General features: G+C 43.4%; 1 protein-coding gene across 8 annotated transcripts; it reads left to right on the top strand.

Moving 5' to 3' along the window:
* Window positions 1–15,208: 15,208 nt before the first annotated feature.
* E2F6 (E2F transcription factor 6) lies at window positions 15,209–37,214 on the top strand. 8 transcript variants are annotated; one of them, XM_010379659.2, is made up of 8 exons: window positions 15,217–15,611; window positions 23,958–24,012; window positions 25,673–25,805; window positions 27,361–27,577; window positions 29,350–29,505; window positions 31,315–31,429; window positions 33,746–33,893; window positions 35,058–37,214. In XM_010379659.2, the coding sequence occupies exons 4-8, from the start codon at window positions 27,423–27,425 to the stop codon at window positions 35,102–35,104; spliced, it is 621 nt and encodes a 206-aa protein (XP_010377961.1). In that variant the 5' UTR covers window positions 15,217–15,611; window positions 23,958–24,012; window positions 25,673–25,805; window positions 27,361–27,422; the 3' UTR covers window positions 35,105–37,214. The 8 variants fall into 8 exon arrangements, 6 of the variants coding, with proteins under 6 accessions (XP_030777318.1, XP_010377959.1, XP_010377957.1 ...); XR_004054412.1 differs by lacking the exon at window positions 25,673–25,805 and having other exon boundaries at window positions 15,209–15,611; window positions 31,315–31,433; window positions 34,145–37,214; XM_030921458.1 differs by lacking the exon at window positions 25,673–25,805 and having other exon boundaries at window positions 15,210–15,611; window positions 27,364–27,577; window positions 34,145–37,214.
* The last annotated feature ends 34,875 nt before the right edge of the window (window positions 37,215–72,089 follow it).

Genomic DNA, 72,089 nt, shown 5'->3' with positions numbered 1-72,089 from the left:
CATGTGTTCATAAATCATATAGAAGATTTTTACAACTTCCTGTGTGTTCCTATTTCATTCTGTAACCCAGTCGGTTTGTCTTGTTTTACTCAAGATTATAAGATCCATCTGATCATACATATAGCTCTAGTTTATTCATTTTAACTATTAAGTAGTATTCCGTTGTATGAGTAGGGCACAAGTCATATATACATTCTTCTGTTGATAGACATTTGAGTTGAGATTATAAACAAGACTGCAGTGAACATTCTTGAACTGCATTTTTCTTTCTAGAGTATAGCTCATTTCAGCCACTCTAGTAGAAACACGTGCAGAATAATTATGTTAAATTAACATTAGTCCAAATGTCTGCTCTATGGTTTGGGTTACTTACTGTAACTGCTAAATCAATAATCACTGTGAAAAATGTCCTTATATTTTTTCCTCTTCACGTTTTGGCAGCTTGTGTCTTACCAAACAGATAAAATCCCATAGAACAGAGATCAGCAAATTTTTCTTAAACGGCAAGAGGTCAATATTTTAGGCATTGTTTTCTAGGAGGCAGAGTTGAGGCTTACATAACCGTTGAAAATGTAACTTTTTTTCTTATTTCTTTTCTTTTTTTTTTTAGAGATGGGGGTCTCACTCTGTCACCCAGGCTGCTCTGGAACTCCTGGCCTCAAGTAGTTATCCTGCCTCGGCCTCCCAAAATGCTGGGTTACAGGCATGAGCCACTGCTCCCCACCTAAATGTAACCTTTTAAGAATGTAAAAAGTTCACGATGTCAGGAGATCGAGACCATCCTGGCTAACATGGTGAAACCCCATCTCTACTAAAAATACAAAAAAATTAGCCAGGCATGCTGGTGGGCGTCTATAGTCCCAGCTATTCTGGAGGCTGAGGCAGGAGAATGGTGTGAACCCGGAAGGCGGAGCTTGCAGTGAACTGAGATCGCGCCACTGCATTCCCGCCTGGGCAACAGAGCGAGACTCCGTCTCAAAATAAATAAATAAAAGAATGTAAAAAGTATACTTACTTGGCTCATGGACTGTAAACAAAAATAGAAAGCAAAAATCAGTCAACTGAATGGATTTGGCCCCTGGGCTATAGTTAGATTTCCCACTCCTGCTATAGAAGAATTCATTACATAAATGAATTCCTTTCTTTAAATAGGCGATCACTTTCCATCATGACAAAAGCGTAATTTGGCTCAACAGAAGAATCAAAATAAATGTGATGTTACACTGAGGGAAAAATTCCTAGGAAGATGTCCCATACCTTAACTAGTTAATACAATGACTTTGAGGTAAACCATTTAATCCTATTTTTTAATATCTATAATGAATTTTAGAAATGCATAAACTCCTACCAACTAAGAATTCACTACTTGGTAGAACTAATTAATTCTTTTCTCAGCTAAGAAAAGAAATGAGATTCGATGAAAAAGTTGTTTATTATTTTCTTGTTTAATGAATCACCTCTCCGCTCCTAGTTCATTGATTTAAATATAAGCACACAAGTACAAATGATTATGTTTTTCCTGGAACCTGACCCACTTGTTCTATGTCTTTATTGAACTTGAACCAAAACTTGAAAAAATCATTTCAAGATATTTTCTTAAATGAGCTGAATTAGCCTGGTTTAAAATGTTGACAAGAATGGGGCCAAGCTAAAAAACTTTGGTGGCCAACCCGTAACTTGCAAAGGAGCCGTCTCTCTCCAAGCCCATTCAATAAGCAGAGGCCTTTCCCAAAAACGGTGGGCAAAGCAGTTAGACATGGCTCTCTTCTGGCCTTTGTGTCTTCGCTGGCCTTATCCTAAAGAATCTCTCTCTCTCTCTCTCTCTCTCTCTCACACACACACACACACACATACAAATACACACACACACATTTTTCTCTCCCTCACACATACACATTCTCACACACATTTCCCCCTTACGTGTCTTACGTGACTATGCATGTGCTATGCGTGTTGATTCCTTACACATATCTACTTCCTTAAATGCATACAGTATTCGTGCTTCAAGCATACACATGGCTCTTTTTCACATATATCCATACTCCACACACACGCCTTGTCACACAAACAGTTCTCTGCTGGATACATGTGTTCTCTTTGCACCTACGTTTCTGTTTTGTGCAGACCCAACACTCCAACACTTCTCATACCTTTTTCTTTGTACCATCCACACATTTCCTCACCCCTCCACCCAGCTTGCTTAAATTGTCCCAACATGTGGATGGGAAGGTGCATTTGTTTGCTAGGGCTGCTATAACAAAGTACTGCAGACAGAGGGGCTTACACATTAGAAATCTATTGTCTCCCATCTGGAGGCTAGAAGCTCAACATTGAGATGTGAGCAGGTTGGTTCCTTCTCATGGCTGTGAGGGAGGATCTGTCCCAGGTTTCTCTTCTTGGCTTGTAAATGGCTTTCTCCCTGAGTCTCTCCACATTGTCTTCCCTCTAGGCAAGTCTTCACTCTGTCACCCAGGCTGGAGTACAGTGGCATGATCTCAGCTCACAGCAACCTCCGCTTTCCAGGTTCAAGTGATTCTTCTGCCTCAGCCTCCTGAGTAGCTGGGATTACAGGCATGCGTCATCACGCCCGGCTAATTTTTGTATTTTTAGTAGAGACGGGCTCTCACCATGCTGGCCAGGCTGGTCTCAAACTCCTGACCTCAGGTGATCCACCCGCCTCAGCCTCCCAAAGGACTGGGATTACAGGTGTGAACCACCAAGCCTGGCCCCTCTATGCAAATCTGTGTCCAAATTTCCTCTTGTTATAAAGACACACCAGTCATTTTGGACAGGACCCGCCCTAATTACTTCATTTGAGTTTGATTACCTCTCTCCAAATAAGATCACATCCTGAGGTACCAGTTAGAACTGCAACATATGAATTTTGAAAGGGTCCTGGCACAAATAGGACACAATTTGACCCGTAGTAGTAAGGTTCGGGTTTGGCTTGTTTCTGAGCAAGGTTTAGACCAGAAATACTAAACTCCATCTTGATCAGTAGTAAATCTGATGCCTAGATGTGGCACTTCCTCATTAGAAACCTTGAACTCAAATCCAACTGCACCCCTCTCCCCATTAAGGGAGGGGGTAAGGGAGGGGATAAGATCCTCACCCGGATCTTATCAGGAATATTGGTCACCCAAAATTCAAGGGCTCCATTCAATGGACTACCTAAGGTGAAAGTGCTCCACCTGGTGGAGAGCACTTCAAATTCATTACACATGTGCAAATGATAGACCAGCTACCAAAAGCATCTTGGTTGACATTAAATATTAGATAAAATAGGGGAAGGAATGGGAGGGGGGAGAGAAATGAATTAGATGCAACCAATATAGTTCATGGGGTAGTGTATGCGGCGTGAACATTTAAATATAACATTTAATGATCAAGAAGACATTATCTAACAAACTAGATAGTATCTGCATAGAATTCAAGAATAGAAGGTAGTAATTCAACTCTGATGGAGTTTTCTTTAAAAATCTGGGTGTGGTGTGGGTGCACACTAGACCTGGGCCCCCAATAACCAAAGAAGATGAAATTATACAAACGTTGGAATGAGAAAATACTCCGTTGTTCCGATAACATATACAGAAACACCTCTTTCTGTCAGGTGTGTAGCAACCCTTAAGGAACACCTTCCTGATCTCTAATGGCGGTTACAGAACAAATTACATAGGACAAGAAAACACAAAGGGTAGAAAACAATGTCACAGTACCCATTACACTTAACCTCGTCATCCGGTTTCTCTTTTTCTCCAAAGAACACCTCTTGGGAGTTCATTCCTTAAGGCATGTGAAAGTGGGTAATATACAAGAGATACATTATATACATGTTTTATTGTTTGTTTGTTGTTTTCTGAGACAGGGTCTCACTCTGTCGCCCAGGCTGGAGTGCAGTGGTGCCATCATAGCTCACTGCAGCCTTGGTCCCCGGGGCTCGATTGATCTTGCCACCTCAGCCTCCCAAGTAGCTAGGAGTACAGGCATGCGCCACCACACCCAGCTAATTTTTGTATTTTTTGTAGAGATGGGTTTTTGCCTCATTGCCCAGTCTGGTCTGGAACTCCTGGCTCAAGCGATTGGCCCGCCTCAGCCTCCCAAAGTAATCCCAAGTAGCTGGGATTACAGGCATGAGCTGCCACACCAAGCCTATATACATGTATAATACACTTGAAGGCCAGGCGCGGTGGCTCAAGCCTGCAATCCCAGCACTTTAGGAGGCCAAGATGGGCGGATCACGAGGTCAGGAGTTCCAGACCATCCTGGCTAACACGGTGAAACCCCGTCTCTACTAAAAAATACAAAAAACTAGCCGGGCGAGGTGGCGGGTGCCTGTAGTCCCAGCTACTGGGGAGGCTGAGGAAGGAGAATGGCATGAACCTGGGAGGCGGAGCTTGCAGTGAGCTGAGATCCGGCCACTGCACTCCAGCCTGGGCGACAGAGCGAGACTCCGTCTCAAAAAAAAAAAAAAAAAAAAAACTGCACAAGATTATTCTATATTCAGTGTTATTTATAGTAGCAAAATATTGGAAATAACCTAAGTGTCCAGCCTTGGGGTAAGCATGGGTAATTTATAATGTATACACACAATTCAGTACTGTGAAGTCCTAAAAAAAGAGTAAGAAAGGTATAGTGGTTCATGCCTATAATCCCAGCACTTTGGGAAGCCAAGGTGGGCGGATCACCTGAGGTCAGGAGTTCGAGACCAGCCTGGCCAACATGGTGAAACCCTACCTCTACTAAAAAATACAAAACTTAGCAGAGTGTGGTGGTGGGTGCCTTTAATCCCATCTACTCAGGAGGCTGAGGCAGGAGAATCGCTTGAACCCAGGAGGAGGAGATTGCAGTGAGCTGAGATTACGCCACTGCACTCCAGCCTGGGCAATAAGAACAAAACTCCTTCTCCAAAAAAAAAAAAAAAAGAGTAAGAAAGGTATTTATTGCACTGACAGAGAACAATCTGCAAGGTATTTTGTTAGGTTGAAGGAAGGCAAAAAAAAAAAAAAAAAAAAAAAAAAGTACATTACTAGTGTGCTAAAAGGGGGAAAGATAACATAGACGAATATTTTTGCATAAATATTCTGCAAGAATACCTGAGAAACCAGCACAATGATACCCTCCAAAGAGAGGACATTACTGCCGAGAGACAAGAGTGAAAGGGAGATTTTTTCACTGTTACTCATTTGTGTCTTTTGAATTTTGAGCCATGTAAATATACCTATTCAAAAAAAAATTCAAAGGTTTTTTGTTTGTGTAATTTGCCTTGACCAAAATTTTTCCAAGGTCTAATGATATTTAAAATTTTTTGGTATCACAAGCCTGAAGCCAATATGATGTGATTATTCTCTGATATTTGACTACTTTCTTTCTATTTTAGGAGAAAATACTATTATTTATTTTTTATTATGTAAATGATACATAACTCGTAAAACAAAATATTTTAAGCTTATCGACTGTATTTCCTTTTTCAACACAATTAATTCAAATGAATTTTTGTAACATATACCCCTCCTACAGCAAATGCAAAAGAAAAATTGAAATGACTCATCTTAATTATTACCAATGAAACTTTCCTTTGGTAAATTTTTTTTTTTTTTTGAGACAGGATCTCACTCTGTTGCCCAGGCTGGAGTGCAGTGGTTCAATCACGGCTCACTGCAGCCTCAAACTCCTGGGCTCAAGTGATCCTCCTACCTCACAACCTCCCAAATAGCTGGGGACTACAGATGTATGCCACCATGCCTGGTTACCTTTTGTATTTTTTGTAGAGACAGGAATCTTACTTTGTTGCCCAGGCTGGTCTTGAACTCCTGGGCTCAAGCAATCTGCCTGTCTCTGCCTCCCAAAGCACTGGGATTACAGGTGTGAGCCACCACACCCAGCCTGGTAAAATCTTTAACAAATTGGCTGGGTACGGTGGCTCATGCCTATAATCCCAGCACTTCAGGAGGCTGAGGCAAGCAGATCATGAGGTCAGGAGATCGAGACCATCCAGGCCAACGTGGTGAAACCCCCATCTCTATTAAAAATACAAGAAAATTAGCTGGGTGTGGCGGTGCACGTCTGTAATCTCAGCTACTCAGGAGGCTGAGGCAGAAGAATCACTTGAACCCAGGAGGCGGAGATTGCAGTGAGATGAAATGATGCCACTGCACTCCAGCCTGGCAACAGAGTGAGACTCCATCTCAAAAACAAAACAGAACAAAATATTTAACAAATTATATTTGAACCCTGCAAATTTGTACAAGACCAAGTATCAGCATTATCACAACTTGAGTGCAAGTATTTCTGTTTTCCTTACTATTTTCATTTCTGATAATTCCCAAGGCTAACTACTACTTTTTCTACAAAATAAAACTAATTTGAATCAATAGTATTTAAGCAATACTAAAAAAGATTATTATTCAGCATATAATTCAAGCAGGATGGAAAATAGAAGTTGCTAAACTTACCAATAATTTGATAGTGACGATTCAAAACAAAATCCATTGTTATATTTACTTAGAAGATTTAAGACAAAACGTTACATTTTGTCATCATGTTTTGCTTCGTATTTCAAAGTCAGCATAGTTAAGATTCTCTTTTTCTTTTATTTATTTATTTATTTATTTATTTATTTATTTTTATTATACTTTAAGTTCTAGGGTACATGTGCATAACGTGCAGGTTTGTTACATATGTATACTTGTACCATGTTGGTGTGCTGCACCCATCAACTCATCAGCACCCATCAATTCATCATTTATATCATGTATAACTCCCCAATGCAATCCTTTTTCAAATTCGATTTAGTTCTTTATGATGTAATGCACATGTTGACAGAGAAACGTCATTATTGTCATTTGTCCAGGTTGCTGGGGTCATCGAGCTACCTACAGGGAGGAAGCTGGGGTGCTAGCTTCATTTGGGGGTCCAGGGAAGGCTTCCCTGAGCAAATGATGTCCAAAATGGGGATAAGGAGTTTGCTAGAGGAAGCAGTAAAGGGATGATGTTTTAGGCAAAGAAAACATGAGAAGACTCAGTAGTGAGGAAAACCTTTTGAGGAATTGAGTCAATATTAGTGTGACTGGACCAGAGAGAGTGCAGTGCACCAAGTAGTCCATGATAAGGTGGTGGCCAGGGGCTCCTCAGTGTTCAGAGATAGCTGCAACCCTCCAGCAACCAGCAGCGTGATCGGGAGACTGCCAGGCAGGCAAGTGGCCAGTTTACAGGAGAAAATACTAACAAGGACTATAAAACAAGGTATACAACAGATTTCAATCAGAGGACGGATGAAGTCAGATCTGCGTTTTGAGACAATTTCTCTGGCAATGTGAGGTCAACAGCTGCAAAAAATAAAAATAAAAAATAAGAAGAAAAGAGAAGAAAAAAAGCAGCTCTTTAATTTGACGGTGACAGTGGAGAGTCAGTGGAGAGACCAAAGACAGGGAGATGAATTAGGAAGTAGCCATAATAGTCCAGGAACAATGATGAAGAGGGCAGTAGTGGGCAGCGGGAATCGAGGGTGAGGAGGAGGCTGAAATGCTTTTCGGAGGCAGAGCTGACAAGTCCCGTGGCCACCCCCTCCCTTTCCTTTGTCACCCTCTCATTGGAGTTCACTGAGGCGGACAGCAATAGCTCATCTTTCCCGCAGCTCTTTGTGGACAGGCTGTCATGGGGATTTGCTGTCGTGGGTGTATTTGACTACAGGGTTACCTTTTTGTTTTCCTTCCAAAGCAGGAGGCAGATACTGTTGCTAAGTGCAGAGACTGAATCAATGTGCCAGGACCAATGAAAGCCTCCATGAGCTACCATCTTGGGAGCCCTCTGGATAGCCTGTCAAGTTCTGAACAAAATCTCAAGACGAAGCATTCACTGCACCTCTCTTTGTTCCATTTGATGTCATTTTAGAAGCATTCTTAGTCACTGGGGTGGAGAGTTTCAAGACTCGATTAGAAACGGCTCCTGTGAAACTGTGAAGCTTGCATGACCATTGAAGATGGATTTTGCACTAGGGATTTGACATGTATTATCTCTCACACAACAAAATTGCATGTATGTTTACCTTCAGTTTACAAATATGGACACTGAGAGCCCTAAAGCTAAGGTTACCTGCCGTGAGGGGTAATTGGAGTTGGTGCTGGACACACTCCAGCCGGGGCTCATCTGCTCATGCCACTCCACCCTCCTCTTTCCACATCCTCCCATCTCTTCCGCACTCCTCCCATCTCTTCCGCACTCCTCCCATCTCTTCCGCACTCCTCCTCTCCTGCCAAGTGTGTTTGTTCCAGGCCCTTCATAAAAGGTGGACTCATCTGGGAAGAATAAGACCAGCATTCAAGTGGCAGCTCTGATGGGGACCGTCTTATGGACATTAAGCAAGTCATTTGATTGCTATTCTCAGTTTCCTCCTAATATGCTTTGGATTTGTGTCCCTGCTCGAATCTTATGTAGAACTGTAATCCCCAATGTAAGAAGTGGGACCTGGGGAGATGACTGAATCATTGGGGTGGATTTCTCATGAACGGTTTAGAACCATCCCCTTGGGTCATTGGTGGGGAGGAAGGGGAGAGGGTAGAATTGGAGATTTGGGAGACACAGCAGGCAATCAGCACAGATTTATAGATGGGTGAATGGATGGCGAACAGTAGAGGGGACTGACCTGGGAAATGCTATAAGATTTTCATGCTGTTCTCATGAGAGTGAGTGTGTTCTCAGGAGATCTGGTTGTTTAAAAGTGTATAGTACCTTGCCCCTCACTCTCTTTCTCCTGCTCTGGTCATGTGACACGCCTGCTTCCCCTCACCTTCCGCCATGATTCTAAGTCTTCTGAGGTCATCCCAGAAGCCAAGCAGATGCCAGCACCATGCTTCCTGTACAGCCTGTGCCACCAAGGGCCAATCAAACCTCTTTTCTTTAAAAATTACCCAGTCTCTGGTATTTCTTTATAGCACTGTGAGAACAGACTACCACACCTCCCCTGTAAAATAAGAGGGTTTACTCAATACCTCTTCCTGCCCTAAGGTTCTAGGACCCAGGCTATTACATATTACAGAAAACTGATGGGGAACAATCCTTGCTGTCACTCTTTCTCCTTTGCCATGCTTCACAAGTGCCTCTCCCTACTCCAGTTATCACAGAAGGATGTGTACTTAGAGATCCCGTCAGATAGCCACAGACAGGCACAGATAATCTCCTGTGAGGTCCCACAATCTTGTCGTGTTTCCCAAGTCAGTGTCCTCTACTGTTCCCCATCCGTCTGCCCATCCATTAATATGTACTAAGCACCTGCTGTCTCTCAAATCTCCAATTCTACCCTCTCCCCTTACTCTCAGCCAATGACCTTGGCTCCTGCTCACTCCCTCAACTTCCTGCCAAAGTACCTTACGAATTTATCTGCATCTGTCCTTACTCTTTTCTCCCCTCCTCCTGTCACTTGGGAGGTGGGGTCCTTTCTCTCATCTCCCATCCCCTCCTGTATTAGCTCTCTGTGTCTCATCTCTATCAGCATTCCCCAAGTGCTGGGATTACAGGCGTGAGCCGCCACGCCTGGCCTAGTTCTTTAAATTTGGGTGTTCCTCTGAGTTCCATCCTCTGGCTTTGCCCCACGTTGCTTCACTCACACTCCCTGAATGATCTATGCCTAAACTTCAAGTACCCAAATTGCCATTGTCAGGCCAAGTCTTCCCTCGAATCCAATCAGCCTCCAAACTCTGTTCTTTCTACCTTTCCCTCTCTTGAGTCTATTCTCTCTCCATTTTCACTAGCCCCAACACAGTTTGGCTGTTTGTTCAGTGGCTATGGCAGCATCCTAACCATTCTTCTTGCCTGCAGTTTGACTCCTCTTCCTATATTATCTGCATCATCACCCCATCCACCTTTAACTATCAGAACAATCTGTAAGATCTAAGAATGCCTATGCTGGAGCGAGAGGTATAGATAGAGAGTTGGAATATCTAGCAAATATTAGGTTACAATGATGCTGTAATTTGAATGTGCCCCCCAGAATTCATGTGTTGGAAACAATCTCCAATGCGACAGTGCTGGGAAGTGGGGCCGAATGGGAGATATTCACGTGATGAAGCAGTAAGTGTGATGATGCAGCAAGAAGGCCCTCACCAGATGCCAGCCTCTTGATCTTGAACTTCACACCCTCCAGACTGTGAGCCAATGTATTCTGTTACAGTGGCATAAAATGACTGAGACAAGTGGTGCCCTTTGGTATTTGTTCTAAGCCCTCAATCCCAAAACACTGCATTAGAAAGGTTAACTTGGCTATAACATAGGGGTATCAGAAGAGGGGACAGGGGTCAATTTCCTTATCTGGAAAATAAGGAGTTGGACTGGGCCAGTGCCTTGCAGAGTACACCCAAACCTTCAGTTTCTGATTCAGTAGGTCTGCACAGGACCAGAGAATTTGTATTTTTAACAAGCTCACAGGTGATGGAAATGCTGAGGTCCACAGACCATGCTTAGAATACCACGGGTGTCTTAGTCTGTTCAGGCTGCTATAACAGAACACTGTAAACTGAATGGGCTTATAAACAACAGAAACTCACAGTTCTGGAGGCTGGGAAGTCCAAAATCGAGGCAACTGGCAGATTCAGTGTCTAGTGAAGGTCTACTTTGTTTCCTGGTTCATAGAAAATTCATGGTTAATATTGAGCGTCAACTTAATTGGATGCAATTAATTTAAATAGCCACAAAGTATGCAAAGTATTGTTCCTGGTGTGTGTCTGTGAGGGTGTTGCCAAAGGGGATTAACATTTGAGTCAGTGGACTGGGAAAGGCAGACCCACCCTCAATCTAGGTGGGCACAATCTAATCAGCTGCCAGTGTGGCCAGAATAAAATGCAGGCAGGAGAACACGGACAGACTAGACTGACTGAGCGTTCTGGCCTCCATCTTTCTCCCATGCTGGATGCTTCCCGTCCTTGAGCATCAGACTCCAAGTTCTCCAGCTTTGGGACTCTTGGACCTTCGACCACAGACTGAAGGCTGCACTGTTGGCTTCCCTACTTTTGAGGTTTTGGTACTCAGACTGGCTTCCTTGCTCCTCAGCTTCCAGAGGGCCTATTGCGGGACTTCACCTTGTGATCATGTGAGTCAACTCTCTTTAGTAAACTTCCCTTCATATATACATCTGTCCTATTAGTTCTGTCCCTCTAGAAAGCCCTAATACAGATGGTCATTACAAACCAAAAAGTATCTGAGACAGGTCTCAATCAATTTAGAAGTTTATTTTGTCAAGATTAAGGACAATGCCCAAGAGATAGGTCCATACCTTTCTCCAAAGATGATTTTGAGGGCTTCAATATTTAAAGGGGAAAGGGCAGATATTGGGGAAGGAGGAAGAAATTTTTAAAAGGTGTTAACAGATAAGAGCTAAGTGGTTGCATTCTTTTGAGCCTTTGATCAGCCGTTCACATAGAAGAAGCAGGTAGAGGAATAGTCACTTATGCATTCACCTAGCTCAGTGAACTTGCACTTTTACATAAGATAACATAAACATGGCAGAGGAGGCCATCAGCTATGCATTTGTCTCAGGCGAGCAGAGGGATGAGTGACTTCTGTCCTTTGTCTGTGTCCTGTCCATACCTATGAAGACAAGCTGTCAATCTACGTTGCCTGGGTGAAATTCAACAGAACTTTTTAGGGTAAAGATCTTGGGGCCCACAGGGAATTTCCTTGTGGGAAAATGTGGAGGAAGCATGTAGCTTTTTATCGTAGTAGCTATCTTATTTAGGAACAGAATGGGAGGCAGGTTTGCATGATGAGGTTCTCAGCTTGACTTTTCCCTTTGGCTTAGACACAGTCCACTCCTGGGCAATCTTTCCTCATGACCTAATCACCTCCCAAAGGCCCCACCTCCAAATGTTATCTCATTGGAGATTAGGTTTCAGTAGATGAATTTTGAGGGAAAACAAACCTTCGCACCATAATAACTGGACTCAATGATATCTACAACTTTAGTTTCTTCACCTGTGCTATCCAATATGGTAGCCACTAGTTATGTGGCTATTTAAATTACAAATTAAATTAAATTAAATTGAAATTCACTTCCTCAGACACACCAGTCATATTTCAGTTGCCAATGGCCACACGTGGCAGTGGCCACCATATGGAACAACGAGGAGCATTTCCATCATCACAGAAAGCCCTAGTGGATACAGTCATTTCTTCACAGACCTCTGGAGAGGACATTTTCAAGTAGAAGGGAAGTAAAGTATCCTCTGACATATGAGGCCTTTCAGGATTGCTCAAGTACACCTGTGCACTTGGCCTCATATTTCAGCCCTAACTTTAAAAACGATCCCTGGAAGTATTGTCTTCAGCCCTAACTGGAAAGTCCCAAAGCCCATGCCCCATTCTGCCCTAGTGCCATTCTGCCCCAGGAAGCACACACAAAAACAGGGCTGGAATTGGGAAATACTAGAATTTCTGTGCTGGGAACTGTGACTGTATACCAATGTAAGACCATGGTGGACAAAGCCACGGATGTAGTGGCTAAAGTCCTGGTATTTAAGTCCCCATGCAAGCTGGAACAAAGTTCTCTGAGCCTCTGTACCCTCTTCTATGATTCTTTTTTTTTTTTTTTTTTTTTTTTTTTTTTTTTTTTTTGAGACAGGGTCTTGCTCTGTCACCCAGGCTGGAGTGCAGTGGCATCATCTTGGTTCACTGCAGCTTCTACCTCCGAAGTTCAAGCGATTCTTTTGCCTCAGCCTCCTGAGTAGCTGGGATTACAGGTGCCTGCCACCACACCTGGCTAATTTTTGTATTTATAGAAGAGACAGGGTTTCACCATGTTGGTCAGGCTAGTCTCAAACTCCTGACCTCAAGTGATTTTCCTGCCTCAGCCTCCCAAAGTGCTGAGATTACAGTCACGAGCCACCACGCCCGGCCTTCTACAAAGTATTCTTGAAATAGCTACCTCACAGGCAAATATGGAAAAGCACCTGTAGTTTACAACTAATTCAGTTATTATTTTTTCTTCCTCTGCTCTGCTGCTATTGTGTGTTAGACATACTCTAATTTAGTACTTATGCTTTCTGCTTATGTGTCTCCACCAGGCTAGTAGCCCCTGGAACACAAGGTAAGGCCCCATCAGATTCAGTTCTTCCCTCAACACCTACCCTACTGCTCGGCCCATGAGAGATGCTCAAAAAAATGTGCAAAAGATTATGTCTTGAGGAAAAGTCAGGTCACAGGCACAGTAAGTATGAAGATTGTGCCATTTCCCTGACTCTCCCCAGCTCTGTGCTCATGCTCTTTCTTTAGCCTGGACGACTTGCTACCCCATCCTGATCCACACCCCACCTTTACTTGCCCAACCTCATCTCTGGTTGTAGAGAATCTAGTCGTCCTTCAATAATCTTCCTAAAGATCTGAATGCCAAATTAATTAATCAGTTGTGGAGTCAAAGCCTGCCTCTACCACTGCCTACCTAGGACCCCGAGTAAATTTTTGTAATCCTGCTGATCTTAATTTTGCTGATCTGCAAATTGGGCGGAAAAATACCTATCTTTCAGTTTTGATACGAGATTTACATAAGCAAATGTACGTGGAAGGCCACATAGCAGATGCTGAATAAATGCCTTAAAATGGCCATTTCTAATGACTCTGGGAAATTCTTCATTCTGTAACAATATGCAGTCTTCTTGAGATCTCCGCTATGTTCTCTTTTTTTCTAGTTTATTTAGCAAACATTAACAGAGCATGTTTTATTTGCCAGACACTGTACTAGATGACAGAGATACAAAGATTAGAAGCCAGGCATGGTGTCTCAAGCCTATAACTCCAGCACCTTGGGAGGCTGAGGCAGGAGGATTGCTTAAGGTAAGGAGTTCAAAAAAATAATAAAACATTTTAAAAAATTAGCCGGACATAGTGCCATGCACCTGTACTCTCAGCTACACGGGAGTCTTAACTGGGAGATCACTTGAGACCAGGAGTTTGATGCTACAGTGAATTATGACCATGCCACTGTCCTCCAGCCTGGGAGACAGAAAAAAAAAAAAAAGATTAGAGAAGACCTCTGACATCATAGTCTAGTGGGGAGCCAGCTTCTTCAGGGATTTTTCCCTGCCTCACCTCGCCCACCTCAGGCTGTGTAGAAACCCCCAGTCTAACCGGTTGTTTCCCTCCAACTCTGTACATACCACGGTGTGCTACCTTTTTATTTCAAACATGTGCTGGCCTCTGTTCTAGTCACAGCAACCTGTATCCATTAATCCATTTAATCCTCACAACAACCTTATCAGGTAAGTATTGTCATTATTCGCATTTTCCAAATAAGGAAACTGAGGCACAGACAGATTAAGTAACTGGCTTAATAAGGTCTTCTAGTTTGTAAGTAGGAGCCAGGATTTGAAAACACACCTTCTGGCTCCAGCTTAATTAACATGCTCGGTTTACTTATCTGTCCCCACTGAAATTGGAGGTTGAACCTGTGGCATATTCAAATCGGTAAGTATCGCCTGTGCTCACCCCAATATCTGACACTGTAGGTCAACGATAACTCATTCATCAAACAGGAAGGAGGAAGGAAGGAAGGAAGGAAGGAAGGAAGGAAGGAAGGAAGGCAGGCAGGCAGAAGTAAAACGATACCACAATGGTTTGGTTGCTCATATTTACTAAGCATCAACACTGACCCGCCTGTAAGATGCGCTAACAGAGCTCACGAATAAATGAAGGCCAGGCGTGGTAGCTCATGCCTATAATCCCAGCACTTGGGAGGCCAAGGTGGGAGGATGGCTTGAGCCCCAGAGTTCAAGGCTAGTCGGTGCAATATACTGAGACTCTGTTTCTACTAAAATTAAAATTAAAAATTAGCCGGGAGCAGTGGCGCGCGCCTGTAGTCCCAGCTGCTTGGGAGGCTGAGGTGGGAGGATCGCTTGAGCCTGAGAATTCGAGGCTGCAGTGAGCCCTGACCACGCCACTGCACTCCAGCCTGGGCAACAACAACAAAAAAATTAAAATTAAAAAAAGGAATAAATGAACATCTCTGAGGCTGAGAGCTTTCAGTTATCACCGTCGAGAATTCCAGGCGAGCGCTGCGTTTTCCCAGCTGCCTCTTTTCTCTCACCCCCGTTCCCTTCCTCTGGAATCCGGCTCCACCTCTTCCTTTTCCTTTGCCATCCTCTCCGTGGATTCCGCGGTCCGGGTTTCCCGGGCGCCAGCCGCCGGGAGAGGATCGGTGCGTGGGAGCGCTCCGGCCGCGGCGGGCATGCGCAGAGGGGGGCGGTGCACTGCGCATGCGGGAAGATGGCGGGTCGGGGTACTTGAGAGTCGTTGGTCTACCTCCTGCTTTCCCGTCTTCGTCGGGAGCTCCCGGGCACGTGAGGCAGTGCTGCGTTTGCTGGCGGGTGGGACGGCCTAGCCGGGCGGCGCCTCGGAGGACGCCGCGGACCCGTTAGTTTCTGGGCCCTTGGAAATCGGCGCGTGGGGGACGGTGATCGAGCTGGGCGCGAGAGGGCGGGAGAGCTCGCAGGGTGCGAGGGGAGCTGGACGCCCGGCCGGGCAGCATGAGTCAGCAGCGGCCGGCGAGGAAGTTGCCCAGTCTCCTCCTGGACCCCGCGGAGGAGACGGTTCGCCGTCGGTGCCGAGACCCCATCAACGTGGAGGGCCTGCTGGTAAGCTCCGGGACAGGACGGGACGGGGACGGGCGGGGGTCTCCCAAACCCGGCCCCCTCCTCTCCGCGCCGCGGCCAACCCCGCTGGCCGTCGTCTCAGTCGTCTGCTCACCCTGGGCCAGGCGCTGCCCATCACGTGCTGCGAACTGCGTACTCCCGCCTTCTGCTTTCAGCATCTGCTCACAGACGTGGTGTCAGTCTTCTGGGCTTTTACATCGGAACTTCAGGGCACTGTTGGAGAAAATTGCTCAACTTTGCATTGGAAAGGCCATGTTTTTCTCCTTCAGTGGACTCTAGCTGTATCTCTGCAACCTATCATTTGTTCTGCCTTCTCTCTCTTCTGCTCTACTGCAGCCGTTTAAAACCTTGTCCACGTTTTATATTTCCCACGCCACAGCTCCCATTCATAAAATTATCTCCCCACCTGTTTGACAGAGAAAATGGTTAGGAGATTTGGCTCCCTTTCCTGCAAAGACTGAATTCTTCTACTCTTGTTCTGGACCAGATACTGTATTCCCCGCGGTTCTCAGGGTCCTCAACAAATGCGTCCCTTTCCATTCCTCCCGTATTTTCTTTTTCTTTTTTATTTTTCCTTTTTTTTTTTTTTTTTGAAACGGAGTTTTTACTCTTGTTCCCCAGGCTGGAGTGCAATGGCACGATCTCAGCTCACTGCAACCGCCGCCTCCCAGGTTCAAGCGATTCTTCTGCTTCAGCCTCCCTTGTAGCTGGGATCACAGGCATGCGCCACCACACCCAGCTAATTTTGTTTTTATAGTAGAGACGGGATTTCACCATGTTGGCCAAGCTGGTCTCGAACTCCTGACGACCTCAGGTGATCCACCCGCCTCGGGCTCCCAAAGTGATGGGATTACAAGGCGTGAGGCACCGAGCCGGGCCTCTCCCCATATTTTCCATTTCTCTGCTGCTTTCTTCCTGTAACTAGTAGTAATTAAACATTTTCCCAAGTCATTATGCCTGGTCCCCATACCAAATAGTTTGTGATTATTGTCTCATTTAATTTCTCACAGCAGTGTTTTGTAATAGTAAAAGACTATTATTCTTGTTTTACGGTTGCCAAAACAGACTTGCATGTAACGCCGGCTTGCCTGTGGCTAGATAGTAAGTGGAGAAACTTGGGTTGAACCTCCAAATGTCTAACTCCAGATGATAAATTCTTGACTACTAAAACCGCATTCTCAATCCATCCCCGTCTTAAAAGATCCCTCCCTTAATTCCATATCCCTTGCCATCTACTGTCTGTCTTCCCCTTCACAGCTAAACTTCTTGAAAAGTTATTTACACTCACAGTTTCCTCTTGATCGTCTCATTATCAGCCAACCCACTGCTGGGGACCCCTATCCTAAGCACACTTGTAAGACCATTCTAACCAGGGTCACCAACAATCTACTGTTGTAGTTTTGACACAAAACTACTTGTGTTGGAAACTCTCCCTTGAGTTTCCTTGACATTGATGTTCCATCTGCTTCTCTGGTCTCTCCTTGTCCTAATCCTCTTCCCAGTCCTTCATTTTTTTCCCCCCGAGACAGGATCTCACTCTGTCACCTGGCTGGAGTGCAGTGGCACATCCTGGCTCACTGCAGCCTTGACCTCCCAGGCTCAAGTGATCCTTCTGCCTCCACCTCCCTAGTAGCTGGGACCACAGGCGCATGCCACAACGCCTGGCTAATTTTTTTATTTTTATTTTTAGATATGGAAGTCTTCCTGCGGGGCCCAGGCTGGTCTTGAACTCCTGGGCTCAAGCTGTCCTCTCACCTCAGTTTCCCAAAGTGCTGGGATTACAGGTGTGAGCCACTGCGGCTGGCCACATGTTGATGATATTCAGGGTTCTCTTCTGCCGTCTCTACACATTCTTCTTAGGGGAGTTCATTCTCTTCTCCCATGAGTTGTGTTACCATCTACATTTGATCCTTGAACGACTCAGGGATTGGGGCACCAAATCCCATGAAATTCAAAATCTGAATATAACTTTGATTCCCCCAAAACTTTACTGTTTCCTGGAAGCCTTACTGATACTGTAAACAGTTGATTAACACATATTTTGTATTTACATGTATTAGTTACTGTATTCTTATAATAAAGTAGCTAAAGAAAAGAAAACGTTATTAAGAAAATCATAAATAAGAGAAAGTCCTACTCATTCAGGGGAATTAGATGATTGTAAAGGTCTTCATCCTTGTCTTCACACTGAGTAGGCTGATGAAGAGGAGTAAGAGGAGGAGTTGGTTTTGCTCTCTAAGGGGTGGCAGGGGGTAAAGAAAATTGGCATCTAAGTGGACCCACACAGTTCAAACCTGTGTTGTTTGAGGATCAGCTGTATATTGGTACCATCTGTATTGGTGGTCTTAATATTTGAGAATTTGATAAAAACTCTAAGTTCACTGTGGAAAAACCACTTAGTTTGCATGCAATATCAGCAGATACATTGCTTGAAATCTTAGACATACACTTCTGGTATTTTCAGTTACCATATTGTAATTCCCGAATCTATAAATCTCCCTCAGGATCTTCCAGCTGTCTACTAGACCTTCCTGCTTAGGTTTCCAACTCCTATTAGTCCCCCCTCATCTGAGGTTTCACTTTTCTTGATTTCGTTTAACCTGTGGTCCCCCAAACTATTAAAATGAAAATTCCAGAAGTAATTCATTAGTTTTAAAATGCTTGCCATTCTCAGTAGTGTGATGAAATCTCGAGCTGTCAGGTACCACCCAGCACCTGAATCTTCCTTTGTCCAGAGTTCCCATGCTGTCATTGCACCCTGCCCTTAGTTGATCAGTAGCTGATTCTTGATTATCAGACCAACTGTCACGGTGCTTGTGTTAAATAGCCCTTATTTTACTCAGTAATGGCCCCGAAGCACAGGAGTAGTGATGCTGGCAGTTCCAGTATGCTGAAGAGAATTGATGAAGTGCTTCACGTGAAAAGATCTAAGTTATTGACTTAGTAAGGAAAGAAAAAAATCTTATTCTGAGGTTGCTAAGATCTACAGTATATTTTGAGAGACCACCTTCACGTAACTTTCATTGTAGTATATTGCTATAATTGTTATATTTTATTATTAGCTGTTAATATCTTACTATGCCCGATTTATAAATTAAATGTTACCATGAGTATGTATGTATACGAAAAAAAATTGTGTATATAGGGGTTGGTACTGTTTGCGGTTTTAGGCATCCACTGGGGGTCTTGGAATGTAGCTCCCAAGGATAAGGGTGGACTACTGTATATTCAGAATTGAATTTATTACTCTTGGTCAGAGTTCTGCAGAGAGACAGACCAATACTAATACAGATTTTGGTACCAGGAAAGGGGAACAGAATTTTAAAGATGAGTTTCCTTAATTGGGGTTTTTGGAATTGGTTCTTTAATCTGATTAGAACCTAAAAATGCTAAGAGCTCTACTTCTAGTAGTAGAGAGAGCACTGGAAGCCCATGACACAAACTGTTTATAGATATGCAAAATAAATGCCTTTGACATTGTAATTCACCACTTATAAGAGGCAAAGAATTTGGTGGCGCTGTATGTGATATTTTCAAACATTTTTGGAAAAACAAGGATTGTAATGACATTGGTTGGTTGCTCCTAGTGTCTTTGGACAAAGTGATGAAAGAAAAGGATGAGCTCAGGGATTCAATTTCATGGCTGGAGTTCCACGTAATGACTTAAAAGTTTCTAAGTTTCTAAGTGTGCCCTCGGTTAGAATTTTCTATCCTGTAGCCATAGGGCTGAAATTGCTGAAAATCAAACACAAGCCTTCATCATGCAACTGCCAAATTACAATGAAAGTTGAACTCTTGGCCTGGCATGGTGTTTCATGCCTGTGATCCCAGCACTTTGGGAGGCCGAGGCAGGTGGATCACCTGAGGTCAGGAGTTTGAGACCAGCTTGGCTAATGTGATGAAACCCCGTTTCTACTAAAAATACAAAAAATTAGCAGGGCTTGGTGGCACGCACCTGTAATCCCAGCTACTCGGGAGGCTGAGGCAGAAGAATCACTTGAACCCCGGAGGTGGAGGTTGCAGTGAACCGAGATTGCACCATTGCACTCCAGCTTGGGCAACAAGAGCGAAACTCCATCACAAAAATAAATAAATAAATAAATAAAATAGAAAGTTGAACTCTCTTAGCTTCACAGAGCATCTACTGTTGAAGTGAGGGTATTGGTTGGGAAAGAGTGGGGTTTGGATGGGATCATGTGGGAAGATGAGGCTGGACACATTGAGCCCCTAAATTCTGATGAGTTTTGTTTGCCAGAGGGGCAGTAGCAGTTCCACCTACAGTGGTGTCATCCTTTCCACCCCGTCTAAGGAGATTAATTCTGCATTGCCTGTGGAGATAGTAGTAGCCTCCTCTGAAACAGCTCCCGGGCAGGACAATGCTGATTCTCATCAGGACCCACCCCACCACCCCTCTTTGCTTCTAGACCTATTACTAGACCCAAGTCCCAGCAGGCCCCTAAAGGTGAGGTGCAAAGTATGACTGACTCCACTTCTGGTACCAAATCTGTATTAGGTTTCTCTGGAGAGACAGAATCAATAGGATATATATACAGTCATGTGCTGTATAATGATTGCGTCAGTGGTGGATCACATATACGGAGGTGGTCCTGTGAGATTATAATGGGGCTGAAAAATTTCTATCACCTAGTGACATTGTAGCCATCATAATGGTCATAGCACCAAACGTTACCTTTTCTCTGTTTAGATGCACAAATACCATTGTGTTAGTTACCGTTGTCTACAGTATTCAGTCAGTCACTTGCTCTACAGGTTTGTGGCTTAGCAGCAATAGGCCCTACCATATAGCCTAGGTATGTAGTGGGCTATACCATCTAGGTTTGTTTAAACACTATGATGTTCACGCAACAGAATCGCCTAATGACGATTCTGAGAAGATACATGATTGCGTGTAGATAGATATATGAGAGGGGATTTATTAGGGAAAATGGCTTATGATTTTGGAGGCTGAGAAGCCCCACAATAGGCTGGCTGCAAGCTGGAGACCCTGGGATTCTGGTAGCATGGCTCAGTGCAAGTCCATAACATGAGAGCCTGGGAGGCTGCTAGTGTAACTCTTAGAGTTCAAAGGCCAGGGAATCTGAAGTTGCTGTCCAAGGACAGATGGGAAAGAGGGTCCCAGAGGATCTGGACTTTTGAGAAGGGAGAAAATAGCATTGGTTGGAGGTAGAACTTGGTCTGCGTATTGAAAAATAAGGAAAATTGGAATGGGTGGGAATGCAGTAACCTTGAGAAAGGTGTTTCCAAAGACCTCTTGAAGGAATATTGCTCCCCAAAACAGAATTGGTATAGAGAAACATCTGTATAGAGAAAGGTTTAACCATCTTGGAGGCAATGCTTAGCATTTTAGTCCCTAAAATTCATCTTTTATTTTTTTCTTCCACCTTTGAAGAAGCTCTTCAAAGCTACACATAAAAGTAGAGGTCTTTAAATAGGGGACTTGGAGCAGTGGTGAAATTGCTTGGAACGTGAAAAAATGTGCTGACCTTCCCCGGAAGACGCTGGTTCCTAGAGTGCTGTATACTCTGTCAGGGCACAAGATCAGCCTGAGTGATTTTCATTTTGTAAGCCTCTGACTTCTCCATTCATTTTGCAGCTAACATGCAAACAATCTACCTATTTATCATCTTTTTTTTTTTTTTTTTTTTTTTGAGACAGAATCTCGCACCGTCACCTGGGCTAGAGTGCAATGGCACGATCTCAGCTCCCTGCAACCCCTGCCTCCCGGGTTCAAGTGATTCTCCTGCCTCAGCTTCCCAAGTAGCTTGGATTACAGGCGCCCACCACCACTCCCAGCTAAGTTTTTGTATTTTTAGTAGAGACGGGGGTTTCACTATGTTGGCCAGACTGGTCTCGAACTCCTGACCTCATGTTCTGCGCCCCCCACCCCCACCCCCCACTTCCCAAAGTCCTAGGATTACAAGCATGAGCCACCGCGCCCGGCCTTACCATCTATCTATATGTCTGTAGATGATGTCTGCCCCTGAGGAGCAATAGTACTGTTGTGATTCCTCCAAGATAAAGAGATAGTGTTTTTATATTTGAAGAGAAAAAAAACAAATGAATGCTGTTGGAGACGGTTTTCCCGTGTACATCAATATCGCCAATATGTAATGGAACTGCATTAATAGCAAAGAGTAGGGAAAACAAAGCCATCTTTTTTCATGTTATGCCTAATTGAGGTGTTACTTCTGTACCAACCTGTGATCCACTGTCTAGATGAGATGGATAGGGAGATGTGGAGCAGAGAAGACGTCCTAGAATGCATAGCTAGTGAGGCAGCCTCTTTGGGAGCCAGTAAGTACAGTATATAAGTCATGGCCCTGCTGCTCTGAATTAAGAACGGGAACCTCTGCAGCACGGCCCCTCTGAGCATATATATTGTGATTTAGGATATTTGTGTATGTGTGCTTCAAATCAATGTAATACGGATGGATTTTTTTTTTTCATTCAAGAGTCTTGCTACAATAGCTGGCCCCTGTCTCATACTATTAGCAGAGGGGTTAAATGTAAAAATAACAATGGCAGTTAGTCGCACTTGTCTAATGTCTGACTTTGGTAGGACTGCTTCAGAGTTTCACTGTTGGATACCATGTTTGCAAGTCACCATCATCAGCACTGTTTGAGAGAGCTGGCCAGACCTAGTCCAGCTCCAGTGTTACATGCCCTAGCAGGTCTACATGTTCAATTCTAACAACTAAGTTATTTACAGTGGGATTCTATCTCGATGGGAGTATTCCATATCGGGTTAATTTGTTAACAGATGCTATCATCTTGTCATGGATGATAAGAAAATCATTGTGCCAAGGATATTGTTAATACCAGTATAAACAAAGAGCCTCTTAACTGCTCACCGTGCCTTCAGGCTTCCTCATTTCCTGGTCCATTTGCCATGTTGCTGCCATACTTATATTTCTAAACCATTTACTTAATTATATCCTAGTCTGGTTCAGAAACCTTTGATCATTCTCTACTGGTTATGACATGAAGTCCAAACTCTTTAGCATTAGTTTTATGTGGTGCCATCATGACCTCGCAGCTTCAAAGTCAAGTCACTTTCACACTGGCCACTTTGGTGGGTTCCCAGAAACATGCCGTGCCATATACATCTTCACACCTTTGTTCGTTTCCAGTACCACAATCCTGTCTTTTTTCTTCTCTCCCCACACTTGTTTATTCAGGCAAATCTGACTTGCTGGGCAAGGCTCACCTGAGGGCTGCCTTCACCATGTATCCTTCTGTGATTTCCCTGTCTGGGTGCATCCCTAGTACTACTATTCTTTTCTTAGAGTACCCATGAATTCACTTGCCCCAGTTTTGCTTTATGGCCAGTTTTTTCTTAGATGAGAGCTAAACCTGATGACAGCCTGTCTGGAGGCACATTAACATTGATGTTACTAGGAGTTTCTGTTCATAGGCTTTCGTTTTAAGGTTTGGTTTCATTTTATTTATTTTTTTACAAAAAAAACAGTTTCTAAATGTTACTACCCGTTTTATGCAAACTTTCAGAGCCTCTAAATAGCCGGTAAAATGGTGAGCATTGATAATGGAGCTTCTGCTAATTTCCTGGTTGTTTCAGGAAATTAAAAGAAGAAACTTTTTATCTAATGCAAAAGTTTCTAATTATCCACAGCGTGCATGGTTTTCTATTGTTAGAAATGCTGCTGTTTTACATTAATTATAGTGGAAACGCATAGCTGCCTATGAAAGCTTGTGAGCAAATTTTGGGGAACCGCATATACTTAATAATAGCAAGGAGTGAGCGTGTGTTGGTTGAGATAGATCTTCTATCTCTACTAAGCTTTACCAAGTCAGGGACAGTGTCGTAGTGCTCTTCATGTTCCTTTTATCCTCAGTACCTGATGTATTTGGTAATTACCATATTTTGTGTGTGTGTGTGAATGTTTTTTTTTTTTTTTTTTTTGAGACAAAGTCTTGCTTTGTTACCCAGGCTGGAGTGCAGTGGCGTGATCTTGGCTCACTGCAACCTCCTAGATTCAAGCGATTCTCTTGCCACAGCCTCCCAAGTACCTGGGATTATAGGTGCCCACCACCACGCCTGGCTAATTTTTGTATTTTTAGTAGGGATGGAGTTTCACCATGTTGGCCAGGCTGGTCTCGAGCTCCTGACCTCAGGTGATGCACCTGCCTCGGCTTCCCAACGTGCTGGGATTACAGGCGTGAGCCACCGTGCCTGGCCAGTAATTATCACATTCATATTCCCAGACCTTTATACTATTGAGTAAAATGCTATTTGTTTGCATTGTTGTTTTAAAATCACTAAGTTAAATTTTTTATCTTTTTTTTCAGCCATCAAAAATAAGGATTAATTTAGAAGATAATGTACAATATGTGTCCATGAGAAGTAAGTTGATTCCTGAATAGGTTTTAGGTTTTGTTAGTTTGAACTTCATATGATTAAAATGATTTGTGTAAGTGTATGAGTTGATGAGAAACTGAAATAAAATGTGTTATTTGTACACTGAAATGTAAAGTTTCAACTTTTAGTAACAACTCCTGAGGTTATGGGTTGAATAATGTGCGCAAATGCCAGTTTGTTCTCCATAGAACAGTATATTTAAGGCTGTTTTCTCAGAATTCCTCCTGGGAGAGAAATGTACTCTTTCCTTCTTGTCCCTTATCTTAGGTTAATGTTTAGGGTGTCTGTTAGAGGAGATAGGATGTAAATGGCTCTAGTTCCCTCTTCTGGAAGTTTTCATGATAGACTGCCCCACCTCAGCCTCCTAATCTCAGTGGATAGATAGTGCATCATAAGTCAGGGTGAATCTTAGAAATGCTAACCCTTAGTTTTTCCTCATTGCCTGCCACAGTCTCACCCATAGTTGGTCACTGAGTTTGGTCAGCTTCACCTTTGATGTGTTTCTTGCATCTGTCCCATACCACTAATTTATAATAATATCTAACATTTATTGAGCTCATACAGTGCCTGGCACTTCAAAATACAGGTGTGGATTAGAATTCTTACTTTATAAAGGCCCAGAGAGGCTGAGTGACTTGCTCAGAGTCAGGGTTGAATCTTGCCTCTCTGATGCAAGAGCCCAGAGTCTTTACCACAACATTGAATTGCTTCTCCTCATTCAGAGTCTGACTTCCTCTGTAGCTGAAGTTGCTGGGTGTCCTTCTGAGAAGGCAGTCAGTGTCCAGGCTCTCCAGCCTGGGTGCTAGAAAAATCCAGGGGGATTTGTCTAATACAGAAATGGGGTTATGATATCATCCAACCTAAGTTCTTCAGTGACACTCTTTTACGTGTAGAGAAAACCCTGATTCCTCATATATTTGATTTTAAATGTTTGTATTACATTCATAAGCCACTTCATATTAAAAGAAACTAGGCAGTAGAGAATGGGTAGACGGAGCAGACCAGGCCGTTGTAGCTGTTTCTTGCTTAACGCCGCAGCCTCTTCCAGCATGCTGCTGCCCTCCTCCACAGCTCAAGCTACACCACCTGTGGTCCCCAAAGCACCCCAGGTTCTCTAAGGCTGCTTTGTCTTCTGAGGTGTGGTTTCATCTCCCTCACTTCAGCCCGTCACCCTCTGTCAGAGTGGGCAGACACCGCCCATTTGCCTTCCTGTTCCCTGTGCCCAGTGTACTCCCATCAAAAGGCCTTCCCAGTTTCCCCCTGCAGTGAAGGTTTGATTTCGTGCTATCGGGTGACTTTGAATACCTCTCTTAGCACTTACCTCAGGACATATAATAGAGTTCCTTATTAGACTACGGAGCTGCTTTGGTGTGAAGACCTCTGTAACCCTGTCCATATCCCTTCAGCAACTGTCACGTTTTTGGTGTTTCGTTATATGTGTTCTTTATAAAATAACATCATAGAAATATACTTATCCTGAGCATATAAGACCATGCCTTGTTAATAATTACTATAATTAAATATATGCTTTTTAAAGTTAGAATTTCTCATTTGTAATCTTCTTGAGTTTGTTGTAGAATTGTGACCTTCTACTTCCAATTAAAAATCCTTTTAAATTCCTAATTTACCCCTATTTAATCTTAAGTGTAGGAATGGGCTCCAGAGAGAAGACATTTATATTATGAAATATGTACCTTTGTTCCTGAAGTAACCGCCAGTGGTCTTTAAACTAAATGTGACATTGTGGAGGTTCTGAGTAAGGACATTTCTGGCTGAAGGTAGGATGGACATTTCTTTGAGGCATACTGACTGTGGTGTGCTGTGGAAGTAGAGGAAAAGAAAGTCACATATTCCACACCAGAGTGACAAAGTTATATCAGAAATTATTTTTTCTGCAAACCAAGCCATAAGAACTTTTTCTTAGTATCAAATTGGAAAAGATGACAAGATACTTAGTTCTGGCAAGTGCATGAGATGAGGCCCGTGTCTGCCACATGGAATGGACAGAACCCACAACCTGCCGAGCTGTTTAGCAGTACCTATCACAGTTCCTTAAAAATGTCCAGTTAAGGGGACATACAATAATTTCGCAACAAAAAGATTCGTTCAAATATTAAGCAAAATTGTAAAGTTGGAGATAGTCTGAATTTCTAATATTGGGATAAATAGCAAATACTGCATACAGTTAAGCATACAGCCATTAAGAATAATGTTGAAATACATTTGTTGACATGTCAGTATGTTCACAATATTGTGTTAAAAGAACGTTGCAAAATTGCATGGTCTTGTTTTTGTTTTTAAAAACTATATATATGATTGACACACAAGTGTGGGTGTGTTAGGGGGGTGTGTGTGTATGAAAACCCGAGCCATAGTAGGTGAGTGAGGGAATTAAAGGGATTTTTTTTTTCATTTGTCTATCTGTTACATTAATACAGAGTAGTGAATATTTTTAAAAATAGAGGTAGTGGGCCGGGCACGGTGGCTCAAACACCTGTAATCCCAGTACTTTGGGAGGCTGAGGCGGGTGGATCACAAGGTCAGGAGTTCAAGGCCAACCTGGCCAATATGGTGAAACCCTGTCTCTACTAAAAATGCAAAACAATTAGCCGGGCGTGGTGGTGCACGCCTGTAATCCCAGCTACTCCGGAGCCTGAGGCAGGAGAATTACTTGAACCCAGGAGGCGGAGGCTGCAGTGAGCCAGGATCGTGCCACTGTACTCCAGCTCCAGCCTGGGCAACAGAACGAGACTCTATCTCAAAAGAAAAAGAAAAGAAAAATAATAGAGATACCACTGTTGGCCGAGTTATGTCGTGATTGTCTTAGTAGAAGACTAGTTTGAGCTCTTTCAAAAAATTCGTCAGACAACTTACACTATGACATGGATAGAGTCATTAAAAGGGGGAAAAAAGCCAGGTCTCTGCCTTTGCTTTGTAAAGAATTCCTTAACCTGAAGACCAAATGAGAAATTTAATTTTAAAAATCATGTGTAATTCTATTCCTGAGAGTGGTATGGATGCAAATGTAATCTTACTGCTTTGTCTGAGAAGATGCAGTAGACTTGTAGAAGTCCACATGCTCAGTGGACACTGGTTATGTATTTCAAATACTCCTTTATTTAAATTTAAAGCCTTTGTTTAGAGCCAGGATAGGCCAGTGAATTTTTTCTCCAATTTAAGAGATTTATTTCATAGAAACCAGCTTTGATTTGATCAATGTGTAGGGATTTCTGTAGATGTCTGCTCTCTGATCAAGAGGAAACAGATGATTTTTTAAAATGAGTTAAGAAATGTTATTTAAAATTGTACAAATATGTTTATTTTGTTTCCCAGAAGCTCTAAAAGTGAAGAGACCTCGTTTTGATGTATCACTGGTTTATTTAACTCGAAAATTTATGGATCTTGTCAGATCTGCTCCTGGGGGTATTCTTGACTTAAACAAGGTTGCAACGAAACTGGGAGTCCGAAAGCGAAGAGTGTATGACATCACCAATGTCTTAGATGGAATCGACCTCGTTGAAAAGAAATCCAAGAACCATATTCGATGGATGTGAGTTGCTTTCAAACTTTTCATGGCTTTTTTTCCTTCTCATCAAGTGACAATTCCGTGCTTAAAACTAGATAGTAGCAGTGTTTTGACAATAGAAAACAAAGGTACGACTTCTTGTTAGAAGAGAATTGTATAAAATTTTCTCGCATCATCCTGGAGAGTACATACATTTTTTAAAAAGTATTTCCTCAGTTCCAATTCATTATTGATACTGGGAAAATCTGTTAAGGTTGTAAAACAGTGGTTTTCACACGGAAGTATGGTAAACACCTAGAGGTTTACTGCCTCTGGAGTTGTAATTTGGTAGGTCTGAGGGAAAGCAGGAAAGTACATTCTCAACAGGTAGCTCAGGAGATTATGATGTAGTGAGGCGTTTGAAACACTGCCCTGAATATTAAAAAAAAAAAAAAAAATCAGACAGTATCTAAAAGGCCATTGCTAAAGACTTGACATGATGAGGAGGAATCGAGTGGAAAGGGAAGCTGAAGACTGGCATAGATAAAGGTATCTGTGCATGCACACATAAGAAGAAAGCTGTTAGAATAGGCAAGTATTTTGGGACAGGGAGAAATAGTTGCAGCAAATAAGTACATAGTGACCTCTCAGGCAAATGCAAACCTACCAAGAAAGACTGTAAAATGATCCTAAATAATGAACTTAGTTATTAGAGGAAAGGGATTCATAAAGGAGGTCATTTTTTCAATAGTAGGGAAGTACAGGTTGAATTCTAATTTGAGCATGTTTACTAAATAATACTAAAAAACACTTGAGGAGTTTATATCGGCATGCCTTGTGAATCACTAATTAGAATCAGATTTGAAAACTGCCAGGTGAAAGATAGAGGCAAGAACCTTTCCCTATTTATTTTCCATTAAGATTGAAAGGAAAAAATGAAAATCAGTTGTTGCCTGGTCATCATATTGGAGTAGGCACTAATTACTAAGGAAAATATGTATATCTTTTTTTTTTTCTTTTGAGAGGGAGTCTTGCTCTGTCACCCAGGCTTGAGTGCAGTGGCATAATCTCAGCTCCACTGCAACCTCCACCTCCTGGGTTCAAGCGATTCTCCCACCTCAGCCTCCCCAGTAGCTGGGATTACAGGCACACACCACCACCCCTGGCTAATTTTTGTATTTTTAGTAGAGACGGGGTTTCACCATGTTGGCCAGGCTGGTCTCGAACTCCTGACCTCAGGTGATCCACCTGCCTCAGCCTTCCAAAGTGCTGGCATTACAGGCATGAGCCCCATGCCTGGCCTGAAAATAATGTCTTTTTTAAAATGATGAATATAATCATTATATCCAGATAGAATGTGTACACTGGGGAAAAATACAGACTCATCACATTTTAGCAGAGGAACTGTCATTTAGCCAACACTTTGTTTTCATATGTAGGAACTCAAGTACTGTAAGATTATAGCTTATCAGAAGCTGTGTTGTAAGGACTAGGACTGAGGCTGAAGCTAGGTGTTATTGACTCTTAGTTCAGTGCCCTTTTGCTTTCTTAGGCTGTCTCTGCTGTTATTAATTTCTGTTAGGTTGTAATGTATTTTTTTTTGAAAAAGACTGTATAAGATGAAGAACTATAAATAATTTATGTACAGAAGGAATAATGGCTGTCTAGAACGAAGCCGCCAGAAGTTAAAAGTCCCTGGTTTCTATTGTTGTGGAAAACACATATGGTAATCATTTGGAGAAGTTCCAGTAACCTAACTTGAAATTCCTTTGTTATCTCCTAGATGGTATTGATAGTGATTTGTTTTTCTTTTAAAGAGGATCTGATCTTAGCAATTTTGGAGCAGTTCCCCAACAAAAGAAGCTGCAAGAGGAACTTTCTGACTTATCAGCAATGGAAGATGCTTTGGATGAGTTAATTAAGGATTGTGCTCAGCAGCTGTTTGAGTTAACAGATGACAAAGAAAATGAAAGATATCCTTTAAGTCTATACCTTTCTAAAATTTCTGCTTCCAAAACAGATTACTTAAGTAGTAGAGTCAGCTTGGGGACTTAATTTATATATTTAAGATATAAAATTAGACCATTAAAAGTTAAAGTAATACAAAATTAGCCAGGCGTCGTGGCAGGCGCCTATAATCCCAGCTCCTTGGGAGGCTAAGGCAGGAGAATCACTTGAACCTGGGAAGCAGAGGTTACCGTGAGCTGAGATGGCGCCATTGCACTCCAGCCTGGGCAACAAGAGCGAAGCTCCATCTCAAAAAAAAAAAAAAAATTAAGTAAAAGTTGGTAGTAGTATAGCCTCAAACGTACACAAATGGTAGGCTTTTTAACTTCTTTGTGGCATTTCTTAGATTAAATTCTGGATGATTATCTCAGGGGTACAGTACCAAACCAAGGTTGATGGTACCACTTAAAATAGGGGAGTATTCATTTTTTTTTTTTTTTTGAGACGGAGTCTTGCTCTGTCGCCCAGGCTGGAGTGCAGTGGCCGATCTCAGCTCACTGCAAGCTCCGCCTCCCGGGTTCACGCCATTCTCCTGCCTCAGGCTCCCGAGTAGCCGGGACTACAGGCGCTCGCCACCTCGCCCGGCTAGTTTTTTTGTATTTTTTAGTAGAGACGGGGTTTCACCGTGTTAGCCAGGATGGTCTCTATCTCCTGACCTCAGTGATCCGCCTGCCTTGGCCTCTCAAAGTGCTGGGATTACAGGCTTGAGCCACCACGCCCGGCTGGGGAGTATTCATTTTTATAGTCTGAATACTGTAAGGATAATAAAATATTTGTTGGCTTTTGTGAAGTTCATGTTTTTCCTAGAAATGTGTGAACAGAAGTTGGTTTCCAAAACAGTGAATTGCCATTGAAGAGGTGCTTAAACTCCCGTTTGTGTCCACAGAAGCATGTTGTTGCTTAATAGCAGTGTTGCCTTGAAACTCAATGTCTCAGGGGCCTGGGGGAGCCTTGTCTTTGGTACTGACCTCCTGGGTGTCTTAGACCTGTATGCTGTGCTGTGCTATTCCCTGTGGCACCCTTTGTGAGGGGCTTACTGATTCTGAGCTATCCCATACCCCAGATTTACTTAAAACTCTCTACAGTAGTCAAAAACCTCTATTCCTACAGTACAGTTACTGGAAGGAAAAGAAAAAGTAAGCGCCAACATTACTGCAGCCAATCAGACAAAAAAAAAATGTTAGAGAAACCCAGTAAATCACTTAATTGGTAAAATTTGAGGCAGCACAGTGAAACGACGAAAAAGATTCAGGTAGTGAGATGGAAAATAATTTTAGATAAAGTGATATTGAGAAACTTAATCTCCAAGCCGTTTATGCCTTTTTATAGATTTTTTTCCATCTTTCATTTTAGGGGATTCTTGTCAAAGCCCTGAATGTTTTTTCTCAAAGTTGTAGTAAGATCTAGCTTACTGTAACTGAAAAGGGAGTAGGATGAAAATTTGAATTTCTTCATGTGGTATATTTGTGTTAGGAACTCAGACTTTATTAATATTTTTCTCCAGAAATTGCCATCATAATCATAATAGTACAGCTTAAAGAAATCCTTTAGGTTGAGTTGTAAATATTGTAAAACGCTTTATTAAAAGCTTAATTTTATATGAATAATAAAGATTGTCAATGAAATAATTTTTTTACTGCTTTCCTTAATGCTGAGCTTGTATCTCATAAAAACTAAAGACATTCTAACATTACCCTTGCGTTACTGAATTACTGGAGATAAATTACCTCCCCAGTAAACAGCATTCTGTGTAGAGATCCTTGACTGGGTTTTACACTAGCATACGTGACCTGTCAAGACATTCATAGCATTCAGGCCTTCCATGAACAGATCGTCATTGCTGTTAAAGCTCCAGCAGAAACCAGATTGGATGTTCCAGCTCCCAGAGAAGTAGGTAACCCTGCATTTTTAAAAGGATTTAAAGAGGGATGAGGGCCGACTGCTTAGGCTGTGATTTATTGCAGTCATACTGAAGAGCCGTTGTGTACACGTGCACTCTACATCCGCTACTGCCTGGCATTTCACACATTTTAACTTGCTTCAACTAACACAACAAGTCAGGTAGTCATTATTATCTTGAAGACGAGGAACCGAGAGCTCACAAAGGTGAGTTGACTTTTTCAGGATCACCAGAATTCAAACCCAGTTAGTGTGGCTTCATAGTTTGTTTTTCACTATTGTACTGCAGTGCTTCTTAGAAGAATCACCAAGAATTGGCCCATCTTAAAGTTCCAAAAGTAAGGTCTGCTCTCAGGGAAGGCACTGGGGAATTAACAAACTCGTGAAAGACTGATGAATAAACCAGAACACTAGGTTCTGAATTTAAAATGGAAAAGTAGGATTTCTGTGTAAATGAACATATTTTTGTCAGCTGCCAGCTGTGCGGTGCATTTTTTCCCTCGCAGGAAAGTTTGCATTGAAAGATAATTGCAGCAGAAGGCTGCTTGATGAGGACGGAATCAAAACCAAGGAATGTGGCCATTCTTGGGACACATCCTCAAGACTGACAGCCTTGATAGACCCATCAGTGCTCATAGTACGGTCCTCTGCATTGCCCTGGGGGTTTGCCTCCTGCCTAGCGAGGAATGTTTTCTTGACCCGTTTTTCCTTTTGTCCCCAGCAGACCACTGTTCAAGTGAGCCCTGTATTACTCGACAGTGTATGGGTTAAGGGCAGGCTTTCATTTAACTCAGTCACACTCAAATTATGATTTCTTGCTGATGTTTCCTAGTTGTTTTATTTTTAAGAAAGAAACCGCTAATCAACACATCTTTACTTTGGGGCATAATAATTCATTCTGCAGAGACTAATGGATTTTTGGCTTTTTCCCTATACAATGAGCTGCTGCAGACTGTAACTGCTAAATCTGGCTGAACCTTTGATCATACCTGAGGCTTCTTTTAGAGTCCCATTTAAAGTCTCTGCACATGGGCCCTCTTGGCCAGAGCCTGACCATGAAGATCTGGGGAGCTAGTGTGGTGGCTGGCAAACTGGCCTTAAGGTCAGATCCGGCCTGCTCCTTGTTCTTAGAAATAATTTTATTAGGACACAGCCACATGCACATTTGTTTACATATTGTCTCTGGCTGCTTTCATACTATAGTGGCAGAGTTAAGAGGTTGTGACAGGGATAGTGTGACTCGCAAAGCCAAAAATATTTACCATCTCATCCTTTACGGGAAGTTTGACAACACCTAATTTAGTGGAATGCGAAGTCCTCAGCTGCCTTCCAGTTGAGAGAGACATTGGTTCCTTTTATTGTTTAGAAATATCTATTAAATTGTACAGGATTTATCATTCAAACCAGATGTGACCTGGCACTCTAGAAGCTGAGCACATATGTTCTCTAGCCCACTTGTCGGGTACCAGGAAGTCATAGCAAAGACGACAAGTGAGGCTCTGAGACATCTGAGAAGCTGCATCTCCCCAGACTCACCCTGGTGTAACATCGCAGTGAGGTGTGGAGTGGGAGGGAGCAGTGGTGTCTGTGAGTCTAGCCCAGGCCTAACTGCATTAAAGGGGAGAAAACAGACTTTGTTACAGTTGAAGCAGCTCCCAGTTAAAGCGATCATTTATAACTGGAGCTGTTCCTTAAGAATTTAGCATAATTCCCAGTAGAAGCATTCAAGTTGCCTGATATCTTATGGAAAAAGTATTTTGATTAATCCAGAGGAAATCTGAAATCAAAGGATGTAAAAATCATGGTAAGTTAATAATAGTCCTTTATAAATAATCTTTACAATTTTTTTGATGTTTTACTTGAGGTATATTTTGATCTTTTCCTGTGCTTTCAACAGGACAAAAGAATGGCCCTTCCATTATCTCAGGACCTGTTCATTGGTCTGGAAATCCAAGCACATATTTATCCTGTGAGACTGGGGTATTCTAGAGTTCTTTGTCATCAAAACACTGATTTTTGACTCGAGTACGGCCTCCTTGAAGGGTCAGCTCCTGAGTAGAAAAAGACAGGCTCTTGAGTACTGAGGTTTTCCCATGATAGTTCTTGAGGTTTTCCCATGATAGCTCTGAAGCCATTACTGTAGGATCAAGCATAACTGTCTTCAGCGTGTGAGTTGGCTAGTGCTTTAATGTGACTACAGCTATGGTGATTTTTTCAAATGTCTGTTGAAATTCTTGCAGTTCTAGTGAGTGAAAAAATATGATTTATTATTTCATTCATCTTGACGATTCCTGTGTCCTTTGCTAGGACTCTATCACAGTGCACATAAGGAGCACCAACGGACCTATCGATGTCTATTTGTGTGAAGTGGAGCAGGGTCAGACTGGTAGCAAAAGGTCTGAAGGAGTCAGGACCTCTTCATCTGAGAGCACTCATGCAGAAGGCCCTGAGGAAGGTAAATATACCAGTGATTCTGGCAGTATTTTAAATAAGCATATATAATGTTATTAATGTGTATTATGGCCTTAAGATATTTTTACTCTTCCTATCCACAAAAACATGTGAAAAATTACAACATAATTCTTACTGTAGTTGAGAATATTTCTGTGAGCATTACAGTTAAATTTCTGTAGTTTTGATAGCAGTGAAGACTTAGAATTCTGTTTGGTCCCATGTTGATACCAACTTGCTATGGTCTCTGAATAGGGCAGGCTTTCAGTCAAACAGCAGCTCCACTCAGCCAAAGAGCCTGCCCATGACCCGGCCGGGAGAGTTCCCCTTCTGCACATCTTGGACAAGGGAAAGGGCTAGACCTGCTTGACCCAGGCAGTCACATACCCACTCAACTCAGCGAACAGCCCACTCCACAAGAGTCAGTCCTCAGTTACACATTTCTAAGGACGTTGCCTCTGGACCCACCCGGCCAGAGCAGTGACTCCATCTCACCTCGGAGCCCAGCTTGCAGCTCTGCCCAACAGCAGATCACAAATAGTGGAACTGCCTGAGCAGGGGGCCAGCATCCTGTGACCGGCCTGGGCAGAAGCCATCACAGTACCCAGCCAGCAGGTCCACCGACATCCGAACAAAGACCCAGCCAACTGGAAAACCGGCCTGGGCAGAAGCCATCACAGTGCCCAGCCAGCAGGTCCACCGACATCCGAACAAAGACACAGCCAACTGGAGAACTCAACAAGCACTGCGGGCCAGGGTGGTCTTCAGCTGGCCCTTGCAGAGCCACAGGCTGGACCAATAGGAAGCTTTCACTGACAGAGGATACCTGTAATGACCAGAAGAGGGGGCTGTTGCCCGCACGCAGACAACAGCACAAAGACACAAGGATTACAAAGACGGGGAATCATGAGGGCTCCGAAAGAAACTAGTAAAGCCTTAGTAAGGGAAGGCTTCCTCCCTTCACGGACGGGTGCTTTCAGGTACAAGTTTGAGTTCCGGTTTATTCGTGAGAGACTGAAAAAATTAGCCTTATGCCATTAACCTGAGAATACGTGTTCTTGACCAGGCATCTTCAGGGTTTTCTGAAGTAGTCGGATTGTGTATTCTTTTACATATTTGCCTATCAAACCTTCACTTAGGTGAATTTCTCTCTCGTGTTCTTTTTCAGAAGAAAATCCTCAGCGAAGTGAAGAATTGCTTGAAGTAAGCAACTGATGGCATTTGAGAATTTATATATTACTGAGTTTTTTGGGAACATCTTTGTGGAGAATTATGCGTCAAATTTGATTCTCAGAGCAATAAATTATCCATGAAGTGCTCTCGTTCTCAGTAGTGGCAGCCTGGCCAGTAGTGTCTTTGAGGAGTTCGCCACTTAGATTACTGAGTAATTGTGGTTTCCACGTTTGAAAACAACTCCTTTTATAATTATTCACTGCTTTTTGTCAGTGAAGTAGACAGCTTGCCTCCTGAAGTAGTTTCATCACAGAGTGTCATGAAAACAGACAGTTGGGCTGAAATGGACAGTTCTTTGTGGACTCTACCCTTCCCTTCAAGGAGTATGTCATATATCACAAAAGAAATTGCCTTACACTGGTTCATGTTTGCAGTTACTGTTGTACATTGGCTAGATGTACACACGAATTTAAATGTGATGTCTTTGTATATATCTGTATAATGTTTCGATTACTTACGAAATATGTCTGAGTGACACTTTTCACCCTTGTACAGCCAAAATAATGTATATATGGAAAGTGACAGACAAATTCTCTAATTTCTTTGGTATCTATAACTTATTAGAATCCTCTGGATGAGGGTTAGAAGAGAGTTTTTCCAAACTTCTACATGTAGAAGTATCATAAATGTGCTACACATTTATGTTTGTGGATTTCATTAAAGTATTTTAATATGGTTTTCAATGCTGAAATTGGAGTCAGATACTTCTTGGTTTTAAGCTGTCTACCTACTTGCTGTCTCCCAGCAGCCTGGTGGCATGCCCAGTGTTTTTGGGGGCAGGGATAGAAATGCCATCAGGAAATAGCTGAATTCATTGTGAAATATGAATTCAGTCATGGTGATCATTGGAAACTCTTTTAAGGTTTTTGCAAGTAGATTTTGTAATGTTTGTGTATGCAGCCTTGCTGTTCAGTCAGTCAAAGGGGTTTTACTCACGACAAGTTGTACCTTGCCCTCTCTCCAGCTCTACTCCCACATTTTCACGTACCTAGCTATTTCTACCTCATTGGGTAAGTCATTTACCACTCTGTGCCTCAGTTTACTCTGTAGTTTACCATTAGACTGTGAGCTCCTTGAGGGACTTTGTCATAATCACTGTTATATCCCAGTGCCTCACACCATGCCTGACCCTTAAGAAGTGCTCAATAAATGTTTGAACAAATAAGTGAGTGGAGTGAGTAAATTGTAAAATCAGACTAATAATATTTGGTTTGTCTGTCATACAAGATTCCTGTATCGTTTGAATTCAGATTGTGAACTTTGTTTTTAAAGAAATGAAGCAACTTCAAATTCAGACTGTTTAAAAAGGTTTAAAATCGGAATCCAAAATCAAAGTATTAAAAAATAATGCTGAGTGTTTAGGATTCACATACCCCTGAGCTCCAGTGGCATTTGCCAGTCCTGTCCCTCTGCTGAGCACCAGCCCCTTCCTGCAGCGGTCCTGCCGGCGTGTTTCTGTGCACCTGGGGATGGAGTATGCTCTTCCCTGAGTGGTTAGCCCCCGTGCTTTTCCTCCCTGTTTTATTGTTTGAAATTAGCCAAAGAAAAGCTGCAAGGGGCGCTGCTGATCATCATCGGACCGGTTGGTCATACTGTCTGACAGAATTGGAAATACAGGAGGAAGAGCAAGCCTAGGGTAAAAAATATGCTTGGGACATGCTTGATGAAAGCAAGAGTTTCGGCAGGTCGCCGTGTGTATGTAGGTGAGGTGCTCAGTGGAAAAGTCTGAGCTGTGTAGTAGGTTGGACAGATGTCAGTTTAGATGTGACAGTTTAAACCGCTGGAGTAGGAGAGGTCATCTGAAGAGTACAGCAGGCCCAAGGGTATCTATATTTAAGAGAAATACATGAGAAAAAGTCTCCTGAGAAGGAGTAATAGGGTGGGTCGGGAGGAGAAGGCAGTGTCCCCAAAACCAACCAAGGTTTGACCAAAGGTGATACCATCACTTCTGAGCAGCAGTTCCCTACTTGTGAAATGTGACAGATGTTCTCCTTTACAAATTGTTCTGAAGGTAAAATGAGATCATGTAAACGAAAATCCTTTGTAAATTACAGATGTGTGTTATAAATGAAGTATCTCTTGAGTCACTCCATCTTCTGGCGTTTGGTCTCTGATTTTTAAAACGGATAAAATAAGCATCCCATGAACTCATTTCTGGGCCCTTCCTCCTCACTAACGCTAACCTTTCCAACCTCACTGAGCCATCTCTGAGTGCACCGCTTCTTCCTTCAGAAACCTTGAGTGATCCATGTTTCCTTCAGGCTGAAGTGCAGACTCTGGATATAGAAGAGCCCCAGCCTCGCTTTCCAATCTTGCCTTGGTACCTGCCTCGCAGACCTTCACCTCAATAAATCGGTCTCATCACTACCTGAAGCACACAGTGAACTTTCCCGTCTCCCTGCCTTTGCTCTTATCCTATTCTCTTCCTGTTCTCTGTGTCTCAAAATCACATCCTATCCTGGACCTGGCGTCACCCGTGCCTCCCCTTTTTACTCCTACCCTGCATGCAGTTTATACACAGCACGCAGGTGGCCATCTTCCTTCCTCGTAAGTTGCTGTGGCTAAGTTCCCAGCTGCCATTCCATGTTGTCAGAGTATAAGGTCATGTCTTAATACGTATTTATCGTATTAATATAGTGTTCAAGTATGATAGGGTTTGACTGTGTCCCCACCCAATCTCATTTTGAATTGTAGTTCCCATAATCCCCATGTGTCATGCATGGGAGGGACCAGGTGGAGATAATTGAATCATGGGAGTGGTTTCCCTGCATCCTGTTCTCGTAAGTTCTCACGAGATCTAATGGTTTAATAGGGGCTTTTCCCTTCGTTTGGCTCTTATTCTCCCTCCTGCCACCATATGAAGAAAGACATATTTGCTTCCTCATCCACCATGATTGTAAGTTTCCTGAGCCAGCTGTGCTGAACTGTGAGTCAATTAAATCTGTTTCCTTTATAAAGTACCCAGTCCTGGGTACGTCTTTATTAGTATTGTGAAAATGGACTAATACAGTAAATTGGTACCACAGAGAGTGGTGCGCTGCTGTAAAGATACCCGCAAATGTGGAAGCAACTTTGGAACTGAGTAACAGGCAGAGGTTGGAACAGTTTGGAGGGTTCAGAAGAAGACAGGAAAATGTGGGAAACATTTAGAACCTCCTAGAGACTTGTTGAATAGCTTTGACAAATTGCTGATAGTGATAAAGACAGGGAAGTTCAGGCTGAGGTGGTCAAGATGGAGGTGAAGAACCTATTGGAAACTGGAGTAAAGGTCACTCTTGCTATGCAAAGAGACTGGTAGCATTTTGCCCCTGCCCTAGAGATCCATGGAACTTTGAGAGAGATGATTTTTAGGGTATCTGGCAGAAGAAATTTCTCAGCAGCGAAGTGTTTGAGAGGAAGCAGGGCATAAATGGTTGGCAATTTTTGCAGCCTGATGATGGGATAGAAAAGAAAACTCCATTATCTGGGGAGAAATTTAAGTTGGCTGCAGAAATTGCATAAGTAATGAGTCAAATGTTAATCACCAAGAGAATGGGCAAGAAGTCTCCAGGGCATGTCAGAGACCTTCCAGCAGCCTCTCCTATCAAAACCTGGGAGCCTACGAGGGGCCCCCCTGCTCTATGCTGCACTGGGACATGGTGCCCTGCATCCTAGCTTCTTCAGCTCCAGCCTTGGCTAAAAGGGGCCAACATAAAGCTCAGACTGTTACTTCAGAGGGTGCAAGCCCCAAACCTTGGTGGCTTACATGTGGTGTTGGGCCTGAGTTCACAGAAGTCAAGAATTAAGGTTTGGGAACCTCTGCCTAGATTTCAGAGGATGTGTGGAAACACCTGGATGTCCAGGCAGATGTTTGCTCTCTGGAGAACTTCTGCTAGGGCAGTGTAGAAGGGAAATAGGGAGTTGGATTCCCCACACAGAGTTCTGACTGAGGTACTGCCTGGTGGAGCTGTGAGAACAGGGCCACCATCCTCTAGACCCCAGAATGGTAGTCTTGCACTGTGCACCCTGAAAAGTTGCAGACACTCAACACCAGCCTGTGAAAGCAACCTAGATGGGGATGGGGTGTACCCTGCAAAGCCACAGGGGTGGGGCTGCCCAACGCCTTGGGAACCCACTTCTTGCATCAACATGACCTGGATGGAGACATGGAGTCAAAGGAGATCATTTTGGAACTTGAAGGTTTAATGATGGCCGTATTGGATTTCGGACTTGCATGGCACCCATAGCCCCTTTGTTTTGGCCAATTTCTCCCATTTGGAATGGGTGTATTTACCCAATCCCTGTACCCCCATTGTATCTAGGAAGTAACTAACTTGCTTTTGATTTTACAGGCCCATGGGTGGAAGGGACTTGCCTTATCTGAGATGAGACTTTGGACTTGGACTTTTGGGTTAATGCTGGAGTGAGCTAAGACTTTGGGGGACTGTTGGAAGGGCATGGTTGTGTGTTGAATTATGAGGACATGAGATTTGGGAGGGGCCGGGGACAAAATGATATGGTTTGACTGTGTCCCCACTGCAATCTCATCTTGAATTATAGTTCCCATAATCCCCATGTGTTGTGGGAGGGACCAGGTGGAGAAAATTGAATCATGGGAGCTGTTTCCTCCATACTGTTCTCGTGATAGTAAGTTCTCACAAGATCCAACAGTTTTATAAGGGGCTTCCCCCTTGGATCGGCTCTCATTCTTCTCTGTCCTGCCACCATGTGAAGAAGGACGTGTTGCTTCCCCTTCCACCATGATTGTAAGTTTCCTGAGGCCTCCTCAGCCATGCTGAACTGAGGCAGTTAAACCTCTTTCCTTTATAAATTACCCAGTCTCAGGTATGTCTTTATTAGCAGCATGAGAATGGACTGATACAATGTTCAGTAAGTTGTTACTGGTTGATAAGTGACCTGATTACATCATTCAACCCAGCTCCCAAGAATTTTTTTTTTTTTTTTTTTGAAACAGAGTCTCGCTCTTTCACCCAGGCTGGAGTGCAGTGGTGTGATCTCAGCTCACTGCAACCTCCGCCTCCCAGGTTCAAGCGATTCTCATGGCTCAGTCTCCAGAGTAGCTGGGATTTCAGGCATGGACCACCACACCTGGCTAATTTTTGTATTTTTTTTAATAGAGGCAGGGTTTTACCACGTTGGCCAGGCTGGTCTCGAACTCCTGACCTCAAGTGATCTGCCTGCCTCGGCCTCCCAAAGTGCTGGGATTACAGATGTGAGCCACCACACCTGGTCCTGAGAATTTGTTTTAAAAGATGACTTCAGGATGGGCACGGTGGCTCACACCTGTAATCCCAGCACTTTGGGAGGCCAAGGCAGGCAGATTACAAGGTCAAGAGATCGAGACCATCCTGGCCAACATGGTGAAACCCCATCTGTACTAAAAATACAAAAATTAGCCGGGCCTGGTGGTGCGTGCCAGTCGTCCCAGCTACTCGGGAGGCTGAGGCAGGAGAATCGCTTGAACCTGGGAGGTAGAAGTTGCAGTGAGCCGAGATTGCGCCACTGTATTCCAGCCTGGTAACAGAGCGAGACTCCGTCTAAAAAAACAAAGAAAAAAAAAGATGACTTCAATAACCAACAAACAAACTGAATTTGTAATGAAAGAAAAAATGATTACCAAATTTGCATTTTGCTAAAAGTTATACCCCATCTGACTAATTGTCCTTTGCCTCAGCAAAAGATGAGCCCCCGTGTGCTGTTGTCTAGGGGAAGGCTTTAAACTTGACACAGCTACGACTCCTTTTGTGCCTCCCTTTTGAGGGTTTTGGCCCCAGGGATGCATGTATTGGCTGGAGTCAAGTGACTGTCCAAGGCTAGCAAGTGAGTGCTGGTGCCACGGAGGGCTTGAGGGCCTTAGGACATAACTAGCGTTGCACTTTCATACATGAAACTGTTTCTTCATATCTCAGAAACGGGCTAGTTGATTAACACAATTAAAAACCACCTGGGTCGTTAAAAGCAACCCATTGTATTACAGTGTTTCAGAGTTGGCTTTTCAATTCTATTAGCGATTGACGTACCCCACCCTCCACGCGGTGCGCCCCGGCCTTGCCAGGTGTTAGCTGCAGATTAAGGCAGTGCCTTGTCCTGGCTTTATCTTTTGCTTTTGTAGTTTCTCTGACTACTAAAGACAGACCTGGTGTCTTGCTGGACTCAGGCCCTATTGTCACTCCGGTTAGGTGGGAAAGAGATGATGTTTGGGGCTCTCAGCCTGGCCTTCAGAGGACAGGAGGCGAGGGCTCAGAGAAGCAAGGAAAGATCTGAGAGAAGGTAAAGAAAGAAGCAAAAAACAAAAGGAGGAAAGAGCCAGGGTGATAGGATAGGGAGAGAAGAAAGAGGGACACGGTATCAAGGAGAAGCAGTGGGAGAAGTGAGGAGGAGTGACAGTGTGGCCTGGGAGATGGGAGTCTCCAAAGTCAAGGTGTGGGTCAAGCAAAGTGACCATCACCGCAGCCGGAGGAGCAGCCCCAGACCACAGTCTTGAAGGTGAGATGCCCAGAGGTGGAGGGTTGCAGCTCACCTTGAAGCTACCACTTGGCGAGTTCTGATGTAGTTTCAAGGAAGGATGTCCTTTGGGATCTGAAGAGGCTATTAAACAACTTTCCATTTTCCAGCTACATATTTATATGAGGCTGGGTTTTTCTTTATGTATGTAAACCAAAACATATCACAGCAGAATTCACACAAGCCAAGAGGAAAATCCATCTGTCTTCTATTAGGCCAGACTTCAAGAGATTTGTGAAATGTAAAATAATGCCATCTTTACTAAATTGTTTTTGTCTTGGAAAACATAGTTATTTTTCATAAAAATATTTAACATGTATGGTGTTTACTATTTTTATTTTTAGATGAATTAAATACTTAGATAATTTGTTAGTTTTAATGTGCAATACTTTACATATCAGTCAGTAATACATATATAAACAGAAGCTTTTTGGGGTGTTTAATATTTTAGAGTTCAAGGAGGTGCTGAGGCCCGAGCTTATTCTACCCAAGGGCTCGTAACTACAGGCAGCCCTCCTTCTCTTGAGAGAGCTGAAGGGGGGGCCTGCGTGCACCCACGTACACCCCCCCCCACACACACACAATACGCTCCCTCCTTTATCCAAACACCCACAGTGACTCTCAGGATAATCACGTGGACTTAAAGCAGTGGCCAGCCACCCTTAAAAAAAAATAGCGCTGGCCCCAATGTCTTTATTCTTGCTCATTGAGCCTTTCTAGTTCCCATTCTTTTATTTCAAATGAAAGTAATTGTATCCAGCCAGTCATTCACATTATTTCTAGCTAATGTTTGTGAAAATTTAGGCTGTCAGGAAAAATGACTCTGTACACATGGCTGATGACAAAAGAAGGGAGCATTTTCTGAACTACGCTAGCATTAGGCTTCCGTGTAGAGGAACCTGGATTAGAGTGACACTGTTGGCCTCTGCTACTCCCTCAGTCACCCTTTCCTTTTAGAAGCAAAGGGGGTGGTTTCTCTGAGTGTGGAAAAGGGAACTGGACATGAAAAGCTCAGTCACTTTGGTTTTCCTCCCTTCGGGAATTTCCTGCCTTTGGAGATACACATCTGGATTGACCCGAGGGGGACTCCTGCAGTTGTCCAGTTGTGCCAGTTCTCAGCTGGGGACATTTTGTTCCCCAGGGGATACTGGGCAATGCCTGGAGACAGTTTTGATGATCATGACTGGAGTGCTGTTGGCATCTAGGGGTGGAGGACGAGGATGCTGCTAAACCTAGTGTACAGGATAAACCCAGCAACGGTCACCTGGTCCAGCGTGCCAATGGCGCTGAGGCCAAGAAACCCAAGTTAGGTCAGTAACAGAGGCAGATAATCTGTCCATTTCAGGAGGAAGTGCTAACGAGCCCTTTTGCCCACCAATCTAAAGCCACATCCCCATCAGCTTTATTAGTAATAGGAGGGAGAGTTTTACCTCTATCTTTTTGTCTATCAGTTGATTCTGACTATGGAAGGGGAAGAGGAATATTACTTATTGAGAAAATAATATGTAACAGACTTTGCACTGGGGCTCCATATTAGTAAGGAGTAGATTCAGCTGCAACACAGACACATACACACAACACACAACGGCGACTTTAACAAGACAGAAGTTTATTTCTCTCACGCATTTAGGAAGGGGACAGTCCCGAGTTGGTATTGTTCTCCAAGAGGTCAGGAACCAAGGCCCCTTCCAGGTGTTGGTTCTTCATGCTTGACTTCCATTCCCAAGGTCGCTTCAAAATGCAAGGGAGCTGCTGGAGCCCACCCCATAATAGTATGTATTATTTACATGCTAGCCAGAGGGAAGGATGGAGAAGAAGGGTACAATTCCTCTCCTTAAGGACACTTCCAGCAGGTTGTGACCGCACTTTAACTGACATCCATTGGTCATAGCTTAGCTACTTAGACTTAGAAATGTCATGTTTAGAGGAGGGAGGTACAGCCACGTGCCCAGCTAACGACCAAGAATTCTGTTGCTATTCAAGAAGGGAAGAATAGGAACTGGATATGGTAGATACTCAAGTGTTTATCAAGTTCTGGTTCCCCTCCCCTTCTGGGTACCAAAAGATGGAACCTATTAGTGAGGCCATCTGGTTTGTTCTAGCCAGTTGGCTATGACGGGAAGTGACACGTGGTGACAAGATTATAGTCTCCAGTAGCTCTCTCCTGCCAAGGAAGCCACAGGTTCCAGATGTAGCTATAAGGCGCTGGAGCCTCCACTGGCCTGGATCCCTCAGAGGCTGAATGGGAATGGAGCCTCTGCCAGTCTACATGCAACATGAACTGTATCAAAGCACTGAGATTTATTTGAAGTTAATTTTTACTGCGACATAACTTAGCCCATCTTAACTAATATATTTGGGGACAACTAGCAGTCTCTGTCACAGGTCAGTGAGGGAAAGAATAATGCAGTCAAAATAGCCTCACAGACTAGTGTCATAAATGCCTTCAGCTCACTCGGAACTGTTGACAGTTGCTTATGATGGGCAAAGTTGAAACACTAGTCACTCAATGAAAAGTGACCCTCTGAATGCATTTGTTTGCTACTAGTATAATGGGTTCCTAATGCAAATTTGGGCGATGATTGCCATCTGGCAGAGAATTCACGATTATTCAGATTTCTTCACTTGCTTTCAATTAAACAGATGCTGCTAAAGAATAGCACTGACTTGAAAAAGACATTTTTGGATCACATTCTTGTTAACAAAATGAATTCATGTAATTTTTATGTATCAACTCTAAATGGATCAACTTGGTGGGAAAGAAGTCCTTGCTCTCCAGAAGTCAGCGTAGTACCCTGGCTATGTTCTGTTCTTGCCATAGTCTGGTCTGCAGGGATCTTGATTCTCTTGAGCCTTCTCAGGACATCACACTGTTCTGTGACATTGGACCTGTTGAGCAGGAAGGAGCAAGTACCCCAGATGTCTTCGTAAGACATACGTGTGTCAAGGGGGCAGTAAATGCATTTTTGATAGCAAGGTCTGTATCAGTCAAGGTCCAGTAAGAAAACCGTGGTAGGTGTTACAGCAGAGGTGAGTGAAGACAGGAAATGGGTTACTCAGATGTTGGAAGGCTAAGAAGCAAAAAGGGAATGTTGAGGTAACAGATACAAATACATTCAGGGGTTGACTCTGGGTACACTGCTTAAGAATTAGCCCTGCTCTTCAAGGAGCAGTTATTTAAAAAAATAAAAATAAATTCAGGAAGTGACTACCACCCCTAGGAAAAAGTAGGGATACCGTAATGTAGGAGCTCATAGGAGGGGTCCCCATGTGGCTGGCACTTAGACCTCGGAGGAGATGCCACCACAGTGCTTGGGCTTCCATTGGGGAAGGAGACACCCACCAAATGGCTGGGGCCCAATCCTCTGATTGGGGGATGGCACAGCTGGTGTGCCACCCTAAAGGGGTACAGCCACGTACTGGGGCTGCCAAAACAATCTGGAAACTGGAGCCATCACTATCTTCTATTGCTGTGAGGACACTGATGGGAACTAGAATAAGGAAGAAAAATTCCTCCTCCTTCTGCTTTCCACTCTCCTTCCATTGCCTCCTAGTGTCAGAACCCACCCGCTAGCAAGGAAACACAGGAAATGAGGTGTGCAGAGAGCCAGTCCCAGGATCACAGAATAGAAACTAGAAGGGCAGACTTGGATCTGAGAGAGAATAAACACCCAGCATCCACTTCCCACCCATCATGGCCCCATGGGGTGCCAGTTCCCACCTCTGTCCCTGGCTGACTATGACGTTAGATACATCTTACAAATATAAATTATAAAATTATAATCGTAAAATTCCTTTTTGTTTTTATTTATTATTATTTGAGATGAAGTTTCACTCTGCTGCCCAGGCTGGAGTGCAGTGGCATGATCTTGGCTCACTGCAGCCTCCGCTTCCTGGGTTCAAGCAATTCTCCTGTCTCAGCCTCCTGAGTAGCTGGGATCACAGGCGTGTGCCACCACGCCCAGCTAATTTTTTGTGTTTTTAATAGAGACGGAGTTTCACCATGTTGACCAGACTGGTCTCAAATTCCTAACCTCAGGTGATCCACCCGCCTCAGCCTCCCAAAGTGCTGGGATTACAGGCATGAGCCACCAAGCCTGGCCAAAGTCCTTTAATTCTCCTATTCTGTGATCCTAAATTGAGATCTGAGTCCAAGATGATTGCAAGTCCACGTTGATAACTGGAATATTTGTTTCTTAGATGGTACATTTTGTCACATGATTTGACCTGTGTAAATACAGACCAACCTCACTGGATATACAACTGTTTTCCTCAGTTTCATTCTCCGTTAGAGTAATTAGTACAATAATTTGCCATCGCGATTTATGGCCCTTTCATCCTCAAGTCACCTTCTGTTTTCTTTGCGACTGTAGTCAGTGCACACACATGCTGAGGGCATAGCACCTACCTAGGTCTCCTCTATTTATAGCCTGAAACTGTAGTGAGAGAAGTTAAAACCTTACAGTCTTTTAACTTGCCAGGTTAAAACCTGGCAGTGGTATCTACAAAGGTGGCAACATTGAGTGCTTATACTGTCCCGAAATTTTGTGCCAAGAATGCAAACCCACTGGTCTTGAAGCTGAACGTGTCTCAACACAGACCCGCGAAGCTCACACATGGAGCGGTTGTGTGGTCGAGGCTGGGGGCTGTTCTCAAGCATTTTTGTAACTTTTCAGTCATGAAGCGCAGCACCTACAGTGCCGTGTAGGCGGAAAGAAAAGAAAACCACCCACCCTCCGTCACATTAGGAACTGAGCTGCTTTGCACATTTCTTCCAGAATTCTAGGTGTTCCCAAAGGCAGCTGGAAAACTAAATGGCTAAATGAAAATCTAAAGAACACAGCAAAACTGATGGGGGAAAATTATTTTCCAATTTAATCCAAGTTGTATATGGCTTCTTTTCCTTTAAATCCCCATTGATGCTTGTTTATAAAGAGAGAAATTTAGTTGAAATCCAAGCATTTAAGTTTTACTAATCTTTGTATTCTGCTTTATTCCTCCAGGAGTTAATAAGCCTCCTTTCGATGCATTGCTGTTTCTTTGTGGTAAAATGTGCATGGGTCTTTCTTTTTGAAACGGAATCTTGCTCCGTTGGCCAGGCTGGTCTCAATCTCCTGGGCTCAAGCAATCCTCCTGCCTCGGCCTCCCAAAGCACTGGGTTTCCAGGCGTGAGCCAGCTTGCCAGGTCTGTATGGATGTTTTGAAATCTGCTCCTGATGGCATTCTTGATTTAAATGAGATTGCATCCACATTGGGAAAAACTAGGAGCATACTGCCTCATAATCATTGCAGTGTTCACCTTGTTCAGAACAGACCCCAGCATCACAGTCAATGGATGTGAGTTGTCTTAAAACTTTTCACTGTTTTTAAGCATTAGTAACATAGGAACGATGTTGCTTTTAAAAAGCTGAATATGCCAATAATTGGAAATTGGGACCACGTGTGTTGGCTCACACCTGTAATTTCAGCACTTTGGGAGGTTGAGGCGGGAAGATTCCTTGAGCCCAGGAGTTTGAGGATGCAGTGAGCCATGATCACGCTACTGTGCTACAGCCTGGGCAATGGAGCAAGACCCTGTCTCTTAAAAAAAAAAAGAAAGGTAGAAAACATATGGATTAAATGTATGTTCAATAAAAAATTACAGGGTTCTATAAAATAGTAAGCATTTTAGAGTCCTTTCTATAGATCAAGCTCTGTTATGGGCATTTGAATGACAAAAACAAAAATGGCATGTTCCCTGCCTTTAACCACAGCTTGAGAGGAGACCAGCAAATGAAAAACTACCTACCTACCCCGCGATGGGAACAGATGTCCACCAGAGGAAAGAATGAGTGAGCACGGAGTGACTAACACGTTTAAATTAGGACTTGAAAGATGACTAGAAGCTCCCCAGGCATAGAAAAGGGAAGAACCTTCCGGTTGAGGAGACAAGCTATACAAAAAAGAGGAGTCAAAGAGTGTCCAGAGGGACTCAGTGTGCTGCTGCAGTGGTTTCCAAACTTCACTGTGACCCACAGTGAGGAAGACATTTTCCATGGTTTCCAGTGCACACACAAGAACTTCTCAACATAATTACCCAACTGCACTGCAAGATACTCTTCTATTTATTCCATTTTATTTACAAAAATGACAACGTAAAGACCTAACCAGTCACAAGCGACACTGTGAAAAACGTGGTGTTAGGCCTTCTGGAACTCTCCAAATCTGTAAGATTAAGAGTTGTCGTTTCAGGGGTGGTGATGACGATTATTATCTAACCAGTCATTAGTGGATCAGAGTTATGTTTTAGAAAGATGGCTGCAGAGCACTATTTACAATAGCAAAGACTTGGAACCAACCCAAATGCCCATCAATGAGAGACTGGATAAAGAAAATGTGGCACATATATACCATGGAATACTATGCAGCCATAAAAGAGGATGAGTTCATGTCCTTTGCAGGGATATAGATGAAGCTGGAAATCATCATTCTCAACAAACTAACACAGGAACAGAAAACCAAATACTGCATATTCTCACTCATAAGTGGGAACTGAACAATGAGAACACATGGACACAGGGAGGGGAACATCACATACCGGGGCTAGGAGAGGCAGAGCATTAGGACAAACACCTAATGCATGCAGGGCTTAAAACCCAGATGACAGGTTGATAGGTGCAGCAAACCACCATGGCACATGTATACCTATGTAACAAACCTGCACATTCAGCACATGTATCTCAGAACTTAAAGTAAAATTTAAATAAAGAAAATAATCAGACAATTGTTAGAGGGACATTCATCTCAGCAATATCTACAATAATACCTCTAGCTGCCCTAAATGTCCAAAAATATTTATTAAATAAATGTAAATATATATATATATAAAAAGATGGCTGTAGAGTAATCTAGTGAAAGTGTTAAATTACAGTCACCAAGATGGGAATCTGTTCATTCCTTCATTTCTTTAACAAATATATGTTGCACATTTTCTAATGTTAGATACTCTAAGATAAATAGCCAACGTCCCACTGTGAAGAAGGCCTCAGACTGATAGGGCTTGATTCTCTGTCTTCCATTTACCAGTATTAAGACCATAAGTCCTTTGCTGAACCTCTGTGAGCCTCAGGCTTACCGCTAAAATGTTAAGTGGGGAGGAGGTGCAGGGAGGTATGTTCTGGCTTAAAATAAGTGTTCAGTAAATGTCAACTTTGCCCCTTCTAGGGTTGAAGGTAGCTTGAGGAGATAAGTGACTAGTAGCAAGGAAACAAGATTATTTTTATTTACTGTTTCAGCCATTTTAGAAAATGTACAGATGATACTGACTAGGATGTTTTGCTTTTAAATACTTTGATTAATTTTCAAAACGTGGTGTAGGATTGCTTCAGAGCACAAACAGGATTTGTGTTCATGGTTTGGCTCTAGCATCCGTTAGGAACTGGACTGGCTCAGTGAGATAAAAAGGAGATTTATTTACCATGTGCCCAAGAGTACTCAAATACATAGGGTTGTTATATGAAGATTAAATGAGTTAATTTTTTTGTTTGTTTTTGTTTTGAGACAGAGTCTCACTCTGTCACCTGGCTAGAGTGCAATGGTGCGATCTTGGCTCACTGCAACCTCCATCTCCCAGGATCAAGTGATTCTCCTGCCTCAGCCTCCCAAGTAGCTGGGATTACAGGCATGCACCACCACACCAGCTAATTTTTGTACTTTTTAGTAGAAATGGGGTTGGCCAGGCTGGTTATGAACTCCTGACCTCAAGTGATCCACCTGCCTCCGCCTCCCAAAGTGCTGGGATTACAGGCATGAGCCACCATGCCTGGCTGAGTTAGTATTTTTAAGTACTTATTTTTAAGGTATTTTTAATGTACAGGGCCTGGCATACAGTAAGTACGATATAAGTGTTTTAGGCCGTTCTTGCATCGCTATTAAAAAAATACCAAGACTGGATAATTTATAAAGAAAAGAGTTTTAATTGGCTCAGTTCTGTAGGCTTTACAGGAAGCATGGTGCTGGCATCTGCCTGGCTTCTGATGAAGCCTCAGGGAGCTTTCAGTCATTGCGGAAGGTGAAGCAGGAGCAGGCACATCACATGGCAAAAGCAGTAGGGGAGAGAGCAGGGCGGGAGGGCGGGGGTGCCACACCCTTTTAAATGAGCAGATCTCATGTGAACTCAGAGCTCACTCATTACCAAGGGGATGACCCACGCCATTTATAAGGGATCCGCCCCCATGATCCAAATACCTCTTACCAGGCCCCACCTCCAACACTAAGGATTACAGTTCAACATGAGATTTGGCGGGAATGTACATTCAAACTATATCAATAAGTATTTGATTAAAATTCTAATTAGTAGAATTAAAGCTAGTCTGAATTCTGTTTTAGTGATGGCTGTAACTGAACGATTATTTTTACTTAGAATCTTACATTCATCCACCATAGGGTCTTTTTACATGGTGGAGGGCACACTCCTTTTAAAGCATCCGTGGCTGATCTGCTTGCTGGCACAGGTGACCCATCAAGCTCTCTGCAGCATTCGAACCTTCCATGAACAGATTGCCGTCCCAGTGAAAGCCCCAGCCAAAACCAAATGAGTTTCCTACTACCAGAGAAGTAGACGGTGATTCATAGGTTTTAAGAAGGTGAGAACTTTTCACACGTTTGCTGTCAATTACCTAAAGCAGCCATAGTGCTGTTGTCTTCAGGAATATGTTGTCAAAAGGGCCTACCTATGCTGTCTTTGTCTGCTAGCAGTTTTGTTCAGCCCATTGTATAAGTAATATTATGCCCAAGAGGTGGATATGTTAGAGCTGGTTTTGTGGTTAATTAGTACAGTTGCTGTGGCTGTACTGTCCTCAAGGGTGTGTCTTTACTTTGTGCACTGAGCCTTCTGTGGCTATACTTGTAGTCCTGCCAGGGAGAGGAAGCAGCTAAACTATGTCAAGGCTTCTGAAGAATGCCCAAGGCTTTTCTCAACCCCACTTAAAATGTGGGTGCACAGGCCCTCCTGGCCAGCCATTCCCAAGAGTAGGGAAGGCTCAGGCGTCTTGCTCCACAAGATCTGGGAGGCAGCCAGCCAGGAGGACTTGTAGGTTACTCGCGTGTGAAGTCTTAAGTTGATTGCCTTAGGAATCTCTGCTGAAAAATGTGTCCCTGCTGGGGAAGGAGAACCAACCAGTCAAAGGAGACCTAGACCTACAGCCAAGAAGGTGAATGAAGATGCTCTTCAGTCTGTGTTTCTAAATGAGGAACCCATATGTGGAATGACACATGAGGATTTGAGGCTGTTCTTCGTCTCACTGCAAGTCCCTGTTGAAAGGTGGCAGAGGACAGGCAGTGGCATCCATGGGGCTGTCCAGGCCGAGCAGTCTGAATGCAAAACAACCGGGGTGGGGGTGGCAGGACTGAGGCCCTTTCCAACTGCAAAACTGCTGCTTGGGGGCTTAGAACATTGTCATCTTGATAATAACACAAAGCAAGCCTTCCCCAGAAGCTATTTCCATCCCTGCAATAGAGAATACAACAGAAAATGTAGGAAGGAGAGGTCCAAGTGTATAAAGAAAATGATCAAAGTAGGCTGGGCATGGTGGCTCATGCCTGTAATTCCAGCACTTTGGGAGGCCAGGGTGGGCAGATCACCTGAAGTTGGGAGTTCCAGACCAGCCTGGCCAACATGGCGAAACCCCCTCTCTACTAAAAATACAAAAATTAGCCGGGCATGGTGGTGCATGCCTATAATCCCAGCTACTCAGGAGGCTGAAACAGGAGAACTGCTTGAACCCAGGAGGCGGAGGTTGCAGTGAGCCAAGATGGCGCCACTGTACTCCAGCCTGGGCGACGGAGCAAGACTCTGTCTCAAAAAAAAAAAAAAAAGGATGGTGCAGCTCTTGGCCTGGTATAATTTTCAAAAGGAAAATGTCCCTTTGTCAATAATGTACAGTCACGTGTCACTTAATGTCAGAGACGTGTTCTGAGAAACGCATTGTTGAGTAGTTCTATCGTGTGAACATCACGAAGTGCCCTGAGCCACACCTGGATGGTACAGCCCACTACACACGAGGCTGCATGGTAGAGCCTAGTCCTCCGAGGCTACAAAGCTGTACCGTAGGCTACTGTACTAAATACTGGAGACAAGTGTAACAACAGTAAGTGCTTGTGCATCTGAATGTATCTCAACATAGAAAAGGTACAGTAAAAACATGGTATTGTAATCTTATGGGACCACCATTGTATATGTGGTCTGCCACTGACCAACATGTCATGACGTGGCCTATGACTGTAATTACAAGGAAATGAGTCTGACACCAAAACACACAAATATTCATCTTAGTCATTATGTTCAGGCCATTTGAGGCTAATAATAACTTCCTAACTATAAGGAAATTAAAACAGTATGAATTCTGCTGAATTGATCTCTTCCTTTTGTATCAGAAAAGGATACAATATTGGCCTAATATTCCCATAAATCACACTAAAGATGAAAACAAATTAAGTATCATTTTAGTACTTTGCTCTCAACAAATCCGTGTTTATCACAAATTTATGAATATCAGTGATTCTTAGACACTAAATTTCCAGTTCATACAAGGCAAGAAAACCTCGTGTGTAATAGGAGCAGACTTTTATTTTGGTTTCAAGCCGTATTCTATAAACCTTCTCTGTCTAATATGATGGCCACTAGCCACATGTGGCTATTTAAATAAAAATTATAATTAATTTAAAATAAAATGTAAAATTCAATTCCTGAGTCTCACGAGCCACATACGGCTAGTGGCTGCCATGCTGGACAGCACAGAGAACATTTCTGTCATACAGAAAGTTCTCATAAACAATGCTGCTGTAAACTTTTATTATAATGCCCTCTCCAAAAAGGTTACTACATTGTAACTAAGCTCTACCAATTATGTTTCATTATTTAAAATATTTAATCAGAAATGTTTTGGTGTCAAAGATTAATGATAGTGATTCTAATCAGACATTAAGCGATTAAAATAGTTATGCTTATTTACGTAAGCACAGTTAGCAATAAAGCACTTTAGCAAAGAATTTTATAGTAATGACAAATAGGGAATTCGTGTAAAGCAAATATAAATTCAACAATTAGCTTGCTTTCTGAAGTGTGATTGATTGATAACACTTTGGAGGTATTTTGAGTGTTCAGATCTCAACAGCACATAGCCAGATAAGTCTGTCATTTCATAGTTGTCATGACACTAAGCTGTCATTATTTTTTTTAATTGCTACCTATTTTTCCTCAAAAAGACAATTTTACGGTCACTACATATCATGAGATGGAAAGAGTGTAAATTAAAACCTTGAGGCCTGGCATGGTGGCCCACACCTGTAATCCCAGCACTTTGGGAGGCTGAGGCGGGCAGATGACTTGAGGTCAGGAGATGGAGACCAGCCTGGCCAACATGGTGAAACCCCCGTCTCTACTAAAAATACAAAAAATTAGCCGGGTGTGGTGGCAGGCGCCTGTAATCACAGCTACTTGGGAAGCTGAGACAGAAGAATTGCTCCAGCCTAGATGACAGGGCAAGACTGCCTCAGAAAAATAAAAATAAAACCTTGAGAAACAAAACTTTGCCTGTTCCTGGGAGTGAAACAAACATGGTGAATATTTCTCTTATCCGTAGTGATCTCTCATGGGTTTTTCCCCAGGACTGTGTCGTTGTCCATAGCAATTAGTATTTGTGTGAGAAAAAACAGGACAGTGCCACTGAGCTTGGAGACCCTGGGACTTCTTAATTGAAAACACATCTCTAAGATACTTTGATCAAAATAAATATAAAGAGACTTAACATCATTAGGACAAAATAAGTACATTTTACACTGATGATATTGCTTCACTGTACCAATAAAAGCAATACATGGTTGTAGCATAAAATTTGGAAAATGCAAAGAAGTATAAAGAATCATCTCTCTTTCTTCATTTTATTTCTAGCCATACATATTTCCACATATAGTTGAAACACACAAAATAAAATTTTCTATCAGAATGAACTTTTAAACTCATAATGTTCAAAATAGAAAAAAGTATCGCTTTATACTTTCACAAGAAAATGTCTTTAAAATTTTAATTAATAGGATTTTTAAATCAGGCCACAAAATGTATTAATTGACATCAATATCTCATTCTTCCAACATAAATTATTGCAGCTAGTCTCCTTGATGTGGGACAGTCTATCCTAAGATTATGTAAAATTCCATGTATTAAGCCTTAGAAGAAATTAAAAAACGGTTGTGGGCCGGGCGCGGTGGCTCAAGCCTGTAATCCCAGCACTTTGGGAGGCCGAGACGGGCGGATCACGAGGTCAGGAGATCGAGACCATCCTGGCTAACACGGTGAAACCCCGTCTCTACTAAAAAATACAAAAAATTAGCCAGGCGAGATGGCGGACGCCTGTAGTCCCAGCTACTCGGGAGGCTGAGGCGAGAGAATGGCGTAAACCCGGGAGGCGGAGCTTGCAGTGAGCTGAGATCCGGCCACTGCACTCCAGCCTGGGCGACAGAGCGAGACTCCGTCTCAAAAAAAAAAAAAAAAAAAAAAACGGTTGTGGGTAGGTAGGAGGACATGATTGGAAATACACTAGAAAGGGGTACAGGGGTGCTGCAAACTTTTTGTGGTGGTGGAAACATGCTATTTGTTGTTGTCGGTAGTGATTACATGAATGTATACCGTTGCCAAAACTCATAACTGCACATTTAAGATCTGTGCTTTTTATTTGTTATTAATAACTCAATTAATAAAAACCTTTAATCTTACTACCATTTGAAAGGTTCTTGTATCGGTTCAAACCCCGAGCTCCCGCCAACAGACAACACAAGGCAGCGGAGACACAGGCTGTTTCAATGAGTGCCTGAGTGCAGGCGGGATGAAGCTTAAAATGGCGTCAGCCCCAAGTGAGGACGGAACAGGAGTTTTATAGTCCTCTGTAAACAGGAAGTGTCCCAGTCTGACGTGACTGCTACGCAGTACCCAGACGGCCTCTTTCTCCATCTTCACGGGTATGTGTCTTCCTGCCAGGGTAGGTGTCTTCCGGCCGGCTCTCTTCCTGCTTCTGCTAATCTTGCTGATGCATGCTGCTGGCACAAGTGGCCTTGTGCCTTGGGACTGGGCCTGAGAAGGGAGGAGTTACTCATCCCTTCAAGCTTTCAGGCGCTGGGGAGAATCTTTCATTCCTATTTGGTTATAGAAAAAAGGGAAAAGGGGCAACTTAATAACTACTTCAGGCGTGACATAGGGGGTGGCATGGGCACCTTGGAAAAAGGAAACCTTAATTTTGGGGGGTATTTTTGAGAGACGGGTTGGTATCATTGTGTTGTTTAGCAGGAGCATCATCTGGATTGTCTGGAGATTAACTGTAGTTTCAACAAGAGTTTTAGTGGCTTTTATTATCAGTGGGATAACACAGGGGAGAAACAGGAGGAGCCCAGTGATGAAGATTGCTGTCCCTACCAGCGTTTTAAATCCTCCTAAATTACAGAACCACCCTCCTAGAAGGTTTGCCGGGTCCCATCCTTTCCAGGTTTGGACTGGTACATGGGCTACTTTTCTGATGTTTGAAGCGATTTCTAGAACTGCTTCTCCGTTATCGTCTATGTTAAAACAACAATTGGAGATATTAAACTTACCACAGACCCCACCCTCTTCTGCTAACCAGTGTCTAGTGCCAGCCTGTTTTGATAAATTGCTGTGCGCATTTGGTTTTGTTGTTGCACGAGCATTTCCAGGGCTGAGGCGGTTTGGTTAGTGATTATCTCTAGAACAGCCTGTAGTCTAATTATTCTATTTAGCATATATATGGGAGTACAATAACCCCATGAACCATCCTCAGCCTAAGTGGCAGGACCACAATACTCGATAATCCGTTGCAGAGGCCACTCGTCCTCTCGCCATCTTTGGCTTCCTCCGACCTTTAAGGATCATTTTTCTCTGTTTAAGTTATCATACACAGGGACTCCAAGGGTGTTGCCCACCTGCCTTGGAAATAAAACGAATACAGGTTTAATTGTGCCTAGGAAGCAAGTACGTCACCAGTGATAAGGTAGCCATGAGTAAACCTGGGTTCCACATATCCAAAAGAATCCATTGGGGCAGTTCATTATAGGCTGGTGTCCACAGGACTGTCCCATCGTGCACTCAGGAGGAGTTATGTGGCGTAAGGGTTAGTGGTGTTTGTACAGTTCCAGGCCCTTTTTGATGGAACACAATTGAGGTGGCTTAAGTCAGAGGGAGACCAGGCTCTGTGGGGTAATCTCGGCCACCGCTTGGCTGTGGAGGCACTGACTGTTAGGGTTTGCTGACAAGGGCTTTCACCTACGGCGCGATGGGTTTTATCAACCCACTTGTGGAATATTCTCACTGTCCCTCTTACTGGGTTGGTAAGTGTCCAGGACTGCGGGCGTTCCTGAGGAGTGAAAGTGAGGCTGGAATTTCAGGATGCTAGTAAGTAAGGGGAATGTCTAGCCCATACCATGGCCACTGTTCACTCGTACGGGCTCCCCCACATACCCAGCAATCGCACACATTCATAAGCGCGATGAGTTCTCCTAGATCTGCAAACCGGATTTTTCCTGGCTTGGGAAGGGATACATCTGCTTGTAGTTTTTTATAAAGGGATGGAAATACTATGGGTGGTTGTGGGGGGGAGTTGTTGGCTTTGGCTATCATCTTTTCTCTCTTTATGTCCTCTAGCACTTGAGTGTTTACTCCCCATTGTCCAATTTTGGTGAAGCAAAGCCACTGCTTCCCTTTGAGGCATATAGCCCCATTACGACTGCCAGATACTCCTAGATTTTTTACTTTATAATAACTTTTCCCTGATTCAACACATTCTTCAACTAAGGAGGCAGAGGTTGCAGTGAGCCGAGATCACACCACTGCGCTCCAGCCTGGGCAACAGAGTGAGACTCTGTGTCAAAAAAAAAAAAAAAAAAAAGCTAAAATTTAAAAAGTGACAACACCAAATGCTAGTGAGGATGCAGGGAAACTGGATTACTTGTTCATTGCTGGGGGGTATGTAAAATGATACAGTCACTCTGGAAAACAGCTTTGTTTCTTATAAAACTAAATGCAAGTACTGTAAGACCCAACAATTACACTTTGGGGGTCATTTGTTCCAGAGAAGTGAAAACTTACGCTCACACAAAAACCTGTGCATGAATGCTCATAACAGCCGTATTTGTAACAGCCAAAACCTGGAAACAACCAGATGTCCTGAGAAGGAGGAACAGTTCAACACACTGTGGCACATCCATATCATGGAATACCACTCAGCAATAAGAAGTAACAAACTATTTTTTTTTCTTCAGCTTTTAAGTTCAGGGGTACAGGTGCAATATGTGCAGGTTTGTTAATGCAGGTAAATGTATCCCATGGTGGTTTGCTGCACGGATCATCCCATCACCTAGGTATTAAGCCCAGCATCCATTAGCTGTTCTTCCTGATGCTCTCCCTCCCCCACCCCTACAGGTCCCAGTGTGTGTAAGAAGGAACAAACTCTTGATACACATAACTTAGATGGATCTCCAGGGAACTGGATGGAGTGGGGGAAAAAAAAACAGTTGCAAAAGGTTGCATCCTGTATGGTCCTATTTATGTAACATTCTTGAAATAACAAAATTAAAGAATGGATAACAGATTAGTGGTCGTCGGAGACCAGGGACACGGGTAGGGGTGGGATAGGTGTGGCTATCTCTAGAAGAGCAACACAAAAGATCTTTGTGATGGTGAAACTGTCCTGTACTTTGACTGTATCAGTGTCAATATCCTGGCTGTGATATTCTACTATAACTTTCCAAGTTTACCGTTGGGGAAACTGTGTAAAGAATACACAGGAGTTCTCTGCATTATTTCTTACAACTGCATGTGAGTCTATAATTCTATGAAAATTAACAGTTTAATCAGAAAAACTTGTAAGTTATTCCATATTAGAACAAGGCTCTTTCAGATTTTCACTTGTATCTTCAAACCTTCTTCCAAACCCATTGTTCTTCTTACTCTCATAGGAACTTAATGTGTAACTGATAAAACAATTTAATGGAGAAAGGTCAGTCTTTTCAACAAATGGTATGGGAGCATGAAGATGTCCATAGGAAAAAAATGTTGACCATTTTCATCAACTTAGTGGGGTGTTTTGTTTTGTTTTTGAGACAGGGTTTTGCTCTGTTGCCCACGCTGGAGTGCAGTGGTGCAATCACAGCTCACTGCAGCCTTGAACTCCTGGGCTCAAGCGATCCTCCTGTGTCAACCTCCTGAGTAGCTGGGACTGCAGGTGCATGCCACAACACCCAGCTTCAACTTAGTGTTTTGAGTCATCGTCCTTTTCTCCATTTCTCCCCATCTGTCTAAATGTAGTTTAGTGTATTTTTTGTTGTTGTTTGCAGAGTTAAAGCATAAAATGGCTGAATAGAGCAAAAAAAGAAAAAAGAGTCTCTTCAATGGAGAAAAAATAAAATAATCAGTAAATATTGCAAAAAGAATTTGTTTAAAACCTTACCCTGCTCTCCCTACCCCCACGATCTCTTCCTGTCACAGACAACCATTCTGCCAATGGAGACAATATTGCCAGAGAAGGACATTTTACCAGGGCAGGAGAAGCATGCGTCATTTTACGTCCCTTGCCCTCCGTTTCTCTTCATACTTGTGTACCTATTTGTAACTGAATGTGGTAATAGAAAACGCTGAAGACGTGATGATTGGTGGCTGCTAAATAAGCCTTCAGACAGCCTTCCTAAATGCATGAGGATCTGCACTGGATTCTGCCCAAGTGCAGGTCAGGGGCAAAAGCAGATGAGTTGGCAAAAGACCACATGGAGACGAGACATCAGCACTGGGGACAGGCTCATACTGGTTTGGAATCCAGTCATTGAATGAACTTCTCATTTTGCAAAATTATTTTCTACACCAGCTATTTCTTAAATGACTTCTAGTTGACTTGGGTGGTAACATTAAGATTAAAATGTGTTGACAGTGAAAAAAACAAACCAGACTTAAAAGAAATATTGCAACTGGGTACGGGGGCTCATGCCTGTAATACCAGCACTTTGGGTGGCTGAGGTGGGAGGATCACTTGAGCCAGAAGATCAAGGCTGCAGTGAGCTGTGATCGCTGCAGTGAGCTGTGATCGCACCACTGCACTCGAGCCTGGGTGACAGAGAGAGACCCTGTCTCAAGACAAACAAACAAACAAATATTGAAATGTTGCTTAGTTAAGAGCCTTTAACAATTTGTTTCCACCTAACATGTGGTTACTTATTTGATCATATAATCTGGTGAAGGAGAGTAAAGACCATGACACTGACCTGCTATTTACAGCAAGGCAACATATTGCTTAGTGCTCGTCAGCTTTCTAAAGAAGCTGAACATCGCGTCCAGTACTTTGCAAAATTCTTTCAGATCCTCTGACAGCTTTAGTAAAAAATGTCATCACAAGCCAACTCAGTTGTCTACAAACAGGCTCTCATTTTACATTTAACTTTGAAAATATATTTACAATCCTTTGAAAATATATTTACAACAATTTAGAGTCATTCTTCTCAATTTCATTGCCTCTCAGCTGCACAGCTGGATTTTAGTTGGTGCAAAAGGAAAAACTGTGTTGTAGGTAAACATTATATCATGTTTGGGGAGTGGTTTATAGAAATTTCAAGCCTCTTGTACTTTCATGAATCTTCTAACACTTTATTATTGTTATAATTATTTACTCATAATAATGACTGCCATTTATTGAGCCCATACCATGTGCCGGCCCCTGGACTAGGAGAAACAGTTAATATTTGTGTTACCCGCCGGGCGCGGTGGCTCACGCCTGTAATCCCAGCACTTTGGGAGGCCGAGACGGGCGGATCACGAGGTCAGGAGATCGAGACCATCCTGGCTAACACGGTGAAACCCTGTCTCTACTAAAAAATACAAAAAACAAGCGGGGCGAGGTGGCGGGCGCTTGTAGTCCCAGCTACTTGGGAGGCTGAGGCAGGAGAATGGCGTAAACTCGGGAGGCGGAGCTTGCAGTGAGTGGAGATTGCGCCACTGCACTCCAGCCTGCGCGACAGAGCGAGACTCTGTCTCAAAAAAAAAAAAAAATTGTGTTACCTTGTCAGGTAAGTGTGGTTGCTGAGGCTCAGGAGGGTAAGGACACGCTTGCCCAGAACTCCACAGCTGGGAAATACTAGAGCCAGGATTCAGACCCCAGACAGTACAGTTCACAAGCCATATTCCCTTTAAAAATGAAGGTGACCCCTTGTCAGTCTATGGAATTTGAGGTGTGGAATTCTTTCAGCTCATGATGTAGTTACTAGAGATGGTCTTAATTGTCAGACAGCTCTTCAGCATTTGGGGCAAACAGGCAAACATTAACTATCAAATCATGATGACCATACCATCTGGATGAGTTTGTTCTCGCATTGCTCTAAGGAACTACCTGAGGCTGGGTAATTTATAAAGAAAAGAGGTTTAGTTGGCTCACCGTTCCACAGGCTGTTCAGGAAGCATGGCTGGGGAGACCTCGGGAAACTTAGAATCATGGCAGAATGCAAAGACGAAGGAGGCACGTTTTACATGGCTGGCGCAAGAGGAAGAGAGCGAAGGAGGCAGTACACACTTGTAAACAACCAGATCTCATGAGAACTCATTCACTATCATGAGAACAGCAAAGAGAAAATCTGCCCCCATGATCCCATCACCTCCCACTAGGCCCCACCTCCAACACTGGGGATTACAGTTCCACATGAGATTTGGACAGGGACACAAATCCAAACCATATCACTACCTAAGCCCATTTCTCCTACTACTGACCATTTCTTTCTTCCCTTTACCAGTGTGTGTGGGTAGGAATACATACTGAATGATGCTACCCGGTGAGAAGAAGCAATCTGACTAAATCCCTGGGCTGCTTTCTAGATTTGATTTTGTACTTCACTACTAAGGTTATTTTTGTTGGTCAGTGAACCTCTGAAACTGTAGTTAGAGCAGCTTGTAATACATGTCTTATGAAAGTTACGTTGATGTCTATGTATATATATGTATGCTGGAATAACTCTTTCAATCTTGATTTCAGAACTCTGGAATATTTATGCTGATACTCAAGTAGGGAATTTGATTTGAGTATTTGAAGTAGAGTCACCAAAAATAATCCGTTGCAGCACATTTAGAAAGTTATCATTAATGCTCAAAATACGTCATTTTCTGCTTATTTTCACTTCACAAGGTATCAAATAGGATTTCCAATGTCTTATGAAAAGATACAGTATTTTCTCAAACAGTTAAGAAAACTGGGGCAAAGGGTAAATAAGGGTAGAAAAATAATACGCAACTAGGGGAGAGGCTAGTACACAGAATACATGCTGTACAGCGTGTGCCATTGATTGCATCTCATTTTAAAAATAAAACAGCACATCCCACTTTCCTAAAAATGTGGCTTCTTGATCAAGAATCTCTATCTCTGTTACAGCAGTGGGACTTCTTGTCCTTTTTAATACTTTGTTCTTTCTGCCCTGCCTTAGGAAATATTCCATTTGATTCTGTCTTTTTTTTTTTTTCTAATAGGCAACCTTCCACAGCAGCAGTCTGAAACAATGAAAAATCACTTGAGCTTTTTAAAACAAATGATCGTGAGGAGCATTTGAGGATTTATTTATTGCGTTAGTTGGAATGTCTTATGTGGGCAAGCTCATGTTTCCAATTTGGGACTTGGAGCAGGCAATCAGCTGTGTTGCATTCTCATATCCGCTTGACGTCAGCCCTGAGAGCTGCGGTATCTTTAGTAGCTCACTGTGTATGGTGATAGCAACTGTGTGAGTTGTCCTCATGGAAAACAGCTCACTTGATAGTTTATGAAGCTGTAACTTGGTAGTGAGATCCAAGACCTTTCTTCTAGAAATTGCTGTTGCCACTACCACACAGTGGACAAATCTGAAAGGGAGAATTTAGTTTTTCCACGGACTCTCCTTTTCCTATGAAGATTTTTCCTATGAAGATTTTATGTACACCCTGTACATAAAACCATGGCTTACAAAGTGAAAACATTGATCGCTTTTTTTTTTTTTCTTTTCTGTTTTTTGAGGCAGAGTCTCGCTGTGTCACCCAGGCTGGAGTGCAGTGGCCCGATCTCAGCTCACTGTAACTTCCATCTCCCAAGTTCAAGTGAATCTCCTGCCTCAGCCTCCCGAGTAGCTGGAACTACAGGTGTGAACCACCACACCTGGCTAATGTTTTTGTATTTTTTTTTTTTTTTTAGTAGAGATGGGGTTTCACTATGTTGGCCAGGCTGGCCTTGAACTCGTGACCTCAGGTGATCACTCGCCTCGGCCTCCCAAAGTGCTGGGATTACAGGTGTGAGCCACCACACCTGGCTGATACATCAGCATTTTGAATGGATGAGTTGAATATGATAAAAATAAGGCCAGGCATGATGGCTCATGCCTGTAATCCTAGCACTTTGGGAGACTGAGGCAGGCAGATCACTTGAGGTCAGGAGTTTGAGATCAGCCTGGCCAACATGGAGAAACCCAGTATCTACTAAAAATACAAAAAAAATTAGTCAGGCATGGAGGTGCACACCTGTAATCCCAGCTACTCAGGAAGCCGAGGCACAAGAATCACTTGAACCCAGGAGGCAGAGGTTGCAATGAGCCAAGATTGCGCCACTGCACCCCAGCCTAGATAACAGAGTGAGACTCTGTCTCAAAAAAATAAATAAATAAAAATGAAAATGAAATGTAAGTATCTATGTAGAACTGCAAAATGTCTTAGGTAAAACGTAAAGTGTCCATTATTTTCCCTTTGTGCCACTGTAAATATGAAAAGAAATAATCAAATACTCTAGGCAGAATTGTAGGAGGAGGGGGACTTAAAATTCTAAAATCAATGTTTGCTGAACCTTTTCTTTTTGCCTTCAATGACTTTTAAAAATAGATTATATTTTTAGAGTAGTTTTAGGTTTACAGAAAAATGATGCAAAGTACAAAATTCCCATATAACCCCCTCTTTCTGTGCATAGTTTCCCCTACTATTAATGACATCTTGCATTGATGTAGTACACCTGTTACAATTGATGACCCGATATTAATGCATTATTATTAAGTCTGTAGTTTCAGTTCGGATTCACTCTTTCTGTGACACATCTCTACAGGTTTTGCTGAGTGCATGATGTCTTGTATCTACCACTACAGTATCACACCTAATAGTTTCACTACCCTAAAAATCCCCTGTGCTTCACCTGTTGATCTCCCCTTCCCTATCCCTAACTTCTGGCAACCACTGGTCTTTTCACTGTCTCTATAGTTTTGCCTTTTCCAGAATGATATACAGTTGTAGCCTTTTCAGACTGGCTTCTTTAACTTAGCAATATGCATTTAAGATTCTTCCATGTCTTTTTGTGGCTTGATAGCTCATTTTTTTTCTTGCTGAATAATTTTCCACTGCATAGATGCACCACAGTTTGTGCAGGAGCTGTGCACTTGAGAAGCTATGTGTGCTCCAGGAGCCATTCACCAGAGAAGCAACTCCTTAAAGCAGGCTGCTGGTCAAGCCTATGGGAACCAGAAAACAAAACTGGTTTTCGTCTGTAGCATCTCCACTGACAAAGCTTAAAATTGTGCCAGCTAGCGAAGAAAAAATATATAAAAGGCCCAGATTCATTTTCACTAGCAGGCAAAAAGGACGGTTTTGAGGCATCCAGGCTATAAAATAAAAACAGGCATAACAATCTAACCTACCACAGGTAGTAAGATGCAAGGAGAGAAGCCAGGCGAACTGAAAGCTAATGACTTATGAAAAGCACCCAAGCTCACTCTCTGGACCAAAATGCTAGGTGTTTTTTTTGTTGTTTTTTGTTTGTTTGTTTGTTTGTTTGACACAGAGTCTCACTCTGTTCCCTAGGCCGGAGCGCAATGGCATGATCTTGGCTTATTGCAACCTCCACCTCCCAGGTTCAAGCGATCCTTCCACCTTGGCCTCCTGAGTAGCTGGAATTACAGGTGTGTGCCACCATGCCTGGCTAATTTTTATATTTTTAAGTAGAGACAGGGTTTCACCATGTTGACCAGGCTGGTCTTGAACTCTTGATCTCAAGTGATCCACCTACTTCAGCCTCCCAAAGTGTTAGGATTATAGGCGTGAGCCACTGTGCCCAGCCTCAAAGCACTCGTTCTGCTGCATCACTGAGTCTCAAAGTGCCCCCCTCAGATCTCTTATGCTAGAACCACCTACGGGCTTGTTACAATGCAGATTCCTGGGCCCCAACTGGAACTGACAACTGAATTAGAATGGAGGGAGGCAGACAGCCATCTGTAGTTTAAACTTTTACTCCAGCTAGCTTTATGTACACTAACTTTAAGATTCAGGTGATCCTTGAGGGTAGAGGCCTTTTTAATTCATACTTGGCTCTTGACCCAGTATTTGACTCTTATAGGATGTTGCTGTAGATAGGCTGGTTCCTGCACTGGTTGGTTGGTTGGCTGGTTGAGAGATCTGATTCAAACCCAAGCAGCTGTAACTGGCCATGAGCTACAGCCCCAGCAATACTTTAATGGTATTTGGCAGATGAGCATGTCCCTTCACTATTGTTAGTAAAGCCCAGAGGTGATACATCCTCAGTAGAATGGCACATGGTATTTTCCATAGATGACTGTGGCAATATCTTCCATCCCACATCTTCTCCTACAATGTGACCTTGCCACCCTTCCATCAAGAGGCAGGGTCTATGTCCTGGATCCTTGAATCTAGGCAGGCTTGGGACTTGATTGCAGTTGATAGAATGTGCAGAAGTGATGCTCTCTGAGGCTACCTTAAAAAAGGCGATGACCGGGCGCGGTGCCTCATGCCTGTAATCCCAGCACTTTGGGAGGCTGAGGTGGGCACATCACAAGTTCAGGAGATCGAGACCATCCTGGCTAACACGGTGAAACCCTGTCTCTACTAAAAATACAAAAAATTAGCCAGGTGTGGTGGTGGGTGCCTGTAGTCCCAGCTACTAGGGAGGCTGAGGCAGGAGAATGGTGTGAACCCGGGAGGCAGAGCTTGCAGTGAGCCAAGATGGCACCACTGCACTCCAGCCTGGGCTAGAGTGCGAGACTCCGTCTCAATTAAAAAAAAAAAAAAAAAAAAAGGCAATGCAGTTTCTTCCCTGTTCCTTGGGGCTCATGCTTTTGGAGCTCGAGGAAGCCCAGGCCTCGTGGAAAGGCCACATGTGGCTTCCCCAATCAGCTGAGGTTCCACCCAACAGCCAGATCAACCACCAGACAGTAAGTGGTGATGTCTCCTGGGATTCCAGACCCCAGCTGTTGAGTCACTGTTAGCCATTAAGTCTTCCCACCCAAGGCTCCCGAGCCATCCCACTGCCATGTCCAATTTCTGACCACAGAATCTGAGGGTAGTCAAATGGTTGTTATAAGCTGCTTAGTTTAGGGATAATTGGTTACACAGCAATAGTAATTGCAACAAATTAGAAAGCACTCCTGGATTAGAATCACCTGGCCATCTCATCCTCCAACTCATAGACGCTGAAAAGCGTAAGCTTCTACTTTAGCCTTCCCTCCACTGGCCGTATTGCTAAGATCTTCCTTCCCCTCTGCTGAACATCACTGTGGAAGAGAAAACCCAAATACTCCTAGACTTGTTACAGTGTCTAAGAGTTGTATTTAAAAGACTTAAAAAAAAACCAAAAACCACTAGTTCAGAAGTGTGCCACACACCTCACTACTTTAGCAATACCAGGGAGGCTTTATAAAGCAACATGAAAACCTAAACCAGTGTCATTTCTATATTCCCATCTGAAAAGAAAAGCACAAAATAATCAATTGTGCCATACAGTATCCAGGAATCGGCCAAGTAATCTTTAGCAAGCCTTTGCATTTGGAAGACCAAATGGAATAATGAGAAAGAGGAAATCATAGGAATCCATAAAATCTAGGTTCATCCTTATGTTGTCTGGGTGGTCTTGAGCAAGTTACTCAACCTCTCTGAACTTCAGTTTCCTTATCTCCAAAACAGGATTATCTAATTATATTCCTAGCCACAGGGCTGCTATGCTGACCAAATGTGGTGTTCAGAAATATGAAAGCACTTTGTACAGTGAGAAGACTAAATATGAACAGAAAAATGAAAGAAAAAAACAAAATAAACTAAATGTGTATCCAGGCAATGTAGGCCAGTGTCGACAAAGGTAAAGCAAGAGCTGGGTGCAGTGACTCACGCCTGTAGTCCCAGCACTTCGGGAGGCCAAGGCCAGCGGATCACAAGGTTGGCAGTGTGAGACCATCCTGACCAACATGGTGAAACCCTGTCTCTACTAAATATACAAAAATTAGCCAGGCGTGGTGGCATGCACCTGTAATCCCAGCTAGTCAGAAGGCTGAGGCGGGAGAATTGCTTGAACCTGGGAGGCAGAGGTTGCAGTGAGCTGAGATCGTGCCACTGCACTCTAGCCTGGGTGACAGGACAAGACTCTGTCTCCAAAAAAAAAAAGAAGAAGAAGAAGAAGAAAAGGTAAAGCAAAAAGCAAAACAAAAATTTCTCTGTTAAATGTCAATGTTCCTGGCAGACACAGGTGCCCATATTCACCTGTTATAGTGATAAAGGATCCAGGAAGTGAGGTAGCATCACTTCACTGTCTTCCCTGCAAATCCTGTTTATACCAAGTTTTATACTGCTTTGCTTTGAGCAGATTCATCTGCTGCTGCTAAAGTGCTTCCTTCCCCAAAACTCCCACTTTGAAACAAGCCTGTGATTGCTTTGCAAAGACTCATTTCCAATTCAGGTTCCTAAGATAAGCTGCCAGTCTTCTTGGGGTCTTGTCTCATGGTTTTATGTCCAGCCAGCAGCAGGCCTAGCCCTCTCCTGTTGCTCAGTGAATTTCAATGCGAATCTTCTCTTTTCTACTTGCATGACCAAAAAGACCCTCAGAGACCAGCCAAGCCCATCATTTTACAAAACAGAAAACCAAGACCTAGGAGACGAGCAGGCTCACAACCAGGTGTCACAACGTATTACAGAACGGAGCTCCTCTTTCCATAAATAGTTTTCTCCTCATTATTTGTGCATCGAGCATGTGTTCCAGACTGCCTGCTTGACATCTCCAGATGGATGACTAATAAGTTTCTTAAACTTAACTTGTCCAAGCAGAACTCTTGATTCCACCCACCCAAATGTGTTCTTCCCCCGGTCCTCCCAATCTCAGTTAATTGCCCAGGCCAAAAACCCAGGAGTCATACTTGATTTATTTCTTTTTTTCTTTTTCTTTTTTCTTTTTTCTTTTTTTCTTTTTTTTTTTTTTTTTGAGACGGAGTCTCACTCTGTCACCCAGGCTGGAGTGCAGTGGTAAGATCTTGGCTCACTACAATCTCTGCCTCCCGGGTTCAAGTGATTCTCCTGCCTTAGCCTCCCAAGTAGCTGGGATTACAGGCGTGTGCCAACACACCCAGCTAATTTTTGTATATTTAGTAGAGACAGGGTTTCACCATGTTGGCCAGGATGGTCTCGATCTCCTGACCTCATGATCTGCCCGCCTCAGCCTCCCAAAGTGCTGGGATTACAGGCATAAGCCATGGCGCCCAGCTGGATTTATTTCTTTTATCTCACTTCGTACATCCAATTAACCAGCAGGTCCTGTGGCTCTGTCCTCAAAATATAGCCAGAATTTGCCTACATCTTACCACTTCGATGACTACCAAGACACCAGCACCTCTCAGAGGGCTTCTGTTATAAAATAGCCCCCCACTGAGATACCCTGGCTCCACACCTGTCTTTCTTGAGTCTTTTCTGCACATAGTAGCCAGAAGGGAAGTTTTAAAACCGTAAATTAGATCACTTCACTCCTCTACTGAAAGGTCTCCAATGGTTGCCCATCTCACAATAAAATCCAAACTCCTTACCATATTCTTTAAGGTCCTACACAATGTACCCTGCCTACTTCTTGGGCTCCATCTCCTCCAACTGACTCCCTAACACTCTGCAGTCCTGCCTCTCTTGGCCTTTTTGCTTTTCCTGGAGCACACCAAGCTCATTTCCACCTTAGGGCATTTGTACTTGCTGCCTCCTCTCCTGAAATGCTCTCCACTCACATCTTCACATGAGTTGGGGTCTTCCTTTCTGTAGGTTTCTAATTCAACTTACCTTGACCAGTCTTTCAAAGAGTACACCCCCAGTCACTCCAATTCTTTATCCTGTTTTATTCTTTATTCTTTCTTTCTTTCTTTATTTATTTTATTTTGTTATTTTTTTGAGACAGAGTCTTGCTCTGTCACCAGGCTGAAATGCAGTGGCACGATCTTGGCTCACTGCAACATCTGCTTTCTGGGTTCAGGCGATTCTCCTGCCTCAGCCTCCCCAGTAGCTGGGACTACAGGCATGCGCCACCACACCCAGCTAATTTTTGTATTTTTAGTAGAGACGGCATTTCACCATGTTGGCCAGGATGGTCTCCATCTCTTGACCTCGTGATCCGCCCACCTTAGCTTCCCGAAGTGCTGGGACTACAGGTATGAGCTACTGCACCTGGCCCTTTTTTTTTTTTTTTTTTTTTTTTTTTTTGAGACAGAGCCTCACTCTGTTGCCTAGGCTGGAGTACAGTGGCGTGACCTCAGCTCACTGCAACCTCCACCTCCCGGATTCGAGTGATTCTCCTGTCTCAGCCTCCCAAGTAACTGGGACTACAGGCATGTGTCACCATGCCTGGTTAATTTTTTTGTGTGTTTTTTCCTAGAGATGGGGTTTCACCATGTTGGCCAGGCTGGGCTCAAACTCCTGACCTCAAGTGATCTGCCTGCCTTGGCCTCCCAAAGTGCTGGGATTACAGGCGTGAGCCACCATGCCTGGCCTATCCTGCTTTACTCTTCTTTATGGCACCATCTCCACATGAAATCACACCACACTTATGTTTATGCACTTGTTTACTGTATGTCGTCACTGCTGTTCCTGAGGGTCCATGAGAATGGGGTCTTCGCCTGCCGTGGTCCCTTGCTTTATCCAGGGTGCCTAAAACAATGTCTATCACATATCAATCACATAGCAGAATGTCTATCACAATATTTATTGAATGACTGAATCAGCAGACTCGCATATAAAATTCGAGACAATCCAAAACTTTTTGAGAAACAACTTTTAGACTCAACACACAATGGGTATACATACCATTTTTTAGCACATGGCTCATGTAGAGGCCATTTTATCTGTGATGGATTTACCACAGGGCCACAGTGCTTACAAAGAAGAGAAAATCGGCCGGGCGCGGTGGCTCAAGCCTGTAATCCCAGCACTTTGGGAGGCCGAGACGGGCGGATCACGAGGTCAGGAGATCGAGACCATCCTGGCTAACACGGTGAAACCCCGTCTCTACTAAAAATACAAAAACTCGCCGGGCGAGGTGGCGGGCGCCTGTAGTCCCAGCTACTCGGGAGGCTGAGGCAGGAGAATGGCGTAAACCCGGGAGGCGGAGCTTGCAGTGAGCTGAAATCTGGCCACTGCACTCCAGCCCGGGCGATAGAGCGAGACTCCGCCTCAAAAAAAAAAAAAAAAAAAAACAAAGAAGAGAAAATCAAATATCCTAAAGTGCATGTAGCGGAAGGAAGGTCCTGCCTAGTAAGGTACTGACAGACTCAGACTTTGGTGCATTCCCAGGACGTGTGGCTTCCAGCAGAAAGGTGGGTCATTTCCAAGCAGCAGAAGCATTTCATCTGTGCGGCACAATTTAGAGCCCTTCCAGAATCCATTTTCTCAGTGGACCTCAGGAATCCCCTGGCAGGAAAGATTCAGACCTGCAGGGGGAGCTGATGGCATGCATCCATCCTGGAAAGCCTCAGAAAATGGGGGTCCAGAAATCTAGCTCTTCCTTCAAGTGGGATGGATTTAAAAGGTCATCGAATTTTATAAACATCCAGGATATTCTCTTCCTCCCGCCAGAGCCTGAGAAATTGAAAGATTCTTAAGACTCAAAATCTCAAGTGGTCAAATTGCATTTATACAGCCCGTATACGGCAGGACTTTATCTGAACTCTGGGGCCACTTCCTCTTCATGGGTAGATTTGAAAGTCCCTTATCTCCTTGTCTACAGACGTTGCCAAGGTGGCTGCAAACGATTGTAAAGAATGCGCAAGAAACACTGTCAAAATTCTGCCTGGAAAAACACAAGAAGCCAGCTGTCATCATCAGATAGAAACGTGTGGGTTTATTGAGAGGACCCCAGGATTTCGCTTCTTGCAAACAAGAGCAAAACCATGTGACCTTCCTGTTTGGAGGCCGAAAAATACTCAACAAAATGGAAATCACTGTATTAATCTTTGTTTATTTTATTTATTTATTTATTTTGAGACGGAGTCTCGCTCTGTCGCCCAGGCTGGAGTGCAGTGGCCGGATCTCAGCTCACTGCAAGCTCCGCCTCCCGGGTTCACGCCATTCTCCTGCCTCAGCCTCCCAAGTAGCTGGGACTACAGGCGCCCGCCACCTCGCCTGGCTAGTTTTTTGTATTTTTTAGTAGAGACGGGGTTTCACCGGGTTAGCCAGGATGGTCTCAATCTCCTGACCTCGTGATCCGCCTGTCTCGGCCTCCCAAAGTGCTGGGATTACAGGCTTGAGCCACCGCGCCCGGCCCAATCTTTGTTTATTCACAAATAGCCAGGTCAAAATTAATTATCCAACCTTGCTTCTAAGTTCACACTAGTAACTTCATTAAGCTTTCATGAAGCCGGTCTTTTTGTGTGGGTCATGACGTTTGCTTACTCTCAGACTCCAGTCCTTCAAGGCAACCCTTGGCAATGACAAGGAGTCCTAGTTCCCATCCCACTGTCACTCTAACAAGAGCCAGAATAGTGAGAAAGAAAAGGGGGCGGTTCCTCTCCACCTGGTGTCCTGTGTTAGATCTGGGAAAGGGCAGGAGGAGACCTTTGCTAAGAGTGGTGGGCCTGGGACTGCCTCCAAGGCAAAAGCCTTCAAGTCTTCACAGTAGCCTCAGCATCTCCTTTTTCAAGCTTGTGAATTCCTGGACTTCTTTCTCAAGATCTTAAAACAAAAACAGCCTGTAGAAAAATACATTTTTAAAGGTTGCTCATTCCTTGTCCACATGATAACATCCATGTCAGTGTATCTGATCATGTCCTCAGATCTCAGCAAGCTGTGACTGCAAAATAAGGATGCATCTAAATTGTAATGACTTGGAGTCATCACCTGCCCAAAGGAGCAGAAAATTCAGGCCCCTTCCCTTGGCTCCCTTCCTTAGGGTCCATATTTGTCTACTATTACTTACATAATTAATAGCTCTAAAGGAATGCATCTTACAACTAACATCAAAAATTAAAAACACAACCCTTGGAGCACCTCCAGTTCGAGGTGTTGGTCATTCCTAGTTGTCTGATGGTCATCCTCAGCCTGTGTGCTGAGGATTCACTCATCTGGTCTTCCCTGCTTGGAGTTATCTGTATTGGAATAACTGGAGGTGGGAGGCAATGGAAGTTTCGATTCCCAGTGCCTCTGAGATTTGTTGCAGTCTTCCTGGATGTATCATCAGCATATGAAATAGGCATAGAGGGAAGAGGGGCTGCTTTGGCTGTGAGTGTGAGACATACGTACGTTGGACCTGTTTGGTTTGAGACACCAATATTTCCATCACTGTAACTTGAAGGGTAGGGTCTTGAGGACCTCTAAGCTTCTTCCAGATCTTTCATGCCAAAGGCAAACACTGTGATGGTGTATGCTGATATTTGATGACAATGGAAAATGGGTTGTATGCTTTTGGGAAGAGTCTATCAGGCATATGGAAAGCGCTCTGGTGTTTGCCCCTTGCTCTTATGGCCTTCCTGTGAGTTTCTTCATTTGTGACACACTCATGCATCCCCCTTTCCTCTCAGTTCTCAAAACATTGTATTTGGGGCGTGTATTTTCTCACATTGCATTGTGTCACCGATGCATGCTGGATAAATGAATGGAATGAGAAAGGATGGGGAAGCCATGTTTTGTCAAGTACTCCCACGCAGGAAGAGAGCTGCAGCAAGAAAGTAACCAGACCACCCCCACCCCTTAAAAAGCAAACATTTAAAAAAACACAAACGGATATGAAACTCAATAAACTCCATGTCCTTACAATGAAAATAACCATCTTGGGATAGTTAGTGGAATGTTATTGTAGGGACAATAACAACAACAGTTGACTTTTTTGTGTTGTTGATAATCATGTGGGCACATTCTATTTGTCAGGTGTGCTGCTGAAAGCTTTATGTACACACTATGTATCTAATGGATACATGCTATGTCATTTAATCCACACAATGACCCCAGGAGGTAAGAATTATTACCCCCATTTTATATATAAGGGAACTGAGGCTGAGAGGTTAGGTCACTCCTACAAAATTGTATAGCTGCTAGGAGACAACTGGAATTCAAAGCTGGTCAGGGTAACTTCAAAGCTCAGACTCTGTCCACTCTAGTTTCTTGCCACTGACATAATCACTGTGTCCAGTCCATATGATAAATGGTGTTCCTACTGGT

The sequence above is a fragment of the Rhinopithecus roxellana genome, chromosome 17, assembly GCF_007565055.1.
Source record: "Rhinopithecus roxellana isolate Shanxi Qingling chromosome 17, ASM756505v1, whole genome shotgun sequence".
NCBI classification, from domain to species: domain Eukaryota; kingdom Metazoa; phylum Chordata; class Mammalia; order Primates; family Cercopithecidae; genus Rhinopithecus; species Rhinopithecus roxellana.
The sequence above is the reverse complement of the archived record's forward strand: the minus strand, read 5'-3'. Positions and strand labels throughout refer to the sequence as shown.

Coding starts and splice junctions, on each gene's coding strand:
- E2F6 (XM_010379655.2), top strand. CDS start 15,504: ATGAGTCAGCAGCGGCCGGCGAGGAAGTTGCCCAGTCTCCTCCTGGAC. Junction 29,506..31,314: donor GATGACAAAGAAAATGAAAG/ATATCCTTTAAG, acceptor ACTGGGTTTTAC/ACTAGCATACGTGACCTGTC. Junction 31,430..33,745: donor ATGTTCCAGCTCCCAGAGAA/GTAGGTAACCCT, acceptor GTCCTTTGCTAG/GACTCTATCACAGTGCACAT.